Raw genomic sequence first — 72089 nt, forward strand, 5'->3', positions numbered from 1 at the left:
CAGGTCTGCATACCAAGTCCTGCGTGGCCACACAGGAGCTATCAAGATCACCGAGGCCCTCTCCTGATTGATCCTGGCTACCAGCCTGGGGATGAGAGGAAACGGTGGGAATACATAAGCTAGGTTGAAGGTCCAAGGTGCTACTAGTGCATCTACTAGGGTCGCCTTGGGATCCCTGGATCTGGACCCGTAGCAAGGAACCTTGAAGTTCTGACGAGACGCCATCAGATCCATGTCTGGAATGCCCCATAATTGAGTTATTTGGGCAAAGATTTCCGGATGGAGTTCCCACTCCCCCGGATGGAATGTCTGACGACTCAGAAAATCCGCTTCCCAATTTTCCACTCCTGGGATGTGAATCGCAGACAAGTGGCAGGAGTGATCCTCCGCCCATTGAATTATCTTGGTCACTTCTTTCATCGCCAGGGAACTCCTTGTTCCCCCCTGATGATTGATATATGCAACGGTCGTCATGTTGTCTGACTGAAACCTTATGAATTTGGCCTTTGCTAGTTGAGGCCAAGCTCTGAGAGCATTGAATATCGCTCTCAGTTCCAGAATGTTTATCGGGAGAAGAGACTCTTCCCGAGACCATAGACCCTGAGCTTTCAGGGATTCCCAGACCGCGCCCCAGCCCACTAGGCTGGCGTCGGTCGTGACAATGACCCACTCTGGTCTGCGGAAGCTCATTCCCTGTGACAGATTGTCCAGGGTCAGCCACCAACGGAGTGAATCTCTGGTCTTTTGATCTACTTGAATCGTCGGAGACAAGTCTGTATAATCCCCATTCCACTGTCTGAGCATGCACAGTTGTAATGGTCTTAGATGAATTCATGCAAAAGGAACTATGTCCATTGTTGCAACCATTAATCCTATTACTTCCATGCACTGCGCTATGGAAGGACGAGGAACAGAATGAAGTACTTGACAAGAGCTTAGAAGTTTTGATTTTCTGACCTCTGTCAGAAAAATCCTCATTTCTAAGGAATCTATTATTGTTCCCAAGAAGGGAACTCTTGTTGACGGGGACAGAGAACTTTTTTCTTTGTTCACCTTCCATCCGTGAGATCTGAGAAAGGCTAGGACGATGTCCGTATGAGCCTTTGCTTTTGACAGGGACGACGCTTGAATCAGGATGTCGTCCAAGTAAGGTACTACTGCAATGCCCCTTGGTCTTAGAACCGCTAGAAGGGACCCTAGTACCTTTGTGAAAATCCTTGGAGCAGTGGCTAATCCGAATGGAAGTGCCACAAACTGGTAATGCTTGTCCAGAAAAGCGAACCTTAGGAACTGATGATGTTCCTTGTGGATATGAATATGTAGGTACGCATCCTTTAAATCCACGGTAGTCATAAATTGATTTTCCTGGATAGTAGGTAGGATCGTTCGAATAGTTTCCATTTTGAACGATGGTACCCTGAGAAATTTGTTTAGGATCTTTAGATCCAAAATTGGTCTGAATGTTCCCTCTTTTTTGGGAACTATGAACAGATTGGAATAAAATCCCATTCCTTGTTCTCTTATTGGAACTGGATGTATCACTCCCATCTTTAACAGGTCTTCTACACAATGTAAGAATGCCTGTCTCTTTATTTGGTTTGAAGATAATTGAGACCTGTGGAACCTTCCCCTTGGGGGTAGTTCCTTGAATTCCAGGAGATAACCTTGAGAAACTATTTCTAGCGCCCAAGGATCCTGAACATCTCTTGCCCAAGCCTGAGCAAAGAGAAAAAGTCTGCCCCCCACTAGATCCGGTCCCGGATCGGGGGCTATCCCTTCATGCTGTTTTGGTAGCAGTGGTAGGCTTCTTGGCCTGCTTACCCTTGTTCCAGCCTTGCATTGGTTTCCAGGCTGGTTTGGGTTGTGAAGTATTACCCTCTTGCTTAGAGGATACAGAATTAGAGACTGGTCCGTTTCTGTGAAAGGGACGAAAATTAGGCTTATTTTTAGCCTTAAAAGACCTATCCTGTGGGAGGGCGTGGCCCTTTTCCCCAGTGATGTCTGAAATAATCTCTTTCAAATCAGGTCCAAATAATGTTTTACCTTTGAAAGGAATGTTAAGCAATTTTGTCTTGGAAGACACATCCGCTGACCAAGACATTAGCCAAAGCGCTCTGCGCGCCACGACAGCAAACCCTGAATTTTTCGCCGCTAATCTAGCTAATTGCAAAGCGGCATCTAAAACAAAAGAGTTAGCCAATTTAAGTGCTTGAACTCTGTCCATAACCTCCTCATACGAAGAATCTTTACTGAGCGATTTTTCTAGTTCCTCGAACCAGAAACACGCTGCCGTAGTGACAGGAACAATGCATGAAATTGGTTGTAGAAGGTAACCTTGCTGTACAAAAATCTTTTTAAGCAAACCCTCTAATTTCTTATCCATAGGATCTTTGAAAGCACAACTATCTTCGATAGGAATAGTAGTGCGTTTGTTTAGAGTAGAAACCGCCCCCCTCGACCTTGGGGACTGTCTGCCATAAGTCCTTTCTGGGGTCGACTATAGGAAATAATTTCTTAAATATAGGGGGGGGAACAAAAGGTATGCCGAGCCTTTCCCACTCTTTATTTACTATGTCCGCCACCCGCTTGGGTATAGGAAAAGCGTCGGGGGGCACCGGAACCTCTAGGAACTTGTCCATCTTACATAATTTCTCTGGAATGACCAAATTGTCACAATCATCCAGAGTAGATAACACCTCCTTAAGCAGTGCGCGGAGATGTTCTAATTTAAATTTAAATGTCACAACATCAGGTTCAGCTTGATGAGATATTTTTCCTGAATCTGAAATTTCCCCATCAGACAAAACCTCCCTCATGGCCCCTTGAGATTGGTGTGAGGGTATGACAGAACAATTATCATCAGCGTCCTCTTGCTCTTCAGTGTTTAAAACAGAGCAATCGCGCTTTCTCTGATAAGTAGGCATTTTGGATAAAAGATTTGCTATGGAGTTATCCATTACAGCCGTTAATTGTTGCATGGTAATAAGTATTGGCGCACTAGATGTACTAGGGGCCTCCTGTGTGGGCATAACTGGTGTAGACACAGTAGGGGATGATGTAGTATCATGTTTACTCCCCTCATTTGAGGAATCATCTTGGGCAATATCATTATCTGTGGCATTACTGTCCTTACTTTGTTTGGACACTATGGCACAATTATCACATAAATTTAAATGGGGAGACACATTGGCTTTCATACATATAGAACATAGCTTATCTGATGGTACAGACATGTTAAACAGGCTTAAACTTGTCAACAAAGCACAAAAAACTTTTAAAATAAAACCGTTACTGTCACTTTAAATTTCAAACTGAAAACACTTTATTACTGAATATGTGAAAAAGTATGAAGGAATTGTTCAAAATTCACCAAAATTTCACCACAGTGTCTTAAAGCATTAAAAGTATTGCACACCAAATTTCAGAGCTTTAACCCTTAAATTAACGGAACCGGAGCCGTTTTTACATTTAACCCCTATACAGTCCCAGAATGAGGCTCTGTCTATAACTAGAAAGGCCCCCATCTGAAAAAGATGTCCAACACAGTGCCTGCCGTTTTTCTAAACGTTCCCCAAGATTATAATACCAATAATTAGTTAGAATCTGCATAATATGCCTAGTAAAGCAATCGTTTTAGCCCAGAAAAATGTCTACCAGTTTTTAAGCCCTTTTTGAAGCCCTTTATTCTTTTATGTTTAACTAAGAAAATGGCTTACCGGCAGGGGCGTAACTAACAGTGGTGCAGAAGTCGCACTTGCGACCGGGCCCAGCAGGTCCAACCTTAGGGGGGCCCAGCTGCAGCAGAACAACCTTTTTTATTTTTCCACAAGTGTTTTTTTTTTTTCAATACTTTTTTTTTTTTTTAACAAACTTTTTTGCGACATAATTTTTTTCAGTGGCTGCGTTCCTGCACCCTAACAGATTTAAATCAGAGCGTTGCCGTGGGTTACCATGGCAACGCTCTGAAACATTTGCTGCTGAGTGCGGGAAAGGAGGCTGGAGCAGAGCGGTCTCTGCAGTGAATCAATGCAGCTAGCTACCAGCCAGTAACGCATTTGAAAGTCCCTGCCTAGACTGCGAAGTGGAAGGAAGTAGGAAGAGCCAGAGGTAAGTCAGTGTATTGCTGGAACCGTTGCTATCTAATTCTACTCTGTCATTGTGAGACCCACGCATACATTTTTTAAAGAGAGCACAGCTGCACAAGAACTGGATGGTGCGCTATATACAGTATATATAATTATTTTTTGAGGGTCCAGCAAAAGAGTAGCACTTCCTAATGTGTGCTACTTACTTAGGGCGGGCTGTTTGAAAATCGCGGTCTGACTGGATGTAAGAGTGGCTCACCACCTGACAGGAGCCATTTATTGAGTGAGTGCTGGCTCTCATTGTAGAGCTTTTTTAATAACCTTTGAACCTCCCATAGTAGTTGTAGAAGACAATGACCGGCATTTGTGCGCACCTCTCAATTTTTTCTGCAGATTAGCTGCAACAAATCTCTCAATAAATCAAAATCAGAGCAGCCTGTCAATGTTTGCTTACCGGTCCCCATGAGGGGAAATGACAGCCTTCCAGCATTACATGGTCTTGTTAGAAATATGGCTAGTAATACCTTAAGCAGAAAAGTCTGCTAACTGTTTCCCCCAACTGAAGTTACTTCATCTCAACAGTCCTGTGTGGAAACAGCAATCGATTTTAGTTACTGTCTGCTAAAATCATCTTCTTCTTACAAACAGAAATCTTCATCCTTTTCTGTTTCAGAGTAAATAGTACATACCAGCACTATTTTAAAATAACAAACACTTGATAGAAGAATAAAACTACATTTAAACACCAAAAAACTCTTAACCATCTCCGTGGAGATGTTGCCTGTGCAACGGCAAAGAGAATGACTGGGGTGGGCGGAGCCTAGGAGGGATCATGTGACCAGCTTTGCTGGGACTCTTTGCCATTTCCTGTTGGGGAAGAGAATATCCCACAAGTAAGGATGACGCCGTGGACCGGACACACCAATGTTGGAGAAATTAGCGCTCCACTTGTAATCTAGCCCTAAATAAATGCTAGATAGAATGAAGCATTGAAATAAAAGGTTAGTCTGAGAATAACATGTAGATGTATTTTTTAAAGTTTTATTTGGTGTTTATACATTAACAAACTAAGTGTAAAGTTTTAGTTTCTATAAAACAATGGGAGCTGCCATGTTGTAACTTAGATTACCTTCTCTGCTGTAGCCAAATAGAGATAGTTATACATTTGTCACTAGAGTGTGCAGCCAATGGCTGTGTGGAATATGTTCTGCACTTCCATTTCTAACAGGAGCTAAAAAGCTCACAATTTAAGAATATAATTACAGGAAAAGGGGACAAAATAAATAATGAAAGTATATATATATACATACACACACAGTTTATCATTTTATATTACCATCTCAAGGTGTTTATTGTCCCTTTAAAAAGGGCCTTAATACTAAAAGAAAAAATTACATTATTTTATGTAAATTTAAGACTATTGACCCTGCACTACTGTGTGATTTGATTGGTACCTGCAGAGCACTGCTGGTCCAGAGCGAAAACCGCCAACTGCTGCTTATTTAATCAGAAAAACTAGTTAAACGACTAGCGCTCATGATTGGATCAGCAGTACTTCCGTTTGGGATCAGCAGTGCTCTGTGGTTCCAAGTGGTACTTCTACTGTGTGTTTAACCCATTTGTGGGTTAGTGCAGGGTTGATTGTCTTAAAATGAATTAAAACGAATTAGAGTATGTATTTTTTTTTTACTAATATAGCCTTTTAAAGAAATATATATTTTTTTACCTTAAAGGGACAGTCTAGTATAAATTAAACTTTCATTATTCAGATAGTACTTTTCAACTTTCCAATTTAGTTTTATCATCCAATTTGCTTTTTTCTCTTGGTATTCTTAGTTTAAACTAAACCTAGGTAAACTCATATGCTAATTCCTAAGCCCTTGAGGACTGCCTCTTATCACAGGCTTTTTAAATCTCTTTTCAACACAAAGACAGAAAGTAAACATGGGCCATATAGATAACACTGTGTTCAGGCACAGGGGGTTATTTAAGATTTAGCACAAAACAATGCTAAATTTAAGACAATCCTATATAATAAAAGGCCAAGTGTGTTTGTCCGAAGCTGTCATGCGCAGTAGAGACTGCGTGTGAGGACAAACACACCTGGCCTTAGAGTCCCTACCTGAAAAGCCGGTGCGGGTGAAAGTGGGCGTGGCCGGGCATGACAGGGCTTGGCCGGGCATGCCAGGGGCATGGTCGGGCACGAGGGATAGAAGGGAGAGAAGAAGAAAGAGAAGGGGAGAGAGATAGAAAGAGAGGGGGAAAGAAAAAAATAGATGGGAAAGAGCAAGAGAGGGGAAAGAGAGAGGGATCAAAAGAGAGGTGCGGAGAGAGAGCGCAAAAGAGAGGGGGGAGAGAGCGGGAGGGAGAGGGGAGAGAGAGAGTGCAAAAGAGAGGGGGGAGAGAGAGAGCGCAAAAGAGAGGGGGAGAGAGCGCAAAAGAGAGGGGGAGAGAGAGCGCAAAAGGAGAGGGGGAGAGAGAGAGTGCAAAAGAGAGGGGGAGAGGGAGGGGAGAGAGAGTGCAAAAGAGAGGGGGAGAGAGAGAGCACAAAAGAGAGGGGGAGAGAGAGTGCAAAAGAGAGGGGGAGAGAGAGAGCGCAAAAGAGAGAGGGGGAGAGAGAGAGCGGGGGAGGGAGAGGGAGGGGGAGAGAGACAGTGCAAAAGAGAGGGGGAGAGAGAGCACAAAAAAGAGAGGGGGAGAGAGTGCAAAAGAGAAGGGGAGAGAGCGGGAGAGAGAGGGGGGAGAGAGAGAGAGTGCAAAAGAGAGGGGAGAGAGAGAGTGCAAAAGAGAGGGGGGAGAGAGAGCGCAAAAGAGAGGGGGGAGAGTGGGAGGGAGAGGGGGGAGACAGAGAGTGCAAAAGAGAGGGGGAGAGAGCGCAAAAGAGAGGGGGGAGAGAGAGAGAGTGCAAAAGAGAAGGGGAGAGAGCGGGAGAGAGAGGGGGGAGAGAGAGAGTGCAAAAGAGAGAGCGGAGAGAGAGAGCGCAAAAGAGAAGGGGAGGGAGAGAGCGCAAAAGAGAAGGAGAGGGAGAGAGCGCAAAAGAGAAGGGGGAGAGAGAGAGCACAAAAGAGAGGGGGGAGAGAGAGAGCACAAAAGAGAGGGGGAGAGAGAGAGTACAAAAGAGAGGGGGAGAGAGAGAGCACAAAAGAGAGGGGGAGAGAGATAGCACAAAAGAGAGGGGGAGAGAGAGAGCACAAAAGAGAGGGGGAGAGAGAAAGCAAAAGAGAGGGGGGGGAGAAAGCAAAAGAGAGGGGGTGAGAGGGAGCACAAAAGAGAGGGGGAAGAGAGAGCAAAAGAGAGGGGGAGAGAGAGCGCAAAAGAGAGGGGGGAGAGTGGGAGGGAGAGGGGGAGACAGAGAGTGCAAAAGAGAGGGGGAGAGAGCGCAAAAGAGAGGGGGGAGAGAGAGAGTGCAAAAGAGAAGGGGAGAGAGCGGGAGAGAGAGGGGGGAGAGAGAGAGTGCAAAAGAGAGAGGGGAGAGAGAGAGCGCGAAAGAGAAGGGGAGGGAGAGAGCGCAAAAGAGAAGGGGAGGGAGAGAGCACAAAAGAGAAGGGGGAGAGAGAGAGCACATAAACAGAATTTATGCTTACCTGATAAATTACTTTCTCCAACGGTGTGTCCGGTCCACGGCGTCATCCTTATTTGTGGGATATCTCTTCCCCAACAGGAAATGGCAAAGAGTCCCAGCAAAGCTGGCCATATAGTCCCTCCTAGGCTCCGCCCACCCCAGTCATTCGACCGACGGACAGGAGGAAATATATATAGAAGAAACCATATGGTACCGTGGTGACTGTAGTTAGAGAAAATAATTCATCAGACCTGATTAAAAAACCAGGGCGGGCCGTGGACCGGACACACCGTTGGAGAAAGTAATTTATCAGGTAAGCATAAATTCTGTTTTCTCCAACATTGGTGTGTCCGGTCCACGGCATCATCCTTACTTGTGGGAACCAATACCAAAGCTTTAGGACACGGATGAAGGGAGGGAGCAAATCAGGTTACCTAAACGGAAGGCACCACAGCTTGCAAAACCTTTCTCCCAAAAATAGCCTCCGAAGAAGCAAAAGTATCAAATTTGTAAAATTTGGCAAAAGTGTGCAGTGAAGACCAAGTCGCTGCCTTACATATCTGGTCAACAGAAGCCTCGTTCTTGAAGGCCCATGTGGAAGCCACAGCCCTAGTGGAGTGAGCTGTGATTCTTTCAGGAGGCTGCCGTCCAGCAGTCTCATAAGCCAATCGGATGATGCTTTTAAGCCAAAAGGAAAGAGAGGTAGAAGTCGCTTTTTGACCTCTCCTTTTACCAGAATAAACAACAAACAAGGAAGATGTTTGTCTGAAATCTTTTGTAGCCTCTAAATAGAATTTTAGAGCACGGACTACGTCCAAATTGTGTAACAAACGTTCCTTCTTTGAAACTGGATTCGGACATAAAGAAGGTACAACTATCTCCTGGTTAATATTTTTGTTAGAAACAACCTTAGGAAGAAAACCAGGCTTAGTACGCAAAACCACCTTATCTGCATGGAACACCAGATAGGGCGGAGAACACTGCAGAGCAGATAACTCTGAAACTCTTCTAGCAGAAGAAATTGCAACCAAAAACAAAACTTTCCAAGATAGTAACTTAATATCTATGGAATGTAAAGGTTCAAACGGAACCCCTTGAAGAACTGAAAGAACTAGATTTAGACTCCAGGGAGGAGTCAAAGGTCTGTAAACAGGCTTGATCCTAACCAGAGCCTGAACAAATGCTTGAACATCTGGCACAACTGCCAGTCTTTTGTGTAGTAAGACAGATAAAGCAGAGATCTGTCCCTTTAGAGAACTTGCAGATAATCCTTTCTCCAAACCTTCTTGTAGAAAGGAGAGAATATTAGGAATTTTTATCTTATTCCATGGGAACCCTTTGGATTCACACCAACAGATATATCTTTTCCATATTTTATGGTAAATCTTTCTAGTTACCGGTTTTCTGGCCTGAACCAGAGTATCTATCACAGAATCTGAAAACCCACGCTTCGATAGAATCAAGCTTTCAATCTCCAAGCCGTCAGCTGGAGGGAGACCAGATTTGGATGTTCGAATGGACCCTGAACAAGAAGGTCCTGTCTCAAAGGTAGCTTCCATGGTGGAACCGATGACATATTCACCAGGTCTGCATACCAAGTCCTGCATGGCCATGCAGGAGCTATCAAGATCACCGAGGCCCTCTCCTGATTGATCCTGGCTACCAGCCTGGGAATGAGAGGAAACGGTGGAAATACATAAGCTAGGTTGAAGGTCCAAGGTGCTACTTATGCATCTACTAGAGTCGCCTTGGGATCCCTGGATCTGGACCCGTAGCAAGGAACCTTGAGGTTCTGACGAGACGCCATCAGATCCATGTCTGGAATGCCCCATAATTGAGTTATTTGGGCAAAGATCTCCGGATGGAGTTCCCACTCCCCCGGATGGAATGTCTGACGACTCAGAAAATCCGCCTCCCAGTTTTCCACACCTGGGATGTGGATCGCAGAAAGGTGGCAGGAGTGATCCTCCGCCCATTGAATTATTTTGGTCACTTCTTTCATCGCCAGGGAACTCCTTGTTCCCCCCTGATGATTGATATACGCAACGGTCGTCATGTTGTCTGATTGGAACCTTATGAATCTGGCCTTTGCTAGTTGAGGCCAAGCCCTGAGAGCATTGAATATCGCTCTCAGTTCCAGAATGTTTATCGGGAGAAGAGACTCTTCCCGAGACCATAGACCCTGAGCTTTCAGGGATTCCCAGACCGCGCCCCAGCCCACTAGACTGGCGTCGGTCATGACAATGACCCACTCTGGTCTGCGGAAGCTCATTCCCTGGGACAGATGATCCAGGGTCAGCCACCAACGGAGTGAATCTCTGGTCTTCTGATCTACTTGAATCATTGGAGACAAGTCTGTATAGTCCCCATTCTACTGTTTGAGCATGCACAGTTGTAATGGTCTTAGATGAATTCGTGCAAAAGGAACTATGTCCATTGCTGCAACCATCAACCCTACTACTTCCATGCACTGCGCTATGGAAGGACGAGAAACAGAATGAAGAACTTGACAAGTGCTTAGAAGTTTTGACTTTCTGACCTCTGTCAGAAAAATCCTCATTTCTAAGGAATCTATTATTGTTCCCAAGAAGGGAACTCTTGTCGACGGAGACAGAGAACTTTTTTCTATGTTCACCTTCCATCCGTGTGATCTGAGAAAGGCCAGAACGATGTCTGTATGAGCCTTTGCTTTTGACAGGGACGACACTTGTATTAGAATGTCGTCCAAGTAAGGTACTACTGCAATGCCCCTCAGTCTTAGAACCGCTAGAAGGGACCCTAGTACCTTTGTGAAAATCCTTGGAGCAGTGGCTAACCCGAATAGGAGGGCCACAAACTGGTAATGCTTGTCCAGAAAAGCGAACCTTAGGAACTGATGATGTTCTTTGTGGATAGGAATATGTAGGTACGCATCCTTTAGATCCACGGTAGTCATAAATTGACTTTCCTGGATAGTGGGTAGAATCGTTCGAATGGTTTCCATCTTGAACGATGGTACCCTGAGAAATTTGTTTAGGATCTTCAAATCCAAAATTGGTCTGAAAGTTCCCTCTTTTTTGGGAACTACGAACAGATTGGAATAAAATCCCATTCCTTGTTCCTTTATTGGAACTGGGTGTATCACTCCCATCTTTAACAGGTCTTCTACACAATGTAAGAACGCCTGTCTCTTTATTTGGTTTGAGGATAAGTGAGACATGTGGAACCTTCCCCTTGGGGGTAGTTCCCTGAATTCCAGGAGATAACCCTGAGAAACTATTTCTAGCGCCCAGGGATCCTGAACATCTCTTGCCCAAGCCTGAGCAAAGAGAGAGAGTCTGCCCCCCACTAGATCCGGTCCCGGATCGGGGGCTACTCCTTCATGCTGTTTTGTTAGCAGCGGCAGGCTTCTTGGCCTGCTTACCCTTGTTCCAGCCTTGCATCGGTTTCCAGGCTGGTTTGGGTTGTGAGGCATTACCCTCTTGCTTAGAGGATGCAGAATTAGAGGCCGGTCCGTTTCTGAAATTGCGAAAGGAACGAAAATTAGACTTATTTTTGGCCTTGAAAGGCCTATCTTGTGGAAGGGCGTGGCCCTTTCCCCCAGTGATGTCTGAAATAATCTATTTCAATTCTGGTCCAAATAGAGTTTTACCTTTGAAAGGGATGTTAAGCAATTTTGTCTTGGATGACACATCCGCTGACCAAGACTTTAGCCAAAGCGCTCTGCGCGCCACGATAGCAAACCCTGAATTTTTCGCCGCTAATCTAGCTAATTGCAAAGCGGCATCTAAAATAAAAGAGTTAGCCAACTTATGTGCGTGAACTCTGTCCATAACCTCCTCATATGGAGTCTCTCTACTAAGCGAGTTTTCTAGTTCCTCGAACCAGAACCACGCTGCTGTAGTGACAGGAACAATGCACGAAATGGGTTGTAGAAGGTAACCTTGCTGTACAAAAATCTTTTTAAGCAAACCCTCCAATTTTTTATCCATAGGATCTTTGAAAGCACAACTATCTTCGATAGGAATAGTAGTGCGTTTGTTTAGAGTAGAAACTGCCCCCTCGACCTTAGGAACTGTCTGCCATAAGTCCTTTCTGGGGTCGACCATAGGAAATAATTTCTTAAATATAGGGTGGGGAACAAAAGGTATGCCGGGCTTTTCCCACTCCTTATTTACTATGTCCGCCACCCGCTTGGGTATAGGAAAAGCGTCGGGGTGCACCGGAACCTCTAGGAACTTGTCCATCTTGCATAATTTCTCTGGAATGACCAAGTTGTCACAATCATCCAGAGTAGATAACACCTCCTTAAGCAGTGCGCGGAGATGTTCTAATTTAAATTTAAATGTCACAACATCAGGTTCAGCTTGTTGAGAAATTTTTCCTGAATCTGAAATTTCTCCATCTGACAAAAACCTCCCTCATGGTCCCTTCAGATTGGTGTGAGGGTATGACAGAACAATTATCATCAGCGCCCTCCTGCTCTTCAGTGTTTAAAACAGAGCAATCGCGCTTTCTCTGATAAGTAGGCATTTTGGATAAAATATTTGCTATGGAGTTATCCATTACAGCCGTTAATTGTTGCATGGTAATAAGCATTGGCGCACTAGATGTACTAGGGGCCTCCTGTGTGGGCAAAACTGGTGTAGACACAGTAGGAGATGATGTAGTATCATGTTTACTCCCCTCATCTGAGGAATCATCTCGGGCAATTTCATTATCTGTGGCAGTACTGTCCTTACTTTGTTTGGACGCTATGGCACAATTATCACATAAATTTAAATGGGGAGACACATTGGCTTTCATACATATAGAACATAGCTTATCCGAAGGCACAGACATGTTATACAGGCTTAAACTTGTCAACAAAGCACAAAAAACGTTTTAAAACAAAACCGTTACTGTCTCTTTAAATTTTAAACAGAAAACACTTTATTACTGAATATGTGAAAAAGTATGAAGGAATTGTTCAAAAATTCACCACAGTGTCTTAAAGCATTAAGAGTATTGCACACCAAATTTCAGAGCTTTAACCCTTAAAATAACGGAACCGAGCCGTTTACAAATTTAACCCCTATACAGTCCCAGCTTATAGCCTTTGCTGAGACCCAACCAAGCCCAGAGGGGAATACGATACCAATTGACGCCTTCTAGAAGCTTTTCCAGCAAATTTCAGATCCTCACACATGCCCTGCTCTCAAAAAACAACTGCGCAGTAATGGCGCGAAAATGAGGCTCAGTCTACAACTAGGAAGGCCCCCTGACTGGAAAAGGTGTCTAACATAGTGCCTGCCGTTTAATAAACATTCCCCAAGTTTATAAATGCGAATTGTCAGCATAAATATGTATAAAATGCCCAAATAAAGCAATCGATTTAGCCCATAAAAATGTCTACCAGTTTTTTAGCCCATATTAAGCCCTTTATTCTGTTTGTTTGACTAAGAAAATGGCTTACCGGTCCCCATGAGGGGAAATGACAGCCTTCCAGCATTACATGGTCTTGTTAGAAATATGGCTAGTCATACCTTAAGCAGAAATGTCTGCTAACTGTTTCCCCCAACTGAAGTTACTTCATCTCAACAGTCCTATGTGGAAACAGCAATCGATTTTAGTTACTGTCTGCTAAAATCATCTTCCTCTCACAAACAGAAATCTTCATCCTTTTCTGTTTCAGAGTAAATAGTACATACCAGCACTATTTTAAAATAACAAACACTTGATAGAAGAATAAAAACTACATTTAAACACCAAAAAACTCTTAACCATCTCCGTGGAGATGTTGTCTGTGCAACGGCAAAGAGAATGACTGGGGTGGGCGGAGCCTAGGAGGGACTATATGGCCAGCTTTGCTGGGACTCTTTGCCATTTCCTGTTGGGGAAGAGATATCCCACAAGTAAGGATGACGCTGTGGATCGGACACACCAATGTTGGAGAAAGAGAGGGGGGAGAGAGAGAGCACAAAAGAGAGGGGGGAGAGAGAGAGCACAAAAGAGAGGGGGAGAGAGAGAGCACAAAAGAGAGGGGGAGAGAGAGAGCACAAAAGAGAGGGGGAGAGAGCACAAAAGAGAGGGGGAGAGAGCACAAAAGAGAGGGTGGGAGAGAAAGCAAAAGAGAGGGGGGGAGAGAAAGCAAAAGAGAGGGGGTGAGAGGGAGCACAAAAGAGAGGGGGAAGAGAGAGCATAAGAGAGGGGGAGAGAGAGAGCGCAAAAGAGAGGGGGAAGAGAGAGCAAAAGAGAGGGGGGAGAGAGAGCAAAAGAGAGGGGGAGAGAGAGAGCACAAAAGAGAGGGGGGAGAGAGAGAGCACAAAAGAGAGAGGGAAGAGAGAGCAAAAGAGAGGGGGGAGAGAGCAAAAGAGAGGGGAGAGAGGTAGCAAAAAGAGAGGGGAAAGAGCAAAAGAGAGGGGAGAGAGAGCAAAAGAGAGGGGGATAGAGAGGGGATGGAGCGAGAGAGCACAAAAGAGGGGGGGGAGAGAGAAAAAGAAAGGGGGGAGAGAGAGCAAAAGAGAGGGGGAGGGAGAGAGCGCAAGGGGTGGGACCGCTGCACTGCAAAAAATTGCCTGTGTGAACGGGCTTTAGGACTAGTAGATAATAAACAGTCACAGTCATGTGATCAGGGGGCTGGAAGAAGGTTCCTAGATACAAGGTAATCACAGAGGTAAAAAGCGTATTAATATAACTGTGTTGGTTATGCAAAACTGGGGAACTTTTATAACAATAACAATTCTATGGTAGACTGTCCCTTTAAAGGGACACTTAACACCTGTTGAAAATTTTCTAAACTTTCTCTGAGGAACCAAAATTAACTAATACACTGTTCTCAATGCTGTATGTTCATTTTACTATAAAACTCTTCATGAAGACTCCTCATATTTTCTATGCTTATCCTCAGCTTGTGTTTTCTTATGCAGGGTGCCATCTTGTAACGCATGTTCATTTCAGGCACTGCAGTCACATGACATTTGTGCACGGCAGCTTCTCTCACTGATGTTATAGAAGGCAGTCAAATTGTCAATGCTAATTCCCTGTAATGCAAAGCGTGCATTACAGTGTATGAGGACAAATATCTATTTTATATTTGATATACAGTAATTGCATCTTCTTTTATCAAGCATATTTTAAACATTTTATGTACTGAACATACCCACAGTCTGTGTGTTTCACTGTTCACTAAGTTCAGTTTCAATCGCCCGATGTACAGAGGCAGAGGGGAGGGGGGAGGGTCTAGAAGCCGTTTTTTTAACTCCCTGTTATTCAGTTCTCTGCAATATCTGAGGAGAATTTTCTCTCTGTGTGTTCCAGGAATTTACTTTTGTTTTCATAATCATATTATTTTAATTATCAAACAGCACCACAATTTTTATGCTATATAAAAAGTGTGGTGCTGTTTGATAATTAAAATAATATGATTATGAAAACATACTTATTTTATCTAATTTGTTTTGTTTTCTTGGTATCCCTTGTTGAAAAGCATACCTAAGTAGGCTCAGGAGCTACTTATTGGTGGCTGCACAAATATGCCTCATGTATTTGGCTCACCCAATGTGTTAACTAGTTCCCAGTAATGATCAGTTTTCTTCAACAAAGGATACAAAGAGAATAAAGCAAAATAAATCATAGAAGAAAATTTGGAAAGTTTTTTAAAATTGTATTCTCTTTCTCAATCATGAAAACATTTTTTTAGGTTTCATGTTTTATTGCTTTAATGCTTTTGTAAGATATAGGCAAACAGAATAAATGGGTGTAGGTGAAATGATAAAGGTATATATTGTACAGCTGGTGGATGGTGGGCCAAGATACCAAGATTACTACTTTTTCTATTTATTATTGTAAGGATGGTGATTACAGACAATTTACCTTGCTACCACATATTGGTCCAGATTACAAGTGGAGCGTTAAATATTTATTTTGTTTGCTCATAAACACAGCTGAAAGTAAACTTTTAACACGGACAGATTTAGCGCTTGTATTACAAGTTGAAAGTAAATTATTTGAACGTGAGTAAAACCTGATGCATGCTATCTTCAGGACTTTGGATACTATGATCCTGTTAACTTCTTCTCCATATAGTTTTCAATAGACCATGCTTTTAAAAAAATACTTATTGTTTGTGCACTAACCCAACACTGTGTAAGACCTACAGCGTAAGTTAAAGCAAGTTTATCATTGCACAAGCATTTATAGTGAAATGCTTGTGCAATGCCACCCCCTGCACATTTGCGGCCAATCTTCTCACGCGGAAACAGATGCATACGGGGGTGTTGATAAATCAAACCATAGATCTTCACTCGCACAAACTTGACAAATTCAGTGCATTTGCATGCATAGGTGTCTGCTCCCCACCCTGACCCCTGACTATAATAGTCCAGACTGGACTGGAGTCCAGATGAGTCAAAAAGATAAGTGACGTTTTATAACTATGTGTTTTATTAAAGTGAATGTAATATTGTTAAACAGAGTTGTCTTATTGGATGATAAAAAAACCTGCCAGCATAGAGATAGAAGAAATTAAAAAAAAAATATTGACAATGATTCCTTTGAATATATTTTAGTTTCTAATTCAGAATGAGGATTATGGCCCTTTGTTACATAATAAATATTTTGTTTGCAGCTTTTCAAAAGGTAAATAGTAAAATTCAGTTTCATTATATATTATGTTATATACTATATTGTAATATATGTTGAAATAATTCCAAAAGGTGCTAAAAGTGACATAGCTAGTATAAAAAGATGAGTCAAAGAAATTATTACTTCCACGGTATGACTTCAATGTAAGTATAATCAAAGCAAAGTATCTTCAAATAAATAAATAAATATGTAAAATCAAGGAATAGTGAATTTTTAGGTACCAAAATTAAATTTATGTAGGGGAAACATAAAGGGCAAGATTAAGGGACATATTTATCAATGTGCGATTGGGTTGATTTCTGTCCGCCGCCTCAGAGCAGGCGGACAAGTTATGGAGCAGACGGACAAGTTGTGGAACACAATTTTGCACTCCCGCGAGCGTATTATCTGCGCTCAATTTTTTACTATTGTGCACCAAGTTGTGCACTTATTACAGGTTGGAAGTAACAATTTTGCGCTCTCGTCGCATCCTCGTGCAGAAAAAAAGGCTTTGCGAATTTGTGAACGTAGGATCATATTCCCCCTAGGCTTTAATGGAGCCTTATTTTGAACAACAACAAAAAATAACAGCTGCCAACTTGCGCAAACATGAGCGCAGGATTGCAATTGAGAGATCTCATATTTTTGCACTCTTTTAACTTTGTAATGCAATATTTTATGCAATAATTTTTATCAGACAGTGTTAATATGAATGTAACTGTACTGTGTATAGTGATATAGTGATGTGTATTATGAATGTAACTGTACTGTGTATAGTGATATAGTGATGTGTATAGTGCAACTATTTAGTCGTGTGTAACAGTTAACCAGAGCTCTGAAGTCACATTAACCCGACAAGCCTAAATCGTGATTGCACTCTCACGTTCGCATTTCAACTTTCAAAATGAGTGGTCTTATCTGCATGCCCAAAAGGGTGCAAACTTGCACATTAATTCATATGCAAAAAAATAGTGTGCCACTTGTAATCTGGCAGAAAATTTGCAGCTAATTTGTAAAGCAGATCTATTCTGAAGACTTTTTACGCAGACTTGCAACAAATGTGCTGCAAACTTTTGAAGCTTGGCAAGTCTTGCAAGAGTTTAGCAATTCCTTTGCAATTTTAACAGAAAAAAACCCACATACTATACACAATTGTGGCAAACTTGCAGCAAATTTACAAAGCAAGTCTATTCTGAAGACTTTCTACACAGATTTGCAACAAATGTGCAGCAAACTTTTGAAGCTTGGCAAGTCTAGCAAGAGTTTAGCAATTCCTTTGCACTTTTTACAGAAAAAAAAAACAAATGCTATACACAATTGTGGCAAACTTGCAGCAAATTTACAAAGCAAGTCTATTCTGAAGACTTTCTACACAGATTTGCAACAAGTGTGCAGCAAAATTTTGAAGCTTGGCAAGTCTAGCAAGAGTTTAGCAATTAATTTGCAATTTTTACAGAAAAAAACAAATGCTATACACAATTGTGGGATATTTGCTGCAAATTTACAAAACAAGTCTATTCCAGAGACTTTCAATAAAGACTTGCAACAATTGTACAGCAAACTTTTGAACCTTGGCAAGTCTAGCAAGAGTTTAGCAATTCATTTTCAAACTTGCAGCAAAAATACATGCTATCTGGGTATAATAGCCCTATAAAAATAAAAAACTAAACAAAATAAAAACACCCCCTACAATAAACTACCAATAGCCCTTAAAAGGGCCTTTTGTAGGGCATTGCCCTAAGTTAAACAGCTCTTTTACCTGTAAAAAAATACAAAGTCCCCCAAACAGTAAAGCCCACAACCCAACCAACCCCCCAAAATAAAAAACCTAACTCTAAAAAAAACCTAAGCTACCCTAAAGGGGCATTTGTATGGGCATTGCCCTTAAAGGGCATTAAGCTCTTTTACTGCCCTTAAAAGGGCATTCAGCTCTTTTATAAGTGCCAATAGCCCAAATCTAAAAAAAACCCCACTAAGCCTAGAATATCTACTCATGGTTCCTGAACTCCGGACATCCATCCCCATCCAGGCAGTGAAAAGTCTTCATCCAGGCAGCGACACCTTCATACATCATGGGGGCGTCTTCTATCTTCATCCTGGCAGCGCAGAGCGGAGCTATCCTGGAAGACAATGACATTGTGCATACTCTTCATATGGTCACCGCCATACACTGAAGTTGAATGCATGGTAACCGTTTCAAAATGGTGTACCTTGCATTCCTATTGGCTTTTAGTATTATTATCTTTAGTAATTTTAGTATTGTTATTCATGACAGAACGATTAAATTATTAACATATTTTATCTTATTTTATCTTATTTTATTTTATTCATGACAGGATGATAACATTATTAACATATTTTATCTTATCCTATCTCATTTTATCTCACTTTAGAGCACCATTGCCAGATACACAAAATAGCACTTTTATTTATTATATTTAACTTGGTATATAAAATACCACTCAATTTATTTCATTATAAATCACAACTCCCATTAATGTCTTAACTGTTATGCAATGAAATAACAAATTATGACCCATTAATGATATTCAACAAAATAACAAACCAAATAGACAAACTCCCATATTCTAACACACATTCAAGAAAGGGGACTTAGGTATACTATGTAACATAGGCCATTCACACCGCAAAAATGAAATACCGGATGCATTGGCATGGAAACCGGCAATGTTGGTAAACAACGAGTGTACCGGAAGTGACGCAATACGCAATTACGTCACTTCCGGTTTTTTCGTATGGATACAAACATCCGGTCTGTTGATCGCAACAAGCCCAGTGATATAAACCAACAAAATATATGAATCAAACATTTAAGCAACAAAATTTAACATTAGATTAATTGGGATAACATCAAAACATATGAGAAAAGGGGTTTAGTGAAAACGGAAAGAGGAATAGAAACATCACTTCCGGGTCACGATAGGATAGCGTTTTTGGCACCAAATTCACAATCCCTTTGATTGGCACAAAGCACCTTAAATAGCCACCATAACTCACCAGAAAATATAGTCTTGAGAAAGGCCTAACTAAGAGGCCGAAACGTGTTGACAGAAATTGGTGAGCAACTTTTCAATATTTCTATCACATTTGTAGCATTATTGCACTATGTTATTTTGTTGATTGCAGGTTTTATAAGGATAGAGTCTTTGTCACAGACCGAATACCTTAGAAATAATACACCAACAACAAACCATCTACTCAGGAGAAGGAGGATTTACATCAGTCACTATTTTATTACACATAATTTTTTAAAATACAGAACAATCATTGGATAAGGATTTGGATATGATATTTTTCACAATTTTGGTATTTCACAATCACTAAAAACACATCTTTGGATTTAAGACACAGAAGAATTTGATTTTTAATATACTTTTATTTTTTCATCACTCATTATTATTATTTTTTTAACATTTATTTTTTCAACATTAATTTTTCACTTTTCACTGAAGAGGACACATCAAATAAGGGACTAGAGACTATTTGAATTATTCAATCACCTTAACCGGTTGGTGACTGAACAAAAAAACTCTAACCTAATTTTTTAGGAATGTTTTAGAAATTTATGTCAGCACATTGTGTTTTTAATACAATTCAAGATTGTCATTTACTGTTATTGTATGCTTTTCACATGGATCCATGTTTTTAATTACATGTTTTTTAATTTGATTGTATGTCAACAATAAATTTGTTAATTTGTATATTGACAAACCTATTTACTTTTTAAATATATATTTGACAATATATATGAGAATTGTTTACATCAGAAAGTCAGGCATATCCGATATTGTTTAGGCCCATTTCCCATAGCCTCTAGTTAGGCGCTTTCTGATATACCACTACCATTCCTATTGGCTGATTTGATTCTTCAAATTCAAATCAGCCAATAGGATGGGAGCTTCTGAAATCCTATTGGTTGTTTAAAACAGCCAATACGATGAGAGTTACTGAAATCCTATTGGCTGTTCAACGACTTAGGTGTTTTATTTTGTGGGGTTGGTTGGGTTGGTAGGCTTTACTGTTGTGGGGACTTTGTATTTTTTTACAGGTAAAAGAGCTGTTTAACTTAGGACAATGCCCTAAAAAAAGACCCTTTTAAGGGCTATTGGTAGTTTATTGTAGGCTAGGGGGTGTTTTTATTTTGGAGAGCCTTTTATTTTTATAGGGCAATAGATTAGGTGTAATTGTTTTTATTTTTGATAATTTCATTTATTATTTTTTGTAATCTTAGTGTTTTTTATTTTTCATAATTTAGTGTTTATTATTTTTGTAATCTTAGATTTTTTTTAATTTTTTTTCATAGTGTTAGTTTTTTTTAAAGGGACAGTCTACACCTTAGTCATCTTAAAGTCTTACCTTATATTAAGCTGCACATAGTCTCCTGCACCTTTTTCTAAATCATGCAGCAGGAACGGTAAAGCAGGAACAGTAAAACAGTTATTTTGAAATTAATATTGTTTCTGGCCAGTTTGAAATGGCTGCCAAGCTCCACCCACTGATGACATCACTATCTGGGTTGCATATTGCTTCCAATCAACAAAGGCTCACTAGTTGGATTCAACAGACTTTCAATGCTATTCAGCAGAGTGCATAGATGCAGCCCAGATGCTGCCCAGATCATGATGTCATAGGTGGGTGGAGCTTGACGTACAAATAGTCTCCTGCACTTTTTTCTAAATCATGCAGCAGGAACAGTTAAGCAGGAACAGTAAAACAGTTATTTTTAAATGAATATTGTTTCTGGCCAGTTTGAAATGGCTGCCAAGCTCCACCCACTGATGACATCACAATCTGGGCTGCAAATTCCTTCCAATCAAAAAAGGCTCACTAATTGGATTCAACAGACTTTCAATGCTATTCAGCAGAGTGCATAGATGCAGCCCAGATCATAATGTCATCGGTGGGTGGAGCTTGGCAGCCATTTCAAACTGGCCAGAAACAATATTGTTTTCAAAATAACTGTTTTACCATTTCTGCTGCATGATATAGAAAAGGTGCAGGAGACTATTTGCAGCTTCATCTAATTTAAGAATTTAGGATGACTAAGGTGTACACTGTCCCTTTAAATTTGTAATTTAGATTTTTTTTTTTTTTTTTTTTTTTAATAATTTTTTATTGAGACAATGGATAAGAGTAACAGAAAAGGGAGTGTGTCCCAGCACAAGACAAATACAAAAAGAAAAATAACTGTTACAAATCACATATGAAAGGTACATAAGAATTAAGACATTGATGTGCTAATATAGGATTTGTGTAATTTAGATTTTTTTTAATTGGTAGTTTTTTTTTATTTTATTAGAATAGTAATGTTAGTTATTTTAAGATAGTTATATTGTAATTTTAATTTAAAGTTAGGGGGGTGTTAGGTTTAGGAGTTGATAGTTTAATTTAGTGTTTTGCGATGTGGGAGGTCCGGCGGTTTAGGGGTTAATAGGTTTATTTAGGTGTCGGCGATGTTGAGGAGTGGCAGATTAGGGCTTAATAACTTTATTTAGTGGCAGCGATGTCGGGGAGTGGAAAAATAGGGGTTAATAGCTTTTATTAGTGTTGGCGATGTCAGGGAGCGGCAGAATAGGGGTTAATAACTTTTATTAGTGTCAGCGATATCAGGGAGCGGTGAATTAGGGGTGGTTTAGATTAGGGGTTTATATTAGGGTGTTAGGTTTAAATGTAACTTTCTTTTCCCCATAGATATTAATGGGGTTGCGTTACGGCGATCTCCATTCCGCACTTCAGGTGTTAGGTGTCTTCTAACACTCTCTCCCCATTATGGTCTATGGGGGAAAGCGTGCATGAGCAAGTCAAATCAGCCCTTGGCTTTTGTGCAGTATGGAGCTTATCGCACCAAAACGCACAGCACAAGGAGGCTTCTCAGTAACTCGTAATGGCAGCGTTATGGAGAGTGCAATTTTTTGGCGTTATTTTCACACCCTTTTTAGTGCACGGGGCGGGAGCGGGTGGGAACGCTACACTACAGAAAATATAAGTTTTAAAAAGTTTGAATAAGGGGTATTTTAATTTTAAAAAATATAAATCGAACATATCTAGGAGGGGGTGGGGGGTTGGTCTTTGGTGGGGCAGGGAGCTACACTACAGAAAAGGGGAAAGATTAAAAAATATCAGCAATTTTATTCTAAACTGGGTACTGGCAGACAGCTGCCAGTACCCAAGATGGCGGCCATTAAGACAGAGGGGAGAGTTAGAGAGCTGTTTGGTGGGGGATCAGTCAGGTTGGGGGCTAAAGGGGGGTCCTACAGAGCAGCATATGTAAATATGCCTTTTTTTTTTAAAAAAAAAAGCCTAAATATAGCTTTTATTTTAGTACTGGCAGAGTTTCTGCCAGTACTTAAGATGGCGGGGACAATTGTGGGGTGGGGGAGGGAAGAGAGCCGTTTGGGAGGGATCAGGGGGTCTGATGTTTCAGGTGGGAGGCTAAGCTCTACACTAAAGCTAAAATTAACCCTGCAAGCTCCCTACAAGCTACCTAATTAACCCCTTCACTGCTACCCATAATGCGTGTGATGCGCATTTAGCGGCCTAAGTACCAAAAAGCAACGCCAAAGCCATATGTATCTGCTATTTCTGAACAAAGGGGATCACAGAGAAAAAATTACAACCATTTATGCCATAATTGCACAAGCTGTTTGTAAATAATTTCAGTGAGAAACAAAAAGTTTGTGAAAAAGGGAACTTTTTTTTTATTTGATCGCATTTGGCGGTGAAATGGGGGCATGCAATATACCAAAATGGGCCTAGATCAATACTTTGGGTTGTCTGCTACACTAGACTAAAGCTAAAATTAACCCTACAACCTCCCTACAAGCTCCCTAATGAACCCCTGCACTGCTGGGCATAATACACGTGTGGTGCGCAGCGGCATTTAGCGGCTTTCTAATTACCAAAAAGCAATGCCAAAGCCATATATGTCTGCTATTTCTGAAAAAAGGGGATCCCAGAGAAAAATTTACAACCATTTATGCCATAATTGCACAAGCTGTTTGTAAATAATTTCAGTGAGAAACCGAAAGTTTGTGAAAAAGTGAACAATTTTTTGTATTTGATCGCATTTGGCGGTGAAATGGTGGCATGAAATATACCAAAATTGGCCTAGATCAATACTTTGGGATGTCTTCTAAAAAAAAATATATTCATGTCAAGGGATATTTAGGGATTCCTGAAAGATATCAGTGTCCCAATGTAACTTGCGCTAATCTTGAATAAAATGGTTTGGAAATAGCAAAGTGCTACTTGTATTTATGGCTCTATAACTTGCAAAAAAAGCAAAGAACGTGTAAACCTTGGGTATTTCTAAAATCAGGACAAAATTTAGAAAATATTTAGCATGGGTGTTTTTTAGTGGTTGTAGATGTGTAACAGATTTTGGGGGTCAAAGTTAGAAAAAGTGTGTTTTTTTCCATTTTTTTCTCATATTTTATAATTTTTTTTATAATAAATTATAAGATATGATGAAAATAATGGTATCTTTGGAAAGTCCATTTAATGGTGAGAAAAACGGTATATAATATGTGTGGGTACAGTAAATGAGCAAAAGGAAAATTACAGCTAAACACAAACACCGCAAAAATGTAAAAATAGCCTTGGTCCCAAACGGACAGAAAATGGAAAAGTGCTGTGGTCATTAAGGGGTTAAGAAATATGCAACTGATACTGTTGTATTAGTTTAAATTTCAATTTACACAATTTTCAGGGTAATGGTTAGCTTAGGTTTATTTGGGGGGGTTTGGTTGGGTGGGTGGTGGGTTTTACTGTTGGGGGGTTGTTTGTAATTTTTATTACAGGTAAAAGAGCTGATTTCTTTGGGGTAATGCCCCACAAAAGGCCCTTTTAATAGTATAGGTAAGTATGTATTTAGTTTTAAATATGAATTATTTAGGTAATAATTGTAAGTTTTATTTTGATTTATTTTAATTATATTTAAGTTAGGGGGTGTTAGGGTTAGGGTTACGTTGTGGTTAGGGTTATGCTTAAGGTTAGGGTTACGTTAGGGTTAGGTTTAGGGGTTAATATATTTATGTAGTGATGTGGGAGGCCAGAGGTTTAGGGGTTAATATTTTTTTTTTAATTATATTTCATTGTGAGGGGCTTGCGGTTTAGTGGTTAATAGGATTATTATAGCGGCGGTGTTGGCAGTCAGCAGATTAGGGGTTAATAATCTTTAAATAGTGTTTGCGATGCGGGAGGGCAGCGGTTTAAGGGTTAATAGGTTTATTATAGTGGCGACGATGTCGGGGAGCGGCGGAATAGGGGTAAATACATTTTTTAAGTGGTGGCGATGTCAGATTCGGCAGATTATAGGTTAACTCCAATGGCGTTACATAGCTTTAAAATCACAGAGTTGCTATTGCTTTATATAATTTCTGGACATTTGTATATCTATGCTGCTGCTTGGTTCACATTATATGCTTGCAGGAAAGCTGAATTCATTCACATGTAATTTTTAATAGAGAAATTGTATATGTTTGTATTCTAATAAAGTTTTAGTGCTACTTTCAGAGTTTTATTTTGATGCTTTTCCCTTAAAATGGCTGCAGCGCTCCCTGCTATTGGAAGAGTAAACATTTAAACAAATATTCTCTTTTTATCAAATATAGATTTCTGACTTTATATTATTGTTTTAACAGTAAAAGCTTCTTATAATAAATATAATATAGGAATTAATTTCCTTCCTTTATGCAATAAAAATAAAATATTTCCTCTTTTAATCATATTGTTACATATAGTATGTAGAATATAATTTAACGCTCTTGGGCAAATTATGAAAATTATTAAGTTGTTACAAAGTGTAACATTTACATTGCTAAATTGAAAATTAGATAATTAATAGTGAGCTGTTAACAATTTGTTAATTAAAAATTAGTCTGCATTTTTTTGCTGTTTTTGTAAAAAAATGTCAAACATAAGACATTCTCCTAGTTTACGAGTTTTGCGGTACGGCTTTTAACGCTGAAAAAATGTCCATTACGCTGGAATGGCCAGGAATGCATATTACGAGTTACAGCAGTATAGCTATACCGCAAGTATTTTAGCCTGTAACGCAACGTCCATTCCGCACTCTAAAAATTACATTTGAGTGTGGGACTTCCATAGAGCCAGTATTAGAGGTTGTGCAGTCTGGCTAAAATGCTTGCATTACAGCCTATACCGACACGATCCATACTGCCATCTTAGACCAGTAGTTATGAATTTTGTGAAACAAAAATGTTTCACAAAACTCATAACTAAAATGATACAAAGTAAACTAAGACCCATAAACTACCTATTAACCCCTAAATCGCCACCCTCCCGCATCACAAACACTATTTAAAACTTATTAACCCCTAATCTGCCACCCACCCACATCGTTACTATTAAATAAATTTATTAACCCCTTATCTGCTTCCCACCCACATCACCAATGCTATAATGAAGTTATTAACCTTTAACCGCCACTCCCCGACATCGCCACCGCTAAATAAACCTACTAACCCCTAAACCTTCAGCCTCCCACATCACCACCACAAAATAAATCTTTTAACTCCAAAACCGCCGGCCCCCCACATCGCAAAACACTAAATCAAACTATTAACCCCTAAACCTAACACCCCCTAAATTAAAATTTAAATTACAATATAACTATCTTAAAATAAATAAAAACTTACCTGTGAAATAAAAAAAAACTAAGTTTAGACTATAAATTAACCTAATATTACAATTCTAATAAAATAAAAAAACTACCAATTAAAAAATCTAAATTACAAAATTAAAAAACTAACATTATGAAAATATTTAAAAATTCTAAAATTACAAAAAATTAACAAACACTACATTTACAAAAAAATATAAAACACTAAGATGACAAAAATTAATAAACAAAATTATCAAAAATAACAACAATTAGACCTAATCTAATAGCCCTATAAAAATAAAAAACTAAACAAAATATAAACACCCCCTACAATAAACTACCAATAGCCACTAAAAGGGCCTTTTGTAGGGCATTGCCCTAAGTTAAACAGCTCTTTTACCTGTACAAAAATACAAAGTCCCCCAAACAGTAAAGCCCACAACCCAACCAACCCCCCAAAATAAAAAACCTAACTCTAAAAAAAACCTAAGCTACCCTAAAGGGGCATTTGTATGGGCATTGCCCTTAAAGGGCATTGAGCTCTTTTACTGCCCTTAAAAGGGCATTCAGCTCTTTTATAAGTGCCAAAAGCCCAAATCTAAAAAAAAAACCACTAAGCCTAGAATATCTACTCAGGGTTCCTGAACTCCGGACATCCATCCCCATCCAGGCAGTGAGAAGTCTTCATCCAGGCAGTGACACCTTCATACATCATGGGGGCGTCTTCTATCTTCATCCTGGCAGCGCAGAGAGGAGCTATCCTGGAAGACAATGACATTGTGCGCGGAGCATACTCTTCATATGGTCACCGCCATACACTGAAGTTGAATGCATGGTAACCGTTTCAAAATGGTGTACCTTGCATTCCTATTGGCTGATTTGATTCTTCAAATTCAAATCAGCCAATAGGATGGGAGCTTCTGAAATCCTATTGGTTGTTTAAAACAGCCAATACGATGAGATCTACTGAAATCCTATTGGCTGTTCAACGACTTAGGTGTTTTATTTTGTGGGGTTGGTTGGGTTGGTGGGCTTTACTGTTGTGGGGACTTTGTATTTTTTTACAGGTAAAAGAGCTGTTTAACTTAGGACAATGCCCTAAAAAAAGGCCCTTTTAAGGGCTATTGGTAGTTTATTGTAGGCTAGGGGGTGTTTTTATTTTGGAGAGCCTTTTATTTTTATAGGGCAATGTAATTGTTTTTATTTTTGATAATTTCATTTATTATTTTTTGTAATCTTAGTTTTTTTATTTTTCATAATTTAGTGTTTATTATTTTTGTAATCTTAGATTTTTTTTTATTTTTTTCGTAGTGTTAGTTTTTTTAAAGGGACAGTCTACACCTTAGTCATCTTAAAGTCTTACCTTATATTAAGCTGCAAATAGTCTCCTGCACCTTTTTCTAAATCATGCAGCAGGAACGGTAAAGCAGGAACAGTAAAACAGTTATTTTGAAATTAATATTGTTTCTGGCCAGTTTGAAATGGCTGCCAAGCTCCACCCACTGATGACATCACTATCTGGGTTGCATATTGCTTCCAATCAACAAAGGCTCACTAGTTGGATTCAACAGACTTTCAATGCTATTCAGCAGAGTGCATAGATGCAGCCCAGATGCAGCCCAGATCATGATGTCATAGGTGGGTGGAGCTTGACGTACAAATAGTCTCCTGCACCTTTTTCTAAATCATGCAGCAGGAACAGTTAAGCAGGAACAGTAAAACAGTTATTTTTAAATGAATATTGTTTCTGGCCAGTTTGAAATGGCTGCCAAGCTCCACCCACTGATGACATCACAATCTGGGCTGCAAATTCCTTCCAATCAAAAAAGGCTCACTAATTGGATTCAACAGACTTTCAATGCTATTCAGCAGAGTGCATAGATGCAGCCCAGATCATAATGTCATCGGTGGGTGGAGCTTGGCAGCCATTTCAAACTGGCCAGAAACAATATTGTTTTCAAAATAACTGTTTTACCATTTCTGCTGCATGATATAGAAAAGGTGCAGGAGACTATTTGCAGCTTTATCTAAGGTAAGAATTTAGGATGACTAAGGTGTACACTGTCCCTTTAAATTTGTAATTTAGATTTTTTTTAATTGGTATTTTTTTTTAATTTTATTAGAATAGTAATGTTAGTTAATTTATAGTATAAACTTAGTTTTTTTATTTCACAGGTAAGTTTATTTTAAGATAGTTATATTGTAATTTTAATTTAAAGTTAGGGGGGTGTTAGGTTTAGGAGTTGATAGTTTAATTTAGTGTTTTGCGATGTGGGAGGGCCGGCGGTTTAGGGGTTAATAGGTTTATTTAGGTGTCGGCGATGTTGAGGAGTGGCAGATTAGGGCTTAATAACTTTATTTAGTGGCAGCGATGTGGGGGAGTGGAAAAATAGGGGTTAATAGCTTTTATTGGTGTTGGCAATGTCAGGGAGCGGCAGAATAGGGGTTAATAACTTTAATTAGTGTCAGCAATGTCAGGGAGCGGGAACTTTCTTTTCCCCATAGATATTAATGGGGTTGCATTACGGCGATCTCCATTCCGCACTTCAGATGTTAGGTGTCTTCTAACACTCTCTCCCCATTATGGTCTATGGGGGAAAGCGTGCATGAGCAAGTCAAGTCAGCCCTTGGCTTTTGTGCAGTATGGAGCTTATCGCACCATAACGCACAGCACAAGGAGGCTTTTCAGTAACTCGTAATGGCAGCGCTATGGAGAGTGCAATTTTTTGGCGTTATTTTCACACCCTTTTTAGCGCAAAACTCGTAATCTCGGTGATTGTTTTGTTTTTTTTCTTCATAATTTTAATATTAAATGTAACATTGAAACAATTACACATGAACTTTCAAACCTTGATCTTGATACTGTACTAAAAAAAATCTCTATTATTGACATGCAAGGGCAGAATTTTAAAGTTGGTATTATCAGGAAGTATTTATCAGCCAATAAGCATTTGTACAAAGTAATTACCACCCAATAAATATTATTAAGAAATATGCAACTGATACTGCTGTATTAGTTTAAATTTCAATTTACACAATTTTCAGGGTAATGGTTAGCTTAGGTTTATTTAGATAGGTTTTTATTTGGGGGGGTTTGGTTGGGTGGGTGGTGGGTTTTACTGTTGGGGGGTTGTTTGTAATTTTTTTTACAGGTAAAAGAGCTGATTTCTTTGGGGTAATGCCCCACAAAAGGCCCATTTAATGGCTATTGGCAGTTTAGTGTAGGCTAGAGTATTTTTTTTTGGGGGGGGGTTATTTTGATAGGGTTATTATATTAGGAGTAATTCGTTTTTATTTTTGATAAATTTGTTTTTTATTTTTTGTAATTTAGTGTTTTGTTTTTTTTTTTGCAATTTAGATAATTGTATTTTATTAATTTAATTTATTTTATTTTATTGTAATGTTAGGTTTTAGTGTAAGGCAGGTTAGGTTTTATTTTACAGGTAAATTTGTATTTTTTTTAACTAGGTAGTTAGTAAATAGTTAATAACTATTTACTAACTAGTCTACCTAGTTAAAATAAATACAAACTTACATGGTAAAATAAAAATAAAACCTAAGCTGGCTACAATGTAACTATTAGTTATTTTGTAGCTAGCTTAGGTTTTATTTTATAGGTAAGTATGTATTTAGTTTTAAATATGAATTATTTAGATAATAATTGTAAGTTTTATTTAGATTTATTTTAATTATATTTAAGTTAGGGGGTGTTAGGGTTACGTTATGGTTAGGGTTATTCTTAAGGTTAGGTATGCTTAAGGTTAGGGTTACGTTAGGGTTAGGTTTAGGGGTTAATATATTTATGAAGTGATGTGGGAGGCCAGAGGTTTAGGGGTTAATATTTTTTTTATTATATTTCATTGTGAAGGGCTTGCGGTTTAGTGGTTAATAGGATTATTATAGCGGCGGTGTTGGCAGTCAGCAGATTAGGGGTTAATAATCTTTAAATAGTGTTTGCGATGCGGGAGGGCAGCGGTTTAGGGGTTAATAGGTTTATTATAGTGGTGGCGATGTCAGATTCGGCAGATTAGAGGTTAATAACTTTAATATAGTATTTGAGATGTGGGAGGGCCTTGGTTTAGGGGTTAATAGGTAGTTTATGGGTGTTAGTGTACTTTTTAACACTTTAGTTATTTTTTTGCTACAGCTTTGTAACGTAAAACTTATAACTACTGACTTTAGATGGCGGTACAAATCTTGTCAGTATAGGGTGTACCACTCATTTTTTGGCCTCACAGCAAGACTTACCAGCGCTATGAAAGTCCCATTGAAAAAGGACTTTTTAAAAAGTGCGGTACTGACGTTGCGTGACGGCCAAAAAGGTGTGCGATAGACCTATTCTGACAAGACTTGCAATAGCGGTGTTAGGGTAAAGGGCATCGTTATGTAGCATAACAATGCTTTTTCACTCATAATGCCAAACTCGTAATCTAGCAGAGTGTTTTTTAACACCTGAATTCATCCATTATCATTAATAATATAGCACAGAGCTACAGGAGGAACACCAACACGTGTGCACCCATGGCTTACTGCAATCAGCTGCTTAGACCACCAAAGGCTTAGCACTCGACAGAAGTCTATTAAATGATTGATTTAGCGCACCTGTCCTGACATGCAGATGTTAGCGTACCTGACCTGAGACTATGGGGCATATTTATCAAGTATGGAGCTTGAGGCCCCTTATTTTTCTGACAAGCCTTCAAGCTCGCCGGAAACAGAAGTAATCAAGAAGTTATGAAGCAGTGGTCTAAAGAGGTGGAAGACAGAGGTGGCGCTCTGAGGTGGCAGACAGAAATCAACCCGATTGAATACGATCGGTTTGATTGACACCCCCTGCTAGCTGCTGCGAATCTGCAGGGGGCGGCATTGCACCAGCAGTTCACAAGAACTGCTGGTGCAATGATAAATGCCGACAGTGAATGCTGTCGGCATTTATCGATGTGCAGCGGACATGATACACTACATTGTATCATGTCCGCTCTCACATTGGTAAATAGGCTCCTATTGCTTGAGCTATAAAAAATGTGTTTTTGTAGAATCTTGTATTTATTATTTTGTTTGTGTAAATTTTAGTGCAGGATGTTGAGCTGCAATAAATACAGACCATATTACTAGTGCTGAAACAGTTAGCACAGTCTGTTGCTGAGACATTAGCACAAAGTGACAAGGTCGAGTGACAGGACAATATTTTACTGCAGCATTGGAACAAGATGACAAAGTACAGTGTGTATATATGTGTCTACTTTAGTATCCATGGATATCATTTTTTTTTATTATTTAAGATTTATTAAAATAAAAAAAATGAAAGAGAAGCATGTGGATATATAAATATTTACATGGAAAAGTTTAACTTAAAGAGACACGCAACACAAAATGTTTCTTTCATGATTTAGATGGAAAATACAATTTTTATCAACTTTACATATGATTTCTATTATCTAATTTGCTTTCTTCTCTTAGTATCTTTGTTGAAAATAATACCTAGGTAGGCCCAGGAGCAACAATGCATTACTGGGAGCTAGCTGCTGATTAGTGACTGCACATATATGCCTCTTGTCATTGGTTCACTCAATGTACTCGGCTACCTAGCAGCAATGCTCCTTTAACAAAGGACACCTACAGAAAGATTTCAGTTTGATAAAATAAGTAAATTGGAAAGTTGTTTAGAACTGCATACATCTGAATCATAAAGGGAAAATGTGTTTCATATCCCTTTAAGGCTGTTATATGAAAGGGGCAATAAACACTTTTTGGATTAGGTTAAAATATTAAGCTTTCCTCACAATCCCTAAAGATAACAAAAAGCAAATGCTGTAATTTTGTTTTTTTAAAATGTTACAAATTCCATAAACCAGCTTATTGATTCACAGCATTTTGAAAACGTAGAATATAGAATTTGCTTTTTGACCTCTCTAGGGATTGTGGGACAAGCACACATTTTTCACAAAACAAAGAGGTGTTTAAAGCATATTTATTTACCATCACTCCTTTTTGAATTTCCTTATTTGCCAATGATCAATCTATCCATAGGAGTGTGTTTATATATCATGTGTTTTCTGTTTTTAAAGGTACATTAAACACCTCTTGGTTTTGTATTTGTCCCATGCTTTCTAAGGAGGCCAAAAAGATTCTATAATCTAAATACTGCAAATTAACTAAACCAGCTATTTGACGTGTGTAAACAAGGGAGATGCCTACCAAGCAAGAAAAAAAGTAGATTTCTTAAAAAAAAGAGAATAAATATTTTAGAAATGTTGATTTTTAAAATCCCCCCCCCCCCCTTTTAGGCAACAATGCAAAAAAAAACTAAAAATTATCAACCAAATATATTCAATTGTTATACATATACATATCTCTGGGTAATACTAACCTTTAAGAAACCCCCTGCCATGAGGAGTGGACAGAACTGGCCACTTCCTTAATTTTATGTATATACTGTAGGTAACTCTTCATCAATGCCCCTTCCTCCTACTAGTTACATCCAGCCATGAAAGAAAAGGACAAAAGAGGTAGTGAGGGAGCCTGATATTACCCTGGGATATGCACCAATATGTAGAAATTACTCATATTTGGTTGTTACTTTCAAGTTATCTTGGCCCTTCCTGGTAGTATTTACAAGTCAGATGACTACAGAGCAGTACAAATCAACAATGGGTGAGAAAAAGAAAAACTACATAAGACAAACGCATACCAAAAATATAGGCATTTCTTACTTTATAACAACAGAAAACAAAATAAATATTATGTTATCCTCTCCTTCTGCAAACCCCAGAGATTTTCTGAAGAATTAGCTGTAGTGGTGAAACCCCCCATAAATCAGCTTGGAGCCCCACCTCTGACACAGATAATGCACTTCTATAACTTTAGATGTTGGAAAATGACTGCAAAACACTGGAACCTGAAGGTTGTAACTGGAGGCCATGAGGTAATTTTCTAGCAACACCCTCTTCTTTACAATCATCTAGAAATTTTCTGCATTCAGAGGCCAATCTTCTGAAAGTAATTTGCTTATTCTGAACACCTTGAAGATGAACAGCAATGAGAGTCTGAAATTTCTCTGTGCCAGACAAAAATCGAGACACCTCAAATAATACCTAAGATGCCCTTCTTCTTTAAAATGAATGTTAGAACTTGCTGTCCTATTGTCTTTTTTTCTGAATTTTTGATGACTATTGCTCCAAAAGATCCTGAAAATAAAGAAGGAGTTGATAAAGGCCTATTATTATTTTAGACATTTAACTTTACCCTAATACCTTGAAAATATTGTTCCTGGCAGATATCCCTCATCCAAACTTGCTTACGTCTGTCTAGGTGACAACCCAATTTGGCACTGCCAAAGGATGGCCTCTTGAATGGTTTGGAGACTGGATCCACCAATGCATGCTCTTCCTGTGATTTTCTTTAAATGCAATACATTGCATAAGGCATAGATTCTTTTGAGGATATTGTAAATAATTACACTAAAAGAGCCACCTTTGCCATCTCTCTAATTTCACTAGATAAATGACAGAAGCCATATGCCCCAGTGTCCTCATCCATTGTTGTGCTGCCATGAATCTGATGTACTTCAGATTTCTGAAATACTTTATTAAGAACTGTTTCTTTTGAAGAGGTAGTGAACCCAGAACTTCCTTTATGTTGAAACAAGCTCCCAAGCTGATTGTGTTGGGTGAAACTGACTCTTGGTAATTCTTTAGTCATCAAATAAATGAAGAATCTACACAGTGAAAACAGTGAAAAAGCACAAGGTAACATAATATGTGTTCTATACCCAAGTATACCACAATGAAATGAGCCTGAGCTGTGTATGTGATGAAATTAGATGCAGAAATATGGTAACATGAATGATATTTCCCTTGTCATATACTTTTCTAATGTAGTTTGTATAATATTAAGAACTATTGTGTGTATTTTTTCTCTATGAAGTGCCTATTTTAATTGATAACATATACAAATTATATGATGACGTATATGATAATGTTTTAGTTAGCATACTTAAAAGACTTTCAATTTGTCAGAATATATATATATATAGTAATTAACCTACAGGAGATAGGAGATATGAAAAATTATGAAGAGGACACTTTTATTATATATTTGTTGATAATGTGCTAGAAATCCAACTCCATATTAATTTACTAATTTATTTTATTGCACAATGTAATGCTTGTTTCAAATGTCCACTGTTGGTGTGTCATTTTAAATATACTGGCCCAGATTACAAGTGCAGTCCTCCCATCTGTCCCTATATGAGAGGAACTGTCCCTGATTTCTTTCCCTCTAAGACAGGCACAAAATGGTGACAGGCTCCTATCAACCTCCTGTGTCCCTCATACCCTTCTAAAAATGTTGGGAGATATGCAAGTTGGGAGTTAATTATAGTGCAGGGTGTGTTATCAATATTGCTGGACCACACAAAATAATATTACAAGTGGTAAAACACATTTTTCAGAGAAGGTGTAGTGCAGCGTCATACATTTCATCAGATTCTTTAGTAATTGCCCTCAAATTATGCAGATCAGGTTTATTAAATTACACCTCATATCAATTGTACATATTAACCCATACACAACAACATACCAATCCACATCAGATGATATGTATTATAGTTAGGTTATTTAGACACAGTACCAAAAGTGATCCATCCTGTTATAGAATCATACAACTGGCACCAATGCTAGTCTAATGAAATACAGTGTCTCCATATCAGACAATCACCATGCAGAATAACCCATGTATGTAGATTATGTCACATAAAAGGAGGCGTACGATAGATCAATATGTTTTAAGTAATTTTCTTAAAATCATAACAGCCTTATATAGGAATCTTTTTTACTCACTCAACACTTGGATATTGGGATAGTTATACATCTTTTGCTGACCTCATAATATGTGCTTCACTTTGGGATGCCATATTGTTTTTGTGTTGCTCTATTGCTTTATCAACAGAGGACAGCATGCATGTGTGTATGTTTTTTATTCGTACCTTCTCTTCCCTTGTGTTGTTTTTAATATTTAATAGTAAAAGTTGCTTAGGTCACTCGTTCTTCCTGTTAAAATTGATCATTCTGATTGACCGCTTATCCAAGTTTATGCGCTTTCCTTTTTTTAATTGTTTGCTAATATATTAGCTTACATTAAGCACTGCCTCCCATTGTGTTATCATTGGGCACAATGGGCAATAAATCTCCATTGCGCAGCTATTACAAGTTTTGAAAAATCACGATTGCACACGCTCTCACCTTTTAAGCAACAATCCTTTCAGCGTTCGAAGAGCTGTAGTTAAAAGTTTTGCACAACATAACAGTTTCACGAAACACTTAAAAAATACATTACAAAGTACACTTACACTCATATTAACACTGTCCAAAATAATTATTTTTAAAAAATTGCACACAAAAGTTATAAGGGCTCATAGATAGGAGATCTCGGGCATTAGAAAAAAAAACAGGGATTTTACATTGACATACATATTCTGCCTCCTTAACAGAGCTGTGAAATGTGGGTTCCTGAGACTATCTGCTAAGTCTGTATTGACCACCAATACTCACAGAATGAAGGTTCAGCAGACAGCTTCAACTCAGCAAAACTGACATGAAGAAGGGTGTCTCAGTTAAAATAATTATTATTAAGGCTGACAATTATATACAGAAATGCAGGTGAAAAGACAGTAGTTCTTACTAGCATGATACACAAAATGGCTGTTACATAGCCAGTAAAATTAACAGTGCATGCATGAACAACATGGGAGAAGCTAACTGAATACAGTTAAAGTAAGGAAGCCCAATAGGGACAAAATACCTATGAAATAATAGGAGTCAGCAGCAAACAGAAGATTCAACACAGAACACAAAAAATACAAAAATAAACCCCGAGTCTTTGGGCATGACACTCCCGGTCTGAAATCTTTAGATTTCAAAATAAACTCTAATATTGTAACTATTAATGTCCTCATACAAGTCCAAATGTTGTAACCTGGAAGACAGAAAGAGAAAGCATACAATATTACAACTATAAGTTGTATAAACGATAAACTTGAGTAGAAAGTTTTAAATGTTTTGTGGCTTGAAGGTGGGCCATAGTCCAAGATGACAGGAATAATAACCTAACAAGTAAAACCCATCTTCAGGCTGGGGAAGCTGCACTAGGCCAAAACTTCTACCAACCCATGTTGTAATCCAAGGTGGTTAGAATGTTCCAAGAAGATGAAGTATCTTGAATGACACAGCTGGAGGTCCATGGAAATGCTTTCCACCAAGATCTGTGACATTTGTCAGAGGCTCTCAAGTGACTTCTTCCCTTGACAAAAGGAGTACTAGTTCAGTGATTGGCCGGAAAAAACACCAGTCAAAGTTTCTCGGAGGGATTGTAGAGGTTCCAATATTTTGGGTGAGTAGTGTAGCTGGGGGGTCCCAGTTAATATTCTCTGTGGTAAGTTGTCTGAGCAGTATCTTGCCCTTAATTGTAACAGGGGCTATGAACCCGAGGAGGTCGTAGATGCAGTTCACAACAGACAAGATACCTTGCTTGATGAAGGGCTTTTCACATGCTCTTCAGGGTGCGCTTTAAAGAGGAAAATCTAGCAGCTGCTGGCTTTAAATTGTTAGGTAGCTTCTCTTTTGGAGAATGAAAAGGAAGGGGTGCTACCCAGCTGTTGGCATCATCCTGAAATAACTCTCTATATATAAGTCTGAGAAATTCCATGTCTTCTCTTGCGAGTGCCAGTTTGTTGTCATCACTGGTAGAATTGAACACCGTTGATCCAAATGTGTTGTCCCAGGACTGAAAGGCATTCATATTACTTTGGTTGTTATGCTGCCACTTACTGTCGTTCAATTTCTCTTTCACACAGTAGTGGTGTGGGGATCGTTCAAGACAGGTGTTGCAACCATCTGGCAAGATGTATATTTTAAAAGAGATCTTGGTAGGTATCTACATTTTGCCTATACAGACATTGCCAATGATAACCCAACCTAGATCAAGGCATTGGGCAAATGGAAAATCATTTGATCTTTTAATTTGTTGATATACCTTATGTACTCTGAGCATGTCTCTGCCCAGAAGAAGCAGGATATCTGTGTTCTTGTCCAGGGCTGGTATCTCTTTAGCAGTAGCCCTTAGAGGAGAATGGCAAAAAGCATCCTCTGATGCAGGGATCTCTTCTTTGTTAGATGGGATCTGGTTGCACTCGACGAGTGTTGGTAAGGATATCTCCAGATTGTCGCCGGGAGAAGCTACTACACGTTTGCTGGCTCTTCTTCCATAGACCTCTGTAATGCCACTACGTGTTCCCAAAGTATAAGGATAGGCATCTCCCTTTAAGTTCAAAAAAGATCAAATAGTTCCGATCTTGCGAGTGATCGATTGCTCTGTTCGTCGAGAATCGCATATGTCTTAAGAGACTTTTCTGGATGACCCTTGGGGTATATATTAACCAAACGTATTTTAGCACAAGACTTATCACAAAGGTCTTCTCTGCAGATTTCTGTACAGGAAGAAGACAGACACTGTGGGAGCTATTTGATCTGTAGACTCCCTGCCGTGCTTTGTCACAGGAAAGGAGTCTGCTGAAGATGCAGGGATGTACTGAGATGGATGCAGCGCCTGTACATGATCCTCACAATCACACTCTATGCACTTGATAGGTATCTTACAGTCCTTGGCAAAATGCTCAGTGGAAGCACAACATCTGAAACACCCCCCATATGTCTATAGGAGTTCTATGCTCTCCTGGAGCGGTTTCTTTTCTAAAGCCGATGCACTTTTTGAGGGGATGTGGCTTTTAGGCGGTTAGGATTCTCAATCTTTTCACCCTGTTTGCTCTTGTCTGAGGTAGGAGGGGGAAGGATGTTAGTATTTTTTGCTGTTACTTGACCGCTGCAGTTTCAGAGATTAGAGCGCAAGCTATCGTATGTCTGAGAAGGGGGGCCAGGGGCATTGAACTCACTGTTGGAAAAACTGTGGTCATTATTCATTTCTCCAATATCCCTGATGAACTCACAGAAATAGTAGAATGGGAGAAAGGAGACTTGATTCACTTTTTTATACTTAGACCCAAGGGCACCACATTTTTCTTGAAGATTGCATGGCAGCTTGCAAACTATTGGGTTTACCCCTTGAGCAGTGTCCAGATAGCTGAGGCCAGGTAGGTAAACATCTGCTTTAGCCAGTTGGAGCTCTAAGAAAAGGTCACTGAGTTCCAAGAGTTTTTGCTTGTCCTTGAAGGATATTTTTGGGAAATCCTGCAGTCGTTTAAACAAAGTATTCTCTATGACTTTGGGGCTGCCAAAACTTTGTTCTATTCTTTGCCAAGCAGCATTGAGGTCTACTGTTGGGTTGTCGATGTGGACAGCTCTGAGTCTTTTGACATGTTCTGTAGATTGTGGGCCAAGCCACCTGATCTTTAGGTCAAGCTCCTCAGCAGGGGTAATCCAAGGTCACTAATAGCATTTCTGAAGGCCCTTCTTCAGGTTGTATAATTTTCAGGCTGGTCGTCAAACTTTGAAAGACTGGTCTTGGTAAGCTCAGGGCGAACCATGTACTTTGCAAACTCTGACATGTTTGATTTCTCTAACTTTGAGCAGGGAATTGCAGGTTGAAAGGTGTTGATCACGTTGCTTGCGGTATTCTGGTTAGGTGACAGAGGGTACACAGCAAAATTTTCTGAGTTGTTTTTTCGTGTTAATTTATCAGAGTTAAAAAGTGTTGAATTTGGTGTTAATTTTAATCACATCAACACTTGCAGTGTAAATCAATGGTCAGTCAGTGTTATTACAACAAGTTTATTATAACAACACTTGTGAGGAGTTGATCCAATTTCTGCTCTTAGAACTATTTTTCCTTTTCTTTATTTATAAATATATATTTGCCTCTTGGGGTGGGTGGTGAATAAGAAATATATATTTTTATATTTTTAATATCATTTACACTTTGACTTCCCAAGTCAAATTGTAAATGATCATAAAAATAAATAAAAAACGTTTTCATTGTGTTCAATGTTCCCTATCATGTCAGCGTGGCCGCGCATTGATACATTTTTGTCCTGTGCACCTGTCAATAAAGCTGGGGCATCCAATGGGGCATCGAATATCCTGGAGCCCTCAGCACGCCAACATTTTCTCAATAAAATTTTCTCAAAATTGGACTTCAATAAAATAAAAGTTCAAACTGATACTTTCTGTTGCCTGTTCTTTTAAGATGAGTGACTGTATTAATTTGAAAAGTATGTAGATTTAATTTAAATGAGAGAAAAAGTATAGAGTCAGGGAAAACCTTCAAATAAATAACTAATAAAGGCTTATATGTTCAAACTGATAATTAGGATTACGTACTTATGAGGGGTGCCCATATGAGGGGTGCCTATATGAGCCAAACAATAATGTGACACTATAAAAGTCCAGTAAATAATATAATGTCAGTAGAGTGAGTTTTTGAGAGAATTTGAGAGATCATTTGTATACAATATATACGTATATATGCAAATTCAACTGAGCAAAACCAGCATCCACTTAAGGAGACACAGTTGCTATAAATGCCTTACAATGATGTACAGGGTCTATCTCACCCGTTCTGTTGCCGAAATAGTAGCTCCTTTGGATGTATGGCCGGACTCCTCCATTATATACAGTGGCACTGTGTGTGGCAGCTTCGCTCTGTGTTTATAGAAACATGTCCTGAATTATCTGTAGGATTTTCCTACATAAAAACATGGGCAAGAACATGATAAGAGATAGATAACTCCAGTTGTAGAGCAATTAATAAAAGATTTAATTTTATAAATTTTCCCAGTAGAGGTTTCAAATGTCTTGGTCTTCTTTACAAAAGTGCAGGCTACACAATGGTTGCATGGAGAACTTTCATCTATGTTCTGAGCCTAGTCAGTTAACCAATTTTTAGGATTCACTTTTATAAATTCACTTGTAACTAGTAAATCCTTCAGGTTATTTGCTCTCCATGCAGTAATCTGGGAATAGTCTCCTACAAAGTCACAGAGAGCATCGTCTTGGGACAAAAAATACCAATTTTTGTTCAGTATGGTTCTTCTATATTTCATAATAAATCGTATTTTACTGTCATCCTTGCGTTGCTCTCTGACCATGTAGAAGATCTTGTCTATCCTGAGTTTCAGTTTTGTATAGAACTCTTTTAATAGATCTTTTTGAATAGCATCTTTCATAAAACCTTTCCGCCATCTCCTTTGCCTGTTTATTGAAGGTATATAGGTTTTTAATAAGCTCTTCCTAAGCGCAGGAATTGGCCAAAAGGAATACCTTGTTTCACATTTTTTGGGTGATGGCTACTCCCCAAAAGTACGCTTTTAGAGGCTGTTTTCTTCCTATAAACCTCAGTACAGATTTGGTAAGGTCCAAAAAACTAATGCTATTAGGATCACTGACACAGGTAAGGTAGATATTAAAAGTATTCAAAATCGCATTAGCATTAGTACTTCCCACAGAATTAAGATATCAACCACGTACAGAGCTAAACAACATAACGTTCAAAAAAGAAGAAGAAAAAAAGCAAGCTCAACTATAATAAAATAATAAAATGATATAAAATATGTGTTACCTGAAGTGAGGTGCAACCTGGAAAAATTATTTACAAAAGCAGTAAATTAGAAAAGTGGATGCACCAAAATAAGGCACCTACAAACCAGGAAAACAGCACCCTCACTATAAATAATTAATCAATCAATCACAAGGACACAAAGGTTAATATGCAAAATAGAAAAATATTGAATTCCTAGTCACCCTTTCCATGCATAGTATAGCCATTCTAGGATTCAGGGACACTTCAAGTATTAATAGGTTAATATGTTGTAAATTATGCAGTATAAGTAACATGGTTTGACACTAGTCACACTATAAGAATTAATGTATTCCATATAAATATATTGAGAATTATTTATAGTAAATATATATGTCAGTCACATTGTTTAAGTTGTATATATTATGTGTTGTTCGTCTTGTCTCGTTTTAAATCTTCCTTTGAATGTTTAATGATGGTATATATGACTTTACATTATTTCATATTTTATGAGCAAGTTTACGAGTAAGAAGAAACAAAAGTAATTTGAAATTTCTGCTGATCTATGACGAGTTAATATCACATGATTTACTCGGCCAATAAGAGGAACATATCTACGTACTATGCTATCACCCGGAAAAAGCTCCCTGCTGCTCGTGTTATGGAGCAAAACATGCAAGAGGATGCGTTGGTGTACAACATTCTACCCGTGGGATCCCCCACCTTACCCGGCTGATATTTTTCCCTGTGTGGAAGAGAAGTGAGCTTGCCTACCAACATTTAACCATCTTTGGTGTCATCGTCTCTTTTGAAGGAGAGGTAGTATTACTGGATATTGATGCTACCGGAGGAGGGGGTCGGCTCCTGCTGACAGCGACTTGCCTCTTGATACCGCATATTGTTTATTCTCATGTGGATACTCCACACAGGGTTACAGTGGATTATAACTTTCTTATTCATTTGAGTGCCTTACTGTCTGCATGCACTTTATATGATTAATTGCTTGCTTGCTCTGTCACATCTGCATGTATTCATCTGTCGTTTGGCTGTTATAAATAACACTTTATGCATCCATGGAATTAAGCATTGTGGCTTAATTATTTCAATATTGAACAGTAACTGCATTGACTTTTGATAATATGGTGCACCATTAATGACTATTACAGCCGGCTAGGCTACTCTTTTGCTTGTGAGGGGCCCATGTGTTGTTTTGTGTGTCTATGTGTCTACATGTGGTTTTTATATGTTTGATCTTATAAATATTTTTCTATTTTGCATATTAACCTTTGTGTCCTTGTGATTGATTAATTATTTATAGTGAGGGTGCTGTTTTCCTGGTCTTTTGGAGGCACCTTATTTTGGTGCATCCACTTTTCTAATTTACTGCTTTTGTATATGGTTAGAAAGTTGCTGTTGAGTAGCTAGCTGGATAATGGACTCTGTGTGGCAGAGGTATAACTAATTTATACAGGCCCCGACTCTGCAACTGTAACTGTCTTGATTTGTGTGATGCAGTTAGAATATCTGTTTACTGTTTCACACTGCAGGCTGCTCTGTGTTGCTAGTGGTTGTAAATGTTTTGATCTGTGTGATGCAGTTAGAATATATGTTTACTGTTTCACACTGCCGGCTGCTCTGTTTTGCTACTAGTAGTTGTAAATGTCTTTATCTGTGTGATGCAGTAAGAATATCTGTTCACTTAAGGGATTAAAAGCTTACCATGTCGCTCCTAGGAAGGAGGGGGAAAATAACCCACAACCTTTAATGAAGACAGACATTTAGGTTTGGGAAAAATTGGACCATCACTGGTCCCCTTTATTAACATATAACTTAGTAAATAAATAAATAAATAAATAACCCACAGACTATAAACGGATGGCGGCAAATGAGAAGCTAAGACCAACCCCAGACTGAAGAGGTCAGCGGCCTGATCTAGACAACAGCAGGTAACTCTGCTCGGTTGGAGATGCTATTAGGGGTGTTCTGAGTTATCCTGGCCTACCAACCCAGAAGGAGGGGCAATCCAGTTAACTGAAGTAATCAGCCCCACCCTCATCAGCCTGGCCATCACTCCCCCCGTTCACCATCTCCATGCGCTGCTGGCCGCTACCTCCCGCGGTTAGGGTGGACCTACCAACCAGGAGGCTCCGAGACCACCAGGCCGCTTAAGCCAGCAAGTCAACAGAGGGAGGTCAAAACTACAGCTATGGGCTTACATAAATTAGAACACCTATCTCTATCTCAGCCATAGCACCCTACCTACAGCACCTTTCTCATGCCGCCAACAGGGTGGGAGGGAGTGCAACTTGACAGATTTTTGTCCAGGATCAAAAAGGAACAGGAACTGCAGACACCAGCTTAGGAAAGGTAAGCCACTCCCTGTCCCTGCAACATTGTTGCAACTCACAACACCCCCTCCATCTTCCCTCTCCCTTCCAGTCTTAACCCTTATGACGCTGCAAGCAAATCTGGCTCTACACTTACTTAAGGGATTAAAGGCTTACCATGTCGCTTCCAGGAAGGAGGGGGAAAATAACCCATAACTCTTATAACTTTAAGTAATAACTTAACGGACCCCAAAGGGTCAACCTTTAATGAAGATAGACACAGGTTTGGGAAAAATTGGACAATCACTGGCCTCATTTATTAACATATAACTTAGTAAATAAATAAATTACCAACAGACTATCTATAAACAGATAGTGGCAAATAAGAAGCTAAGACCAACCCCGGACTGAAGACGTCAGCAGCCCAATCCAGACAACAGCAGGTAACTCTGCTCGGGTGGAGATGCTTCTAGGGGTGTTCCAAGTTCTCCTGGCCTACCTACCCAGAGGGAGGGGCACTCCAGTTATATATATATATATATATGCCCCAAGTTATCAAGGTCTGTCGGACCTGATCCAACAGTGCGGATCAGGTCCAACAGACATCGCTGAATACGGGGAGCAATACGCTCACCGTATTCAACATTCCACCAGCAGCTCACAAGAGCTGCTGGCGCAACGCCGCCTCCTGCAGACTTGCGGCCAATAGGCCACCAGCAGGGGGGTGTCAATCAACCCGATCGTACTCGATCTCAGAGCAGGCGGACAGGTTATGGAGCAGCGGTCTTTGTGACCACTGCTTCATAACTGATTCATAATTGATTCCCAGAAAAGATAAGCACAGTCTTACGGTATAATCACTGCCGCCAGGGTGCACTTCCTATTATTGTAGACAATCCCCTTGAAAAAAGGCACTCACTGGACTTCAGCACAATATCCAAAATTTTAATTAATCTTGAAAGACATCTCGTAACAAACATAACATTTCGGTGTTATTTCAACACCTTTGTCAAATGTCAAGTTTACAGAATAAACATATTTCCATAGAAATTCATAACACCGCATCACAAATACCCACCTTATATACATTTTAAAAAAGCCCGGTTCACCACATTGCATCGACTCTCGACGACGTCATCCCACTATTGCGTGAGTGTGATGCGTCATCACGATTTGTTTGGATTAGTAACCTCCCAGACAGAGCTTGTAAATTTAGTCCGCAATCGCGTATGGCATGACTGTAAACAACAGTCAAAGGGAAGGTGCTTTTGCAGAATTAACAAGTAAAGCACAACAGTGCTCAAATTAGTTAAATTGCATTATATTAATGGATCTACATAAAACCCAATTACTCCTGACCAAATACCACCCTTGTGTCATACAGCGAAAATGCGGACCTGTCACAAATAATTAAAATCAATATCATATTATTGCATAAATTCTATGCTGTTGTTGCAACTATATACAGACAAATTCTCACAAGTGAGTTAGCCATAAAACTCTAGAGGAAACATAGATTGCCCCATTATATCAAAGTAATATACCTTACACAATCTTAACCCATTACTTCATGCCTCTTGTCTATGGATAGAAACCCGTGTGTACCTACTAGAATGAAAATTCATGTAGGATCCTTTCATGGGTTGATGCATATTGGAGTGGTTAGATAGTGTAAATATATAGTCAGTCTGTAGGTTATCTGGTGTAAAATGGTCCGAAATCGAGATAAGTATTGAGTCCCCTGGGTATTAGGGTATCAAGAGTATAGATCCACTTTGTCTCCATTTGGAGAAGCCGCTTTGCTATATTGCCCCCCCTGGATAGTGGGGGAATATGATCACTTACCATCGTTCTTATGATGGATACACTGTGCTTATACTGTGCAAAATGGCGTGCCACCGGCTGTTCCGAATCCTCTGTTTTGAGGGCTTCCTGAATGGCACAACGATGATTCGCCATCCTATCCCTGAAGCTTGTGATTGGGAACACGGGCAAGCCAACATGTATATAACATGTGTACTGGTACAAGTGAGTCTATGGCGGATGGTATAGCGTTGATTGGTGTGGGGATGTTGAAATGTTTTGCCCCTCATCATGCTATTGCATGTCGTGCAATTTCCACACGTAAAGCATGGCTATCTGTTTATACCATGCCATGTACAGGTTAGCATATGAGGGTGCCATGTTTGAACCCATGGCTGTCCCAGAGATTTGCAGATAATAATCTCTTTCAAATCTAAAAAAGTTTTTGTCAAGGCATAGTGTTAGCATCTCACACAAAAACTCAATAGGCGGTCCCTCATACAAAAGGTTATCCATCACCATTGACCTGACAGCTGTCACACCTCCCCCATGGGGGATAGAGGTGTAGAGACTGTCAACATCCATGGTGACCAGGATATCATCGGTTTGTAAACCTGCATAGCTCCTGAGAGTTTTAATGAGACTCAGTGAGTCCTGTAGATATGCAGTTGTATCTTTCACTGCAGGATGCAAATGAAAGTCAATACAAATAGCTATTCTAGACAATAAGGAATCCCTGGCAGACACAATGGGTTTGCCAGGGGGATCCTTAAGAGTCTTTTGCACCTTCGGCAACAAGTACAACACAGGTATTTTCGGATATTCAGTAGTTAAGAAAAATCAACTTCCTGTTCAGTCACCCTAGACACCAAAAATTGGGTATAGTTACATCTCAACTCACTAGGGTTATCCGCAACAATAGTGATGTACCCACTATGTTGGAACAGTTAAATGAGATGGAGAAGAAGTTGATAAAAAGGGGTTATGATGGTGCAATGGTCCGAGATACTAGAGAAAGGTTGCTGGAAAGCACAGTGAAGAATGTACCAAAAGCACAAAAAGAGCTAACATCACAGCTGAACTTTGTAAGCACATATACTTCAATAAGTCGAGCACTCACGAGATCGGTACACCAACAATGGAGATGGATGCTACGCTCCCATTCCAGGGGATCAAGCCACCACGGATGGTGCATAGGCGGGCAGACAATCTGCGGGACCTACTGGTAAAAACTGATCCAGTAGGATGCTATCAGAGTGAAACTTGGCTAAAATCTTCAAGCAAAGATGCTTTATGTGTGGAAATTGAACGACATGCAATAGCATGATGAGGGGCAAAATATTTCAACATCCCCACACCAATCAACGCTATACCATCCTCCATAGACTAACTTGTACCAGTACACATGTTATATACATGTTGATTTGCCCATGTTCCCTGGTATACATTGGGAAAACAATCACAAGCTTCAGGGATAGGATGGCGATTCATCATTGTGCCATTCGGGAAGCCCTCAAGACAGGGGATTCGGAACAGCCGGTGGCACACCATTTTGCACAGTATAAGCACAGTGTATCCAGCATAAGAATGATGGTAATTGATCATATTCCCCCTCTATCCAGGGGGGGCAATAGAGCAAAGCGGCTTCTCCAAATGGAGACAAAGTGGATCTATACTCTTGATACCCTAATACCCAGGGGACTCAATACTTATCTCGATTTCGGACCATTTTACACCAGATAACCTACAGACTGACTATATATTTACACTATCTAACCACTCCAATATGCATCAACCCATGAAAGGATCCTACATGAATTTTCATTCTAGTGGGTACACACGGGTTTCTATCCATAGACAAGAGGCATGAAGTAATGGGTTAAGATTGTGTATGGTATATTACTTTGATATAATGGGGCAATCTGTGTTTCCTCTAGAATTTGTCTGTATATAGTTGCAACAACAGCATAGAATTTATGCAATAATATGATATTGATTTTAATTATTTGTGACAGGTACGCATTTTTGCTGTATGACATATGGGTGGTGTTTTGTCAGGAGTAATTGGGTTCTATGTAGATCCTTTAATATAATGCTATTTAACTAATTTGAGCACTGTTGTGCTTTACTTGTTAATTCTGCAAAAGCACCTTCCCTTTGACTGTTGTTTACAGTCATGCCATACGCGATTGCGGACTAAATTTACAAGCTCTGTCTGGGTGGTTACTATGGTAACCCTTAGCCAATCAAATCATGATGACGCGTCACGCTCACGCAATAGCGTGATTACGTAGTCGATGCGATGTGGCGAACCGGGCTTTTTTAAAATGTATATAAGGTAAGTATTTGGGATGCAATTGTTATGAATTTCTATGGGGATATGTTTATTCTGTAAACTTGACATTTGACAAAGGTGTTGAAATAACACTGAAACGTTATGTTTGTTATGAGATGTCTTTCAAGATGAATTAAAATTTTGGATATTGTGCTGAAGTCCTGTGAGTGCCTTTTTTTCAAGGGGATTATATATATACACACACACACATACACACACATATACACTTTTTACAGACATAATTCACCCCTGGTCAGATGATCCATCATTCCATGAAATTAACTAGAATGAACATCTGGATGGATCCATCTTTTTCTGAGTTCCTGCAGGCTCGCCAGAAACAGCAGTTATGAAGCAGCGGTCTAAAGACTCTGAGCAGGTGGACAGAGATCGCCACAATTCAACCCGATCAAGTAGGATCGGGTTGATTGACACCCTCCTGCTGGTGGCTGATTGACCGCAAGTCTGCAGGGGGGGGGGGCGTTGCACCAGCAGTTCTTATGAGCTGCTGGTGCAATGCTGAATACGGAGAGCGTATTGCTCTCCGTATTCAGCGATGTCTGTCGGACCTGATCCGAACTGTCAGATCAGGTCCGACAGACATTTGATAAATAGGCCTCATTGAATCCTTCCTAACATGCTACTGTTACACATAGTAACTCACCAGGCAGACTGACTCCCTTTAAATTCCAAACACTCACATGGTACGGTTAGGCTTAATTAGAGTCTGTGTGTGTCATACTGTAAAAGCCTGTTCTAAGTGAGAGATAATCTCCTAGCTACTTACCGCTCTGTAGTGTAGGCTGGGGGCTCACTGTCTCAGGCAAGGCCGCAGCAGCTGATTTTACAATGCCCATGAGCCCAGGAAGACAGGAGGCAGCAGTCTCTTCCCTTCCGTTCCTGACGAGTACATTGCATTTTCTGTGTTCAGCACTGGTCATGTTCATCTGGTGCTGTTAATCACCAGGAGAACATGACCAGTGCCCAAAAAAGCTTCTTCCTCGCACAGGCTAAGTTTGCACTTGAAGGCTCCACTGACTGTAATAAAGCAGCATCAGGCCCACCAGAGTGGCAGACCTCAAGGGCCCAGTCGCAACCGTGAATGTTGCAACCCTGGTTGTTCCACCCCTGTGTATATGTATGTATCTCTATGTTAAAGCCCTTTGCATGCCTTTGTTTTCTAACACCTGAGACTTCATATGTTTGAGCCCTTAAAACTTTTTAATGCGTATTTTTAAAAATTGTTATCAGACATTGTTATTATAAGTGTAACTGTACTTTTAAATGTATTTTTTATGTTTTTGTAAAACCTTTTATTCTAGCATAACAGTTAACCAGAGTATATGAGATGGTGTGATCCTTAGTACTTGTTAAAGGACACAAAAATACAGAGTATATGAGATGGTGGGTTCCTGAATAATTCTTATAGGACATGAACATCTTTTCTAGTTAATATTTACTAAGTCCTTTTCCATATTAGAGGTAACAAAATTTTTGTGTGTGACATTACTATACACAGGTGCACAGGAAAACCTCTACCCCTGATTGCAGTAAAAAGGTCCAGAGCTTGCCGCTGCAATGGAGAATGAAATGGAGGGTAAACCGGCAGTGCAATATTCATTTTACTCTTTAAAGACTGATGATGAATGGGGCAGTAACCTGAATGAATTGGAAAACATCTTATCTCACAACTTTCTCTGAGTCAACTATTTGAGGAGATGGAGAAATTACTGATTAGGGAATAGAAAGCGAGTTGGGACATATGTTCACATTTTTAAAGTGAGGCACTAGCAATAGAATTATTAAAGAACTGCACTCACTACTCAGCACAGTGCTGATTATTAAGATAACATGCTGCCTATTGAATCTGCTGAAGAACTGCACACTACATCAAGCTACCCCTATTCTCTCTTTATCTCCCACTCCCTCAACCTTCTGGCCCTAACAGAAACCTGTCTCTCTCCCCTAGACACAGCATCCACTGCTGCCCTGTCACATGAGGGTCTCCACTTCAGCCACACTCCTAGGTCTGGTAATAGACAAGGAGGTGGTGTAGGTATTTTACTCTCCTTTCAACAAATACATCCCATCTCTTCCCTCACATTTTCCTCATTCGAAACCCACATTATTTGCTTATTCTCTCCTCTTTCTATACGTGTTGCAGTCATATACCGTCCTCTTGGCTCCTCAACTCAATTTCTAGATCACTTGGCTGCCTGGCTACCTTATTTCCTTTCCTCAGACACCCCTTCCCTCATTCTTGGTGACTTCAACATCCCTCTTGACAATCCCACTGCCTCCTCTGCAGAGCAACTTCTGCAACTCACTTCCTCTTTCGGTTTGTCACAATGGACTGATTCTACCACTCACAAAGATGGTCACTCCCTTGACCTTATCTTTAGCTATCGATGCACCCTCTCAAACTTCACAATCTGCCCCTTACCTCTTTCTGACCACCATCTCCTTACTTGCAACATATCATCCCTCCCAACAACTCTCCCTCCTTCTGCTCCTCACACCAAACTTCACAGAAGCATTATGTCATTAGATTAACAACAGCTTTCTAATTCCCTCAAACCTCTCATCTCATCTTTGTCCTCCTTTTCATGCCCTGACCAATCTATCTGCCACTATAATTCCACCCTTACATCCTTCCTTGACAATCTCGCCCCTCTTACCATAGCTTGGAAATCAAACACTCATCTTCAGCCCAGGCATACTCCTCTGACACGATACCTATGCAGATGTTCCCATACTGCTGAGTGGCACTGGAGAAAATCTAGGAGTTCAGCTGATTTTCAACATTACAAATTTATCTTGAACTCCTACTACTCTTCCCTTAATTTCCATAAGCAACACTATTTCTCTACTCTTATCTCTAATCTTTCTTCAAACCCAAAACGTTTGTTCCCCACTTTCAATACTCTTCTCCACCCTCCCCCACCTCCTAATACAACTTCTCTGTCAGCTCAAGACTTTGCCAACCACTTCAATAACAAAATCGACTCCATCAGAAGTGAAATCAGCTCTCAACATAATTCCATTCTCTCACCCCTCAAATGCTCTCAACCAACCACAACCCACATAACCTTAAACTTATCTCATTCTCCCTGTTACTGAGGAAGTTTCGGCACTTATACTGCGCTCTCACCTCACTACCTGTCCCCTTGACCCTATCCCCTCACAGCTACTCCCCTCCCTCTCTGCCACCCTTACCCCTATACTCACACACACTCTCAACCTCTCCCTCAGCACTGGTATATTTCCCTCATCACTGAAACATGCACTGGTCACACCAATCCTCAAAAACCTTCCCTTGATCCTACCTCCCCATCCAACTACCGCCCTATTTCCCTCCTCCTTGTTGCCTCAAAGTTTCTCGAAAAACTAGCTTATGCACGCCTATCCCATTTCCTTACAATAAACTCCCTCCTTAACCCATTGCAATCTGGATTTCGTCCTCATCACTCCACAGAGACAGCAATTGTTAAGGTTACCAATGACCTACTTACAGCAAAATCAAAAGGCCACTTCTCTCTGCTTATCCTCCTTGATCTGTCCACAGCCTGTCCAAACCCTCCAATCCTTCTGCATATGTGACATAGCCCTCTCGTGGATCTCTTCCTACCTGGCAAAACCATACCTTTAGTGTAGCCTTCTCTGGGGCCTCCTCTGCCCCGTCACCACTTTCTGTCGGAGTACCACAAGGCTCTGTCCTCGGTCCCCTTCTCTTCTCATTCTACACGTCATCACTAGGTTCCCTAATAAAGTCCCACGGTTTATAATATCATTTGTTTGCCGATGACACCCAAATCTATTTCTCTGCACCAGACCTTTCTCCTTCCTTGCTAACCCGTGTCACTAACTGTCTTTCTAACATCTCCAACTGGATGTCCTCTTACTACCTCAAGCTAAATCTCTCCAAAACTGAGCTCCTTATTTTCCACCCTTCTTCTAAACTCTCCACCCCCAATCTCTCTATAACTGTCGACAACTCCATCATTACCCCTACCCGCATGCCCGATGTCTCTGGGTCACATTTGACTCAGATCTTTCTTTCACTCCTCACATTCAGTCATTGGCTAAAGTCTGCCGCTTCCACCTTAAAAACATCTCTAAAATTAGACACTACCTTACACAAGACACAACTAAGATTTTAATCCACTCTCTCATTCTCTCCCGCCTCGATTACTGCAACTCTGTCTTCTCTGGTCTCCCCATCTACCGCCTAGCTTCTTTACAATCCATAATGAATGCCTCTGCCAGACTCAACTTCCTTACACGTCACTCTTCATCTGCTGCACCTCTCTGCTAATCTCTTCACTGGCTTCCTCTTGCCTCTAGGATCAAACACAAAATTCTCATTCTGACATACAAAGCACTCAACTGCACTGCTCCCCCCTATATCTCAGACCTTGTCTCCAGATACTCTCCCTCCCGTCCCCTTCGCTCTGCTTATGACCTCCTACTCTCCTCCTCTCTTGTCACCTCATCACACTCCCTTTTACAGGACTTCTCCAGACTGGCTCCCATCTTGTGGAACTCTCTGCCTCGCTCCACAACACTCTCTTCTAGTTTTAAAAGCTTCAAGTGCTTCCTAAAGACTCTACTGTTCAGAGATGCATACAACCTACGCTAACATTTCTTTATACCAGTTCCTCTCCTCCATTGCTATCCCCTGAACCCCCTTAGCATGTAAGGCTATGAGTCCAGCTGTTTGTTGATCACCTTCTCAAGAGCTGACTACAACAGTGCAACTCTTGGCAGGGCCCTCTACCCATTTGATCCCTATAATTGTTTTGTTTTACTCCGCCTTTGTTAATAGCGCTGCGGAATCTGTTGGCGCTCTACAAATAACCGATAATAATAATAATAATAATTTGGATTCTAGAAAGATATCATACCCTGGGAATGATCCCAAGGGGTTTAAGGATCAACAAGTTTACCACATTTATGATGGATGACCAAACTTTTATTAAGAACTGGAATGACACTCTAACTGACTGCTCATTGAAACCGAAAAAGCTAATTATAGTATATAAGACAGATCAACTAAATAGCACCAAAACACAAATTAGCTTAATACAATGGGAATTAAAAAAAATTGAGTAATTGTAAGAGCTACTCTAAGTTTGATGACATTTTGCATAAATCAATAGCAGAAGCTAAAGAATTTTAATGCAGGTTAAACATAGAAAGTACATCAGAGACCAATCAGATTGCGACAGTAACACTGTATATTTCTGGAATAGGACACAGAGATACTATTCCAGAGACATGGAGGGAACCAAGGAGAAGGTTACATGAATTTCAGGGAAGGTAACAAAAGGAAGAATATAAATATAAATAAAGATCAGTCTAGGGACAGAGTAGTAACTTTCTCTTAATGATAGAGTCCTATGATAAGGATTCAGCATCAGGTAGAGATTACGAGATATCAGAAAAACACAAAATGGGCAGAAAGTTCAGTCCCCCATATAACTGGTAAATGGGATGTGGTTAAACCGAAACAAGGAGTCCCCCATAAAACTGATATTAAAGCAAACAGGAACCTTACTAACTAACTCTTAGTTCTAATGTCTGATATAGAATAGGAGAGATATTTGTGCTGGTTAACCATTGATGTAAGGGCTTTTCATTCATCTAGGCTTGGAAGCTATTATATTTTTTCTGGAGAGGTCTTCAAAGTGGAGCTCTCTTTACTGTAAATTTATTGTAAGGGTAAAACATATTTTGTTAACACACAATTCTTTCTCCTTTCAGGGCAAAGTCTACTTTTAGAGATGTGGGACAGCAATGGGGGCTAGGTTTGTACCTACCTACGCCAACCTGTTCATGGGTTGGTGGGAGCGGTCCCACATCTATAAAGATAGGAATTCCTGTAAAACAAATTTAGCCTGCTACAAGCACTATATAAATGATCTCATACTTATTTGGAAAGGGGATGACATCTCGGCTAATCAATTTGTTGATTAGTTAAATAATAATTAAATGGGGATCAGCTTTACTTTTGAAATCTCAAAGAAAACTATAGACTATTTGGGTGTGAGATTATCGGGCATGGACACAGGTGAAATTAGGACTGAGGTTTATAGGAAACCCATTTCTGGCAATTCCTTGTTGCACGCTAACAGCTGCCACCCAAAAAGGGTATTTAGTGAAGTAGCAAAAGGGCAATTTGTCTGTGTGAGGAGGAATTTCACACATTTGGAAGATGATACGGTCCATGTAAGGTGTTTAACTGAATGTCTTCACTCCAGGGGTTACATCACCTGTATGGTACAGAGGGTGAGAGAACAAGTAAAACTGTTGAGAAAGGAAGATCTTCTTAGAGGCGAAAAGAAACCAATGGAATCCACGTGAAAAGAAACCAATGGAATCCGCGCATAGTGGTGTAATATTTGTAATCAACTATAGTAATCAATACGATTCAGTATGCCAGATAGTCAAAACACATCTGCCTCTTCTGATGGCAGATGATAAATTGGTGACAATAGTGTCAAAGCAATTCAGTTTCATTCAGATAAGCTAAAACCATAGGAAACATTGTCTCCCCTACTAAGCTTCCTTCCAGGGTATCAAATGTGAGTTCATGGTTATCATGTAAGGGAATCTTTAGATGTAGTAAATCACACTTGTAAGGCCTGTGATTTTCTCACAATAGGGAACCTATTTAAAAGTGAAGCTACATTGAGGGTTTATGAACACAGAGAAATCTTAAACTGTAGATCTATTAACGTGATTTACCTGCTTATTTGTACACACTGTCAGGTTCAACAATTCGTGAACATTTGACAAATATTAAGGCAGGGATTTTGACCACCCCATTAATTTAACATTTTACCAAGAAACATCAGAATTCATCGAAGTCTCTAAGATGGGCCATTATTCAAAAGATCAGGTCTCAAGATAGAGGAGGAGATCTTAATTACATGCTTGCCAAAAACGAGGTCTTGTGGATTTTTAAACTGCAGACTAGAATGTCACAAGGCTAAAACTTAGAATTTGATCTAGTGAACTTTTGGCAATAATGGAATCATCATATACCTCATGAGTTGTTTAAATAAATATCAAATTGAGTAATATAGGGATAAAATGTATTCTTTCTATATATTTGTATTCCTTCTCAAACTTATGTTTTTATTTTTGGTAACGTTCTTATAACGTAAGTCAAGTGAAAGTGTTATAGTTAGAAATCATGAGTAGAACAGCAACACACAGACAACGTTTTTATTACAGAATGATTTGTTTAATGTATTGAATACTTTGTACCTAGCGACTAGTAACACAAATGGTATGCTGGCTATGTAACGTTATTTTCTTTTAGACCAATCACTACTACTTTACGTCTAGATTTAGAGTTCTGCGTTAGCCGTCAAAAGCAGCGTTAAGGGGTCCTAACGCTGCTTTTAGCCGCCCGCTGGTATTTAGAGTCAGGCAGGAAAGGGTCTAACGCTCACTTTCAAGCTGCGACTTTTCCATCCTGCAGATCGCCTTACGCCAACTCCGTATCCTATCTTTTCAATGGGATCTTCCTAACGCTGGTATTTAGAGTCTTGGCTGAAGTGAGCGGTAGACTCCTAACGCCAAAAAAAGTCAGTAGTTAAGAGCTTTATGGGCTAACGCCGGTTTATAAAGCTTTTAACTACAGTGCTCTAAAGTACACTAACACCCATAAACTACCTATGTACCCATAAACCGAGGTCCCCCCACATCGCCGCCACTATAATAATTTTTTTAAACCCCTAATCTGCAGACCGCCGCCACCTACATTATCCCTATGAACCCCTAATCTGCTGCCCCTAACATCGCCGACACCTATATTATATTTATTAACCCCTAATCTGCCCCCCCCCAACGTCGCCGCTACCTAACTGCACATATTAACCCCTAATCTGCCGACCGGACCTAGCCGCCACTATAATAAATGTATTAACCCCAAAACCGCCACGCTCCCGCCTCACAAACACTATAATAAATAGTATTAACCCCTAAATTGCCCTCCCTAAGATCGCTGCCACCTAACTTCAAGTATTAAACCCTAATCTGCCGACCGGACCTCGCCGCTACTATAATAAATGTATTAACCCCTAAAGTTAAGTCTAACCCTAACACCCCCTAAGTTAAATATAATTTATATCTAACGAAATAAATTAAATCTTATTAACTAAAGTATTCCTATTTAAAACTAAATACTTACCTGTAAAATAAACCCTAATATAGCTACAATATAACGAATAATTATATTGTAGCTATTTTAGGATTTATATTTATTTTACAGGCAACTTTGTATTTATTTTAACTATGTACAATAGCTATTAAATAGTTATTTACTATTTAATAGCTACCTAGTTAAAATAATTATAAAATTACCTGTAAAATAAATCCTAGCCTAAGTTACAATTAAACCTAACACTACACTATCAATAAATTAATTAAATAAATTACCTACAATTACATACAATTAAATAAAATAAACTAAATTACAAAAAAATAAAAACACTAAATTACAAAAAATAAAAAAATTACAAAAATATTAGGCTAATTACACCTACTCTAAGACCCTAATAAAATAAAAAAGCCCCCCAAAATAATAAAGGTCCCTACCCTATTCTAAATTAAAACGTAATCAGCTCTTTTACCAGCCCTTAAAAGGGCTTTTTGCGGGGCATGCCCCAAAGTAATCAGCTCTTTTGCCTGTTAAAAAAAATACAACCCCCCCAACATTAAAACCCACCACCCACATACCCCTACTCTAACCCAAACCCCCCTTAAATAAACCTAACACTACCCCCCTGAAGATCTCCCTACCTTGAGTCGTCTTCACCCAGCCAGGCCGAAGTCTTCATCCGATGGGGCAGAAGAGGACATCCAGACCGGCAGTAGTCTTCATCCTATCCGGGCAGAAGAGGACATCCGGACCGGCAGACATCTTCATCCAAGCGGCATCTTCTATCTTCATCCATCTAGAGTGGAGTGGAGCCATCTTCTTTCAAGCCGACGCGGATCCATCCTCTTCAACCGATGCCTACTCGCCAAATGAAGGTTCCTTTAAATGATGACATCCAAGATGGCGTCCCTCGAATTCCGATTGGCTGATAGGATTCTATCAGCCAATCAGAATTAAGGTCGGAAAAATTTGATTGGCTGATTGAATCAGCCAATCAGATTCAAGTTCAATCAGCCAATCGGATTGAACTTGAATCTGATTGGCTGATTCATAAATACACTTTTTACCTCTGTGATTATCTTGTATCTAAGCCTCTGCAAACTGCCCCTTTATTTCAGTTCTTTTGACAGACTTGCAGTCTAGCCAATCAGTGCCTGCTCCCAGATAACTTCACGTGCACAAGCACAGTGTTATCTACATGAAATACGTGAACTAACACCCTCTAGTGGGGAAAAACTGTTAAAATGCAATCTGAAAAGAGGTGGCCTTCAAGGTCTAAGAAATTAGCATATGAACCTCCTAGGTTAAGCTTTCAACTAAGAATACCAAGAGAACAAAGCAAAATTGGTGATAAAAGTAAATTGGAAAATTGTTTAAAATTACATGCTCTATCTGAATCATGAAAGTTTATTTTGGCCTAGACTGTTCCTTTAACCCCTAAACCTAAGTCTAACCCTAAACCTAACACCCACTAACTTAAATATAATTTAAATAAATCTAAATAAATATTCCTATCATTAACTAAATTATTCCTATTTAAAACTAAATACTTACCTATAAAATAAACGCTAAGCTAGCTACAATATAACTAATAGTTACATTGTAGCTATCTTAGGGTTTTTTTTTATTTTACAGGCAAGTTTGTATTTATTTTAACTAGGTAGAATAGTTATTAAATAGTTATTAACTATTATTTTAACTAGGTAGAATAGTTATTAAATAGTTATTAACTATTTAATAACTACCTAGACAAATTTACCTGTAAAATAAAACCTAATTTAAGTTACACTAACACCTAACACTACAATATAATTAAATACATTAACTAAATTAACTACAATTACCTAAATTAAATTAGCTAAAGTACAAAAAAAACACAAACACTAAATTACAGAAAATAATAAACAAATTACAGATATTTAAACAAATTACACCTAATCTAATAGCTCTATTAAAATAAAAAAGCCCCCCAAAATAAAAAAAAACCCTAGCCTAAACTAAACTACCAATAGCCCTTAAAAGGGCCTTTTGCGGGGCATTGCCCCAAAGTAATCAGCTCTTTTACCTGTAAAAAAAAATACAAACAACCCCCCAACAGTAAAACCTACCACCCACACAACCAACCCCCCAAATAAAATACTATCTAAAAAAACCTAAGCTCCCCATTGCCCTGAAAAGGGCATTTTGATGGGCAATGCCCTTAAAAGGGCAGTTAGCGCTTTTGCCGCCCAAACCCTAACCTAAAAATAAAACCCACCCAATACACCCTTAAAAAAACCTAACACTAACCCCCTGAAGATTGACTTACCGGGAGACGTCTTCATCCAAGCCGGGCCGAAGTCCTCAACGAAGCCGGGAGAAGTCTTTATCCAAGCCAGATGAAGTGGTCCTCCAGACAGGCAGAAGTCTTCATCCAGACGGCATCTTCTATCTTCATCCATCCGGCGCAGAGCGGGTCCATCTTCAAGACATCCGACGCAGAGCATCCTCTTCATCCTGAGTCTTATTACTGAATGAAGGTACCTTTAAGTGATGTCATCCAAGATGGCGTCCCTTAGATTACAATTGGCTGATAGAATTCTATGCAAGAAATGAGAAACCTTTTTGGAGACCTCTGCAAGGACATAGGAGCCTTAGATCAAAGAGTGATCTCATTAGAAGAAAGGCAAGAAACCACTAAAAAAAAATATCTCCAATCCAACTCGTCCCACATTCAAGAACACGAATACAAGATCAATAGTATTGCTGAAAAGCTAGAAGATTTAGAAAACAGATGTAGACACAATAACTTAAGAATAAGGGGGGTCTCAGAGACAGTCTTTCCACCTACAAAGTCTGTTTAAAATAATCAAAGAGAACCCCTCAGCAGAGGACATACCTATAGAAAGGGCCCACGGGGCCATAAGACCAAGGCCTCCCCCAAAGGCCCCACCTAGGGACATTATTGTAAAATTCTTGAGATACAAAGATAAAGAGGAACTTCTTCATTGTGCAAGTCAAAACACCTAATTTTCCATGTCGGAGAGGAAATACTCTTGTTTACGGATCTCTCCCCGACAACACTTCAAAAAAGGAGAGAGCTGACACCCATCACTACCATCCTTAGGAAAAGTAGGGTTCAATACAGATGGGGATTTCCAGTGTCTTTGATAGCGACTCATAACAACAAATCGGCTATATATAGGCCTGGAAATGATCCTGATTCATTTTACAAAGACCTCTCTATATCTTCAGTTCCTGAGGACAGCAATAACTCTGCTCATCATTCATCTGAGGCTTACTCCAATCGCAGAATGAGGCAGACCATAGTGACCCACATTAAGAAGGACATCTGCAAAACCTTGCATTTAACCTCTGATGCCTCTATAATTCAAGCTCCACAAGAGGGACTTTGTTACTCCCAGGAGGTGGATATCAGAGATTTGTAACTAACTCCTCTTTAGAGGACCTATTCTACAGTGCCCTTCAGGTACATTGGACATTCTTCCAACACAAAGGGATATATTTAATCCAGCTCAATATCCTTTTTCCTGGAGCTCAACACTGGAAACTGTGAATTACCTTCATTGTTGAACTCTATGGTTTTTCTTGGTTAAAGCACAACATACAGTTCTTTTCTTAGTACATCCACTAACAATCTTTCCTTGCAGGAGTATGCAGATTCACCACAGTGGTAAACTCAACCTCTGGTAAAAACAGACAAAGATTGTTCTTTTAATATCTAGGACTTGTTTAATCTAATGATAATACTAATTTGTTACAATGTTAATGTTTAGAACGGTTAAGCTTGTTTATTAATGTTTTGTTCTATAGTTACAGAGCGAATTACCAATCTCAAATGGGAGGCCCCTTATTGGCCTCCTGCATTCACAACACCCTATAAGTCATCGCAAAGTATTATTTAAAGAGTCAATAGGTTTATTCCCACTACTCATCTAGAGATATAGGTGTTAAAGAGCTAGACCATATTGGATACTCACCAATACATCCACACTTAGGAATTTATAACGGAGGCAATGAGCACAACACTTCATGGCATGTACCCTGAATCCAAGTAGAAATCCTACCTACATATAGATGGACCTTACTAGTTTTAGTTTACTAGGGGTCAGATCCAAAGGGCTTCTAAGATACCCTAAACCAGCAATGTTGCGATGCAGAGCACTTATGAGCAGACACAAGTCAATCATAGAGGCATATCAACACTCTCCCACCTCTCCACATATACAAAGTCACTTATTTACTTAATTACACATGCAGCCACCCTCACCAAGCAATTGCCCCACACATTCTCCCACTCCCTTTATCTTACCCTACATGAATTGTAGTATGAAAGCTATTTGAACTATCCTTCCCCAAGCCAGAAATGGAGATACCTCCCCCTATTACTTATCTTTCCTTAAAGTACTTGAATTGCAGGAGGGACACACTCCTTTTGTAGCTCACTGATGCTCATCTTTCATATACCTCTAGAGATTATATATATTGATCTTGAATTTATGCGATATTATCTTCTCCTCTCTTCCTCACACTACTTTCTGTTCTGTGTACTACACCCCTCTCCTTTAACTCTCCTCTCATTTTTCTCCCCCCCCCCCCCCAATACTGTCGAAAATGGCCGGTAGACCCAGCAGATTCCAGGACCACTCTCTTCAACTGACATCAATAAATGTAAAAGGACTCAATAGTCCGGGCAAAAGGTCAATAACACTTCGGGAACTATTTAAGCTTAAGAGTCAGATTTTCATGATACAAGAGACACACTTTCAAAGGGGTTAAGAACCTAAATGGAATACCCGGCACTTCCCTATAGCTGGTTTTGCTTCTGGACCTAAGAAAAATGGAGGCATGGCCATCTTGATCCATAAATCCATGTCTTTCCAAATATCACACACTGACAAAGACCCAGAGGGACGTTTTATCCTTCTGGTAGGTCACCTTTTCGGACAACAGCTTTCATTGTTGAATGTACATGCCAATAACCAATCCCAAAATGCTCTCTTCAAAAAAATGATAAATTTAATATTAGACCAGGCTAAAGGTACAATATTCTTAGCTGGCTATTTTAACCTCTCATTTGACCCCAGACTTGACCCCTCGAGGGGGACCTCTTGTGTCCCCAAGACTGTGCTCAAAGCGATTAAAACTTCCCTTACTAACCTCGCCCTCCACAACATCTGGAGAACATTGGATCCGGATGTTAAAGATTATACGTTTTACTCGCCCCCCCCCCAAAACTGTTACACAAGAATAGACCATATTTTTACTGACGCTAATGGACTGTCACTAACTAATCAATGCGAGATAGGACAAATAACCTGGTCAGATAATGCCCCGGTGACCTGCTCCATTTTATGGCCTGACTTCCCTATCATGACTAGGATCTGGTGGCTAGATGACTTCCTTCTGGACAACCCAGTCATTCTGGGTGAGATAGAAAAGGACCTGACAGAATACTTCACACTCAATGAGAACTCCACTACGTTGATACAATGTGAATGGGAAGCACATAAAACCATGATGTGCAGCATTTTTATAATGCATAATGCTAAAATTCATAGACAGGCAAAAATGAAACACGCTCAACTCCTAGATAAAATTCAAACACTAGAAAAGGCTCATAAGCAAGATCTGACTAACGACAACATTAAAGATGAGCTAATTAAAACTAGATCTGACCTTAAGGGTCATCTGATTGCTTTCCACCAATGTAATGCCCTATATTTAAGACAATATTACTATGAGGGGGAAAAAAACCAAGGAAACTATTGGCCAGATGTCTTTCGTAGGAAACAATTAGCTACATACATCCACACACTAAATGCTTGAGACGGACAAATAATAAAGAGCAACAAACATATTGCTTCATCCTTCAGAAGCTACTATAACTCACTTTACAATATTGCTAGCAATAATGACACCCCTCCGACAGAAGATCCCACCAATTATACTAGGGAAGCCCTCAACAGTTATTTTCAAGGCTTAGGTTTAACAACATTAACCAAAGAAGCAAGGGAACACTTAGAAGCACCCATCACGTTAGAGGAAATACAACAAGCTATTAAAGATTTCCCAACAGGAAAGAGCCCTGGGTCAGATGGCTATTCGGCAGCATATTATAAGAAATTCAAGATGTACTGTCACCTCATTTGCTCACTCTATTTAATAGTTAAAGAGACAATCCCATCCTGTCTAGAACCCTTCTTGAGGCACACATTACCGTAATCCCCAAACCAGGCAAACCAGCTACACGTCCTGAGAACTTTAGGCCAATATCCTTGATCAACACAGACATGAAAATACTTGCCAATAGATTGAATTAGTATCTTCCAAGTTTAATATCATGTGACCAAGTTGGATTCATCCTAGAGTAAGAAGCCAGGGACAATACCATTAAAATTATACAACTAACAAATCACGCTAGGGTTATGGTGACACCCATGGTCCTTTTCTCGACCGATGCAGAGAAGGCCTTTAATAGGGTATGGTGATCTTTTCTGCACAGGGCAATGGTAGAAATGGGGATCCCAGAGCCTTTCCTTAACACGTCCTTAGCCTTATATTCTAACCCAAATGCAAGAATCAGAGTTAATGGCACTGTTTCTGATCCCTTTAATATCAACAACGGCACTAGACAGGGGTGTCCTTTGTCTCCTCTGCTTTTTTCCATCTATATAGAAATTCTAGCTCAAAAAATTTGAAACAACAACAAAATTAAAAGACTCAAGATAGGAGAGATGGAGCACAAACAGGCATTATATGCTGCTGATGTCCTTTTTTCATTGACGGAATCTGACAGTTCTGTCCTGGAATTACTAATTGAATTAGAAACATACGGTAAAATCTCAAACTTCAAACTAAACATTAATAAATCTGAAATTTTGAATATAAACACATCTCCAAAAACATTACAATATCTAAGAAATAAATACAACATCCCTCTAGCCTAACACAACTTGAAATATTTGGGGATACATTTAACCACCTCAGCACAAGACTTGTACAAACATAATTACAGCACTTTTAAAAAAAAAAATGAAATAACACACAACTTATCCACCTGGAAGAATAAACCTCTGTCCTGGCTGGGCAGGATTGGGGTTATAAAAATGAATGTTCTCCCGCGGATTCTGTACCTGATGCAAGCATTACCTATTCCACTACATGATAGTTATATTATCCTACTGCAAAAAATATTAGAGCAATATATATGGACAGGCACAAAGCCAAGAACACCAAAAAAAAAACCTTAGAGACAGCAGGGGCCTGGGGGTACCGAACTTCCAGGCGTATAAATATGCAATTATGCTTAGACATATAGTGGAGTGGGCACATAACACCAACAACAAGACATGGGTACAAATTGACAGGAATATTTTTAAACTAAACAATGTAGCCATGCTAGCATGGATGGCTCAACAGAAGAGACCCAAAAACATATGCAACTATCTTATCACGGCAGACATCCTCTCCGAATGGGACAGACTCTTAGCTATTAGCGCACACATCTCATCCAAGTTTGCTCCGCTCACGTCACTTATTGAAAATGTGGAACTACCATACCACCGGTTAGGGAACATTTTTTCACATCCTTACAACTTAAGAACAGGATCCATTCAGTTTATCTCAGATAAGGGCAAAGTGAAAAAAAAAGAAAATGTTGCAGAGGTCCATGGGAAGATTTTCTCCTCATGGCATAACCAATTAGTACACTACATCTCACACCACAAATACAAAAAAGATCTAGGTAGAGAATCTACAACTTTTGAGAAATTATGCATTCAACCTGACTCCCCAAAGCACTTGGTTTCTAAATTATATAAAATCTCAGTCAATACTGCCCTCACATGTCTCCCCTCATATATACTTTCGTGGCACAGAGAGTTGAACCAAGATATTGCCTCAGACACGTGGATGAGAGCGTTCAAACTAACTAGTCCTCGGTTTCAGCTAAAGTCCAGGAAATCCATATAAAGCTGTTATGTCGATGGTATTTAACTCCAATAAGATTACGTAGTATGTTTCCCAAACTAAATGGCACCTGTTGGAGGGGATGCAGGGAAGAGGGTTCCCTCCTCCATATCTGGTGGACATGCCCGAGGTTGAGGGAATATTAGACATTTTCAAAACGATGTCTGAGATTATAGGTACACAGATCCCATTCGGCCCAGAGGTCTTCTGCTAACTGCCCAGACTCATGGGTCTAGGCAAACAAGCACTCCTCTTGATAATGCTGACAGCAGATACTTATACCAAAATATTGGAAAACCCAAAAAATCCCCTCTGAACAAGAATGGAAAAGTCAGGTGGATGACCTATTGATGTTATAAAGATATCACTATCTAAAAACACGTAAATTAGACCATCATGAGTTAATGTTAGCAATCTGGAACAAAAAGATTTAGAAAGTGGCCTACTATACCCCTGTTCACCTTATTGGAGTTTAATGAAAATCCCCCTTCCTTTTTTTTTCCCCGTGATTTCCACTTTCCTCTTTTTCTGGTTCTTACCACCTCCAGAATTCTTTTCTGGAGATAAGTCTCAAACATATTCAGTCATATAACAATACAGTTACTGAAATAAAAATTAAAGAAAAAAAGAATTAGTAAAAAAAATGTTAAATTTGATAAAACAATATTTGCCCTTTGCTATTTATTTTTTATATTTGGTTAACTCATGTAATCTGATTTAATTGCTCTGTACAGACTGAATGTCCCCGTCCTCTTTCTTGATTTGTAACATGAAACATGCATTATTGTCTTTATTGTATAACTTAATAAAGCTCTTAAAAAAAACAAAAAAAAAAAAACAATTGTAACTAACAAATTGTTAATATTTTTGGAAAGTTTTCATTTTCTTGGTATGTTAATCTATTTCAAGATTACATAAAAATATTATAATTAATATGTGTTTAATGTCCATTTAATTGTTTTAAACAAAAACAAATTTAAAGCACACTAAACTGAAGTCAAGTAGGGAGAAGCAGATAACGAGGTTGCAGTTTCTGAAGTCCTGAAGTTAGTGTGTATTAGACATTCTCTTTTACTTTCAATTTGGAATACGCCCGCTAAATCGGCAGCGTTTAACCCCCTTAATGACCAGTGTCATTCCCTGTATGGTGCTGGTTGTTAAGCCATAAAGGACCAGCAATGTACCCTGTACGACGCTGCAGTTCTGGGCCTCTATCTGCTGCATTCTCGCTAAAAGTGGCGAAATTGCGCTATTTCTGAATGCCCCACGAGTGGGACAGTGCAGAAATAGACTTGCAAAGTGACCGATGAAGAAAGACCCATCATTGGAGGTGGGCAGGAATGGACTGGAGGGCATTGAGAATTGGCTGGAGGGAGCTGGAAAGTATGTGGCCACTGAGCTGCAAAAATAAAATTCTATGGGCAAGATAACAAGTGACTTTGCGCTTGCAAACTGCAATTTTGAAATCTATTTTTCTAAAGCTGATATTACAGAGAAATAGCACAATAGTCATTTTCACATCAATCCATACCACAATCTAAGAGCTTACGTAGAGTGTTTTGCAAATCTAAATATTTTCACAAAACACAACAAAAATACTTTACAAAGTACACTTACTCACATAAACTACACTTTTAACCCCTAAACTGCCAACCCCCCACATTGAAAACATTAAATAAAATGATTAACCCTTAAACCGCCATCTCCCCACATTACACATTAATAAACTAATAATTAAACCCCCTAACCTAACACTCCCTAACTTAATCCCAATTAAAATACCCATACATTAAATCTATTCTAACTACCTTAAAAAATAAAAACTTACCTGTAAAATAAAACTAAAAAAAACCTAGCTTTTACAAAAAATAAAAAACCTAACATTTACACACAAAAAAACTACCATTACCAAAAATAACCAAATTACCAAAAATAAGAAAATATTGCTGTTCAAATACCCCACAATAATAAAATAACCTATTCTTCAATGATGATGGGCAGCATTCCATCTTCATCCATCGCGGGTCAATCTTCATCTGGCCCGCTGTCAATCTTTTATCTTTATCCCGTAGCGGCAGCGAGGTCATTGGCGATGGCGATGTTTTTCCTCTTTATCCAATTGACACTGCACACTGAGGATTGAATGCAAGGTACCCCTTTTATACAGGGGTACCCTTGCATTCCTATTAAATGATTTGATTTTTCAAATTCAAATCAGCCAATAGGGATTCAATCTTCAGTGTATATCGGATTAAAAAGAGGACCCACATTGCTATCGCCACCGGGATGAAATGGACCCACGATGTATGTAGATGAAGCATTGTCAGGATGAATATGGAGTGCCTCCCATCATCGTTAATAAGTACCAATTTTGGGAATAGAGTTAGTTTTTTTTTGGGGGGGGGGTAGTTTTCTTTTATGGGCAGAAAAAGAGCTGAATGCTTTTAAGGGCAATGCCCATCCAAAAGCACTTTTCTGGGCAATGGTAGTTAAGGTTTTTTTTAGTTAGTTTTATTTTTTATTTTGGGGGGTTGGGGTTGTAATGTTAGGGGTTAATTGTTTTATTTAATGCAAAAGAGCTTTAAGCTTTAGGGCAATGGCCTACAAAAGGCCCTTTTAAGGTCTATTGGTAGTTTATTTGAAGAATAGGGTATTTTATTATTTTGGGGGGGTATTAGAATAGGAATTTTTTTTGTTTTTGGTAATTTTATTTGTTATTTTTTTGTAAGGGTAACTTTAGTTATTTTTTGTAATGGAAGTTTTTTGTACGTAAATGTGTTTTTTTTTTTTGGTAATATTAGTTTTTTTATTTTTTTATACGTTTTTTTACAGTAATGTAAGATTTTTAGGGTAAGCTTAGGTTTAACATTTTTTTTACAGCTAAGTTTTTTTAAGGTAGTTAGTATAGTTTAAATTTAATTTATGTGTATTTTAATTGGGGTTAAGTTAGGGGGTGTTAGGTTAGGGGGTTTAGTTATTAGTTTATTACTGTGTGATGTGAGGGGGATGGTGGTTAGGGGCTAATGTTATATTTATATACTTAAAGAAGTGGCCGGATTGTAGTTTAGGGGTTAGCAGTTTGCGATGTGGGGGGATAGTGGTTTAGGTGTAATGATTTTTTTTAGATACTTTGAGATGTGGGGGGATGGCAGTTTAGAAGTTAACAATTTATTCAGATACTTTGCGATGTGGGGTGGGGGGATGGCGGTTTAGAGGTTAATAGTTTTTTTTATGTACTTTGTGATGTGGGGGGATGGCAGTTTAGGGATTGTTAGATTAGGTGCATATGGTAGGGTGTTTCTATGAGAGAACACATGTACAAGCACGCCAAAACTCCGCTAGCAATGTTTGCTACTGCTAGTGCAAAAACACATTTTTTTCAACTTGTAATACCAGAGGATCCTGAGAATCACAAAAAAAAATGTTCTCTAACATCAAATTTAGATTTACTAGACGATTTGTAATCTGGTCGTACGAGAGGGGGAAATACAGTGAGATGTTACTGAAGGGCTATGTAAAGGATCGCTTGGAGGGGAGAGGTGAGAAGGACGAGGGGGGCTGCTACAGAAATTTTTTTAATAAAAAAAAAACAACTAAAAAATAAGTAAAAAAAACCAAAAAAACAAAAAATGATCTAAACTGAGTACTGGAAGACAGCTGCCAGTTCCTAAGATGTTGACACCAGTCAGAGGGGGGAGGGTTTGAGATCTGTGAGAGATCAGGGAGGTGGGAAGGTAAGGGGTTAATCTTGCACTAAAGAAAATAAAAAATTATTTTTGTAAGAAAATGTCTAAAACTGCAAACTAGCAGACTGTCTACCAGTACTTAAGATGGGGCTGATCAGTGGGAGGTGGGGGAGGGAAGCAAGCTGTTTCAGAGGGATCAGGTAGGAATCCGGGGGGTAGGAAGTGTCAGGTGGAAGGATAATCTTTACACTAAAGCTAAAATTAAATTTACAAGTCACCGGATTAACCCCTTAACTGCCTGGAATAATAGAAGTGTGGTGCACAGCTGCAATTGATGGCCTTCTAATTACCAAAAAGCAATGGCAAAGCCTTATATTTCTGCTATTTCTGTAAAAAGGGATACCAGAAATGTAAATAATTTCAGTATTTGGTGGTGAAATGGTGATAATAATTATACCAAAATGGGCCTAGATCAATACTAAAAAAAAGATATATTTATATCTTTTATATTTATATCTATATTTATATCTATATATTTAAAAAAAACAAGGCTCTATTTCTGTTTAAATAGAATATTGGCAAAAATGTTCTGGTCTTTTAGGGAAGTTTTAGTCTCAAATGCCTGGTCCCTAGGGGGTTACATTTTTACTTTGAGAGCAGTTAGTGCACAAGCAAAAAAAAATTAGCGCACCACTTGTAATCTGGCCTAGAGAGTTTTAGGTAATGTAGTGCATTGTGTAGAGGCGGCAGTTACTCTACACAGCCAATAGAATGCGAGCTCAATCTGATTGGCTGATTGGATCAGCCAATCGGATTGAACTTGAATCTGATTGGCTGATTCCATCAGCCAATCAGAATTTTCCTACCTTAATTTCAATTGGCTGATAGAATCCTATCAGCCAATCGGAATTTGAGGGACGCCATCTTGGATGACGTCCCTTAAAGGAACCTTCATTCTGTGTTAGGACGTCGGAAGAAGAGGATGGATCCGCCGGAGGTCTTGAAGATGGAGCCGCTCGTCGTCGGATGGAAGAAGTTAGAAGATGCCGCTTGGATGAAGATGTCTACAGGTCCAGATCTCCTCTTCTGCCCGTATAGGATGAAGACTTCTGCCCGATGATGGACCTCTTCAGCCGGATCATGGACATCTTCAGCCCCCGCTTGGGCTTGGATGAAGACTTCGGAGCCTGGACCGATCGGTGATACCCGGTGTGGTGAAGATAAGGTAGGAAGATCTTCAGGGGCTTAGTGTTAGGTTTATTTAAGGGGGGTTTGGGTTAGATTAGGGGTATGTGGGTTGTAATGTTGGGGGGGGTATTGTATGGTTTTTTTTACAGGCAAAAGAGCTGAATTCTTTGGGGCATGCCCCACAAAAGGCCCTTTTAAGGGCTGGTAAGGTAAAAGAGCTTTTCTATTTGTATTTTAGAATAGGGTAGGGCATTTTTTTATTTTGGGGGGCTTTGTTATTTTATTAGGGGGCTTAGAGTAGGTGTAATTAGCTTAAAATTGTTGTAATATTTTTATAATGTTTGTAAATATTTTTTTATTTTTTGTAACTTAGTTCTTTTTTTATTTTTTGTACTTTAGTTAGTTTATTTAATTGTATTTATTTGTAGGTATTTGTATGTAATTCATTTATTGATAGTGTAGTGTTAGGTTTAATTGTAGATAATTGTAGGTAGTTTAGTTAATTCATTTATCGATAGTGTAGTGTTAGGTTTAATTGTAACTTAGGTTAGGATTTATTTTACAGGTAATTTTGTAATTATTTTAACTAGGTAACTATTAAATAGTTATTAACTATTTAATAGCTATTGTACCTGGTTAAAATAAATACAAAGTTGCCTGTAAAGTAGATATTAATCCTATAATAGCTACAGTATAATTATAATTTATATTGTAGCTATATTAGGATTTATTTTACAGTCAAGTATTTAGCTTTAAATAGGAATAATTTATTTAATAAGAGTTAATTTATTTCGTTAGATTTAAATTATATTTAATTTAGGAGGGTGTTAGGGTTAGGGTTAGACTTAGCTTTAGGGGTTAATACATTTATTATAGTGTTGGCAAGGTCCGGTCGGCAGATTAGGGGTTAATACTTGAAGTTAGGTGTCGGTGATGTTAGGGAGGGCAGATTAGGGGTTAATACTATTTATTATAGGGTTTTTGAGGCGGGAGTGAGGCAGATTAGGGGTTAATAACTTTATTATAGTAGCGGTGAGGTCCGGTCGGCAGATTAGGGGTTAATAAGTGTAGGTAGGTGGCGGCGACATTTGGGGTGGCAGATTAGGGGTTAATAAATATAATATAGGGGTCGGCGGTGTTAGGGGCAGCAGATTAGGGGTACATAGGGATAATATAGGTGGCGGCGGTGTGCGGTCGGCAGATTAGGGGTTAAAACATTTTTATATAGAGTGGCGGCGATGTAGGGGGGCCTCGGTTTAGGGGTACATAGGTAGTTTATGGGTGTTAGTGTACTTTAGAGCACAGTAGTTAAGAGCTTTATGAACCGGCGTTAGCCCAGAAAGCTCTTAACTCCTGGCTTTTTGCTGCGGCTGGAGTTTTGTCGTAAGATTTCTAACGCTCACTTCAGCCAAGACTCTAAATACCGGCCTTAGAAAGATCCCATTGAAAAGATAGGATACGCAATTGACGTAAGGGGATCTGCGGTATGGAAAAGTCACGGCTGTAAAGTGAGCGTTAGACCCTTTCCTGACTGACTCTAAATACCAGCGGTAGCCCAAAACCAGCGTTAGGAGCCCCTAACGCTGGTTTTGACAGCTAACGCCAAACTCTAAATCTAGCCGTATGTTTCTATATTTCTATGCTTCACCTTCTTATATGATTTCTTGCAAGTGTCACAATTCTACACTGTTTGCCACTTGATGCTCTTGTATAGAGGTTGATAGAAAACGGTCAGAAGTAGGGGGCACATTATCTTCCTCCTCCTCCTCTAATGATGAGACAAAACTCAAAGCATCTTCTGAAAAAACAGAGGGCTAGATTACAAGTTGAAAGTAAAAAGTTTGAGATCAAGTGAAACCCAATGCACACTAACTTCCGGATTTCACAATATTACAATCGAGTTAATGTGTTCTCCCCATATAAGTCAATGGAGAATGCAGAAGAAAAGAAAAAAAACTAACACCTATCTATCATGTGATAAACAAACAGAAGTTATTCATATTTCACATTCCAATCTTCTTCACGCATAGAAGAATGCTATTTTAATTGTAAATACAGATACTGTATATATATATATATATACATAAAGTGCAGTTCCCTTCCGTGTTTTATATATATATATATATATATATATATATAGATAGATAGATAGATAGATAGATAGATAGATAGATAGATAGATAGATAGATAGATAGATATAGATATAGAAGTGGGGTGCGTTAACCAATGGAAGATGGTTAGTCTCCCTTTGATTTATAAATGCAAAGCTTGATTTAGCACACCTTTAAAAAAAAATGTATGTACATCTTTGAGAATGCTGCCAATGAGCCCAAAGAGTTACACAAACAAGGGGGTATTGGTGCACATCTATTTGCATATAAACAACACATTTTTAAATGCTGCAAAAAATGCCTGCAAAAAAAACATATTTGCTTTTAAATAAAATTGGGATCTTACTCACACTTACTTAGCCAGTCATCAACTTACACTACAGTACTTTGCCTTTCTGGGCTGAATCATTCCTGGTTTTTCTCTTCATAATAGAATGAGACTCCCTGGCTTTATATACACAACTCTATTACAATGTCATGAGTACACCTGAGCTTGGGTGGGGTGTAGTGATGTCGCAAACATAAAAATTTGGGTTTGCGAACGGCGAACGTAAACTTCCACAAATGTTCACGAACAGGCGAACCGGGTGAACCACCATAAACTTCAATAGGCAGGCGAATTTTAAAACCCACAGGTACTCTTTCTGGCCACAATAGTGATGAAAAAGTTGTTTCAAGGGGACTAACACCTGGACTGTGGCATGCCGGAGGGGGATCCATGGCAAAACTCCCATGGAAAATTACATAGTTGATGCAGAGTCTGGTTTTAATCCAAAAAGGGCATAAATCACCTAACATTATAAAATATGAGGAAAAAATGGAAAAAAACTTTTTCTAACTCTGACCCCCAAAATCTGTTACACATCTACAACCACCAAAGAACAACCATGCTAAATAGTTTCTAAATTTTGTCCTGAGTTTAGAAATACCCAATGTTAACATGTTCTTTGCTTTTTTTGCAAGTTATAGGGAAATAAATACAAGAAGCACTTTGCTATTTCAAAACCACTTTTTTCAATATGAGCGCTAGTTACATTGGAACCCTGATATCTGTCAGGAATACCTGAATATCCCTTGACATGTATATATTTTTTTTAGAAGACATTCCAAGGTATTGATCTAGGCCCATTTTGGTATATTTCATGCCACCATTTCACAGCCAAATGCGATCAAACTTTAGGTTTCTCACAGAAATTATTTACAAACAACTTAAGCAATTATGGCATAAATGGTTGTAAATGCTTCTCTGGGATCCCCTTTGTTCAGAAATAGCAGACTTATATGGCTTTGGCGTTGCTTTTTGGTAATTAGAAGGCTGCTAAATGCCACTGCGCACCACATGTGTTTTATGCCCAGCACTGAAGGGGTTAATTTTGGAGCATGTAGGGAGCTTGTAGAGTTAATTTTAGCTTAAGTGTAGTGTAGTAGACAACCCAAAGTATTGATCTAGGCCCATTTTTGGTATATTTAATGCCACCATTTCACCACCAAATGCAATCAAATTTTAAAAAAATATATTTTTTTCGCAATTTTAGGTTTCTCACTGAAATTATTTACAAACAGCTTGTGCAATTATGGCAAAAATTGTTGTAAATGCTTCTCTGGGATCCCCTTTGTTCAGAAATAGCAGACATATATGTCTTTGGCCTTGCTTTCTGGTAATTAGAAGGCCGCTAAATGCTGCTGCGCATCACACGTGTATTATGGCTAGCAGTGAAGGGGTTAATTAGGTAGTTTGTAGGGAGCTTGCAGGGTTAATTTTAGCTTTAGTGTAGAGATCAGCCTCCCACCTGACACATCAGACCCCCTGATCCCTCCCAAACAGCTCCCTACCCTCCCCCACCCCACAATTGTCCCCGCCATCTTAAGTACTGGCAGAAAGTCTGCCAGTACTAAAATAAAAGGATTTTATTTATTTTTTATTTTTTTTTAGCATATTTACATATGCTGTGGTGTAGCATCCCCCCTTAGCCCCCAACCTCCCTGATCCCCCCCCAAAAACAGCTCTCTAACCCTCCCCATCTGCCTTATTGGCGGCCATCTTGGGTACTGGCAGCTGTCTGCTATTATTTCACAGTCAAAAAAGTGTTGTTTT

Source organism: Bombina bombina, chromosome 4 (assembly GCF_027579735.1).
Source record: "Bombina bombina isolate aBomBom1 chromosome 4, aBomBom1.pri, whole genome shotgun sequence".
NCBI lineage: Eukaryota > Metazoa > Chordata > Amphibia > Anura > Bombinatoridae > Bombina > Bombina bombina.